This window comes from Ruditapes philippinarum, unplaced genomic scaffold (assembly GCF_026571515.1).
Source record: "Ruditapes philippinarum isolate M1 unplaced genomic scaffold, ASM2657151v2 ctg965_1_1_1_1, whole genome shotgun sequence".
NCBI classification, from domain to species: domain Eukaryota; kingdom Metazoa; phylum Mollusca; class Bivalvia; order Venerida; family Veneridae; genus Ruditapes; species Ruditapes philippinarum.
Genome location: NW_026865320.1, coordinates 3,079 through 75,167, shown reverse-complemented (window position 1 = coordinate 75,167; position 72,089 = coordinate 3,079). Strand labels below are relative to the sequence as shown.

The 72,089-nt window shown below is 30.4% G+C and overlaps 1 protein-coding gene across 5 annotated transcripts; it reads right to left on the bottom strand.

Annotated features, from left to right (window-relative positions):
• Window positions 1-25,248: 25,248 nt before the first annotated feature.
• LOC132728623 (uncharacterized) lies at window positions 25,249-68,699 on the bottom strand. Of its 5 annotated transcripts, none has more exons than XM_060714298.1 (5): window positions 68,060-68,699; window positions 29,426-29,456; window positions 28,676-28,819; window positions 28,058-28,303; window positions 25,249-26,294 (listed from the first exon to the last, which is right to left on the bottom strand). In XM_060714298.1, exons 1-5 carry the CDS (start codon window positions 68,108-68,110, stop codon window positions 26,254-26,256), a joined length of 513 nt encoding a protein of 170 aa, XP_060570281.1. In that variant the 5' UTR covers window positions 68,111-68,699; the 3' UTR covers window positions 25,249-26,253. The 5 variants fall into 5 exon arrangements, with proteins under 5 accessions (XP_060570281.1, XP_060570280.1, XP_060570282.1 ...); XM_060714297.1 differs by lacking the exon at window positions 68,060-68,699 and adding an exon at window positions 54,626-55,218; XM_060714299.1 differs by lacking the exon at window positions 68,060-68,699 and adding an exon at window positions 49,902-50,402.
• Between the last annotated feature and the right edge of the window lie 3,390 nt (window positions 68,700-72,089).

Here is a 72,089-nt window from a genome sequence, read left to right as displayed (position 1 = left end):
GATCTATCCATCTTTGAAGTTTCATGTTGACATCTTAAAGTCTTATTGAGTTATGCTCCACTCAAGAAAAAAAATAAGTATGAAAAATAACAAAGGGCAATAACTCAAATAAATTAAGGTAGAGTTATCATTTTTGTGCATTGCACACCTCTGGGTGAGATTTATCCACCTATGAAGTTTCATGTTGATATCTCAAAGGCTTAAAATAGTAGGGTCATATCCTCTTTTAATAAAACTTTAAATGATTTCAGTAAACCAGCACAAACATTACAATGACCCAAACTCTTACGAAGTTTGTAAATCACATCGCCATAAAAACCAATGCCGCAGAAGTGTTTTCAAAGCATTATTGAATTTTGAAATAACAAATGTAAATCAAAATTACGGTTGTAAACTTTTGTAAAATATTCCCGTTATGTATAATAGCGGTAGCCCTGTTTTAGAAGCTTGCTGGTAATAAAAATATTCCCCTCGATGAAATCCTTCAACTGGCTACAAGCTCTAGCGAATCTAATTAACTGAGAAACATCTGCCCCGTAAGAAGTACGCTTTCATCTTGCTGTGGATAATTAACTGTACAAAAATCAAAGTCATCTCTTTTATCATAGATATTCGTGTGAATAGAATTGTTGATGAAGATCCAAAAACGATGTACTTAAATTTTAAGAGTTCGTTTTATTAAAATTGAGAAAATAAGAATCCCTAAATTAAGTTGTAGTTTTCAGACACCATTTGCTCAAAATAAGAATTATCTAAATAAAAAATATCAGTAAGGTTTCTGGAAGTATTATTAAATGCTACTATAACATCTTGTTGTGTATATTCAGAGAGACTCAACATAATTATAGTCTCTTTCATAGCAGTACAAAAACAATCCCTATGCTCTGTTTAAAAACGTTATTGTCAAACCTGTCATAAATGATGTCTAAAAGAAAAAAGAGTGCTCTACAAACTCCGTCACAGTTCCACATAGTATATTGTTTAACAACACTTTTAGTAAAAAAAAGCTTTGTTAGAATTACATGCAAGAAAGTTAACTTGTTCCTATGCAGAAAGTTTCTTAATTAGGAAAATTTGTATATCATTAAGCAATTTATGTGGCAAAGTTGTATAAAGTGTAGAACAATCGTATGTACTCACAGATGAAGCTTGATAGTTCTTTTAATTTTTAATTTAAGATTTCACCAGAAATTTTAATAGACCAAAAGAGATGCTTGCGTGTGTTTTCATAGACTTTATCACATTATCTAATTTTATGTATGTATAAATACGTGTCCGTCGGGAAAACTATGGTATTTTGCCGACGTTCAGCCGAAAATTGCACTATGAATTCAGCTAATATCTCGCAATTTCCGACGGGCCTTTGTAAAGCCCTCTGGTTTTCAATCTGAATAAAATTATTTTATCTGCTAAAATCTCGCCATTTTCAGCTTGCTCTTGTGATCAACCTGAATGCTTAGGTACGAAAGAACAGTTGGGACATTTCAACTGCATGACTACCAAATTTCACAATGAAGTCGTGAATTCATAGATTTTATTTCGTGAAATTACGTTTGGACATAAGGACATCACGTTCTGTTACCTAAATGTTATCAGTTGAAATTTGTTGAAATGCTTACGTCGGAGAAAAGTCGTCGGATAAAAAAGAAAAAGAAGTGTAAAATGTATATATTTGATAAACAATTGAACAAAGTTCCAAATGCTTTTATGTCATAAAAGTGTGCACTTACACTTCCCTATATTCGCAGACATGTTCTTTTCCTGCTGCCCTCGTATGGAGCGTAAAGTAAAGTATAAATGACAACATCGTGATAAAAATATGTACGTATATAAACTATGAATCTTGTTAGTCTTCATGAATAGTATGTGATAAGTAGACAGGCAACTATTAGCCAAAAATGTATTAGAATTGGCATAAAACAGATAAAAATGTAAACAATCTGATAACAATACACTGTTATACATTTAGAGTTAGACGTTTTACCATCAGGGTTTCGTTAGAACTTAGATTTAAGAATACTAGAATAGATCACATCATACAAAACAACCAAAAATGAAATAAAAAAAATAAAATGCATGCATTCAATTTTATATCGAAAATAATCTGTAATATCAACAATGTTAATTTAACGTCTGTAACATCACACCTTTTAACCGGATGTGATATATTGTAATGTTTGAATTCACGGGTTATATTATAAATGTATATCGTCTCATTCCCTTCTCAATGGGGAACGTTATCTCCGTAATAAAAAAGTTAAACACATAGTTTTGTTGGAGCAAAATATTGCAACACTGTGATATATATATATATATTTCAAAGAATCAGTTTTTTTCTTAACAACGTGTCATATCAATATCACTATATTTAGACATTATGACAAAACCTTGTTAGATTTGAGTATAAAATAGACTTGATAAAAATGAGGCTAGACAATTACAATATATATTTAATGTAGATTTTTGGCTTTGTGAATTGAATACGAGGCTAAATTTACTTGATCAATTGTGATCTAAACAGAGAGGCCAAATAGTACAAACGATAAATATTTATATGTCACATTCTATTAGACACATAACTCATATCCCTACTAGACATTGCTGGAACTTTAACCGAATTTCAACTTGTGTGTGTGTGTGTGTGTTTTTAATACCTGTAGATACATCATGTCTGTAAAAGTTATCTTCCTATTGCAATTTTGTTAAGATTTTTGTCATCCTTCAATTGCATGTATTATTGCCCAAAACTATGGTAGCTGAGTTGTGCCTTTTGTGTTTTCGCCCCACTACCCCGCAAAGCGAAAAGTCGAGAATTAAGAAGATAAACTGGCGGAGGCACGGAGCGAAAAAAGTGGCTAGTAAGCGGGGGCGTGGGGCAAATTTAAATAAATTAAACTTTGCCCCGCGGGGGCGCGGAGAGAGATTTAAGAAATGAAACGGCGGGGGCGTGCTAATTAGCGCCCTCGATATTATCGTGTTTTTGCTCCGCGCCCCCGCCATTTAAACTTGTTTATTTTAGACTTTTTGCTTGGTGGGCGGCGGGGCGAAAACACGCTCATTGGCCGGGGCGCGGGGCGAAGTTTTATTTATTAAAATGAGTCCCGCGCCCCCGATAATTAGCGTGTTTTGTTTTGTGACTTGTCAAGACATTGTTCGATTTATTTTGAAAACAAGCATAAAGAACGGAGATAACATAATAAAACGTTTATCTTTATCAGCTTTGATTTTGTCGAGGGTTCTACATCTTTCATCACTCTACCTTTTGTTCTTTTTAAGATATAAAGGGCCCAGTTTTGTTTTCAAACGAACGAAATAACAGATAAACAGCCAAACGGATGAAAAATGGCATGCATACTTTCGATATACTATCCATAAGGAGTATCATTCACCATAATTTTGCACTTTTATACTTATGACTTAATTCCGAATTTTTTAACTGACAAAAGAATAAGAAAAACATAGGTCTATGCTTTGGATCCGATCCAGATTTCTTTAAAGGGACAGTAATTGTAAAATCTTAAAATCTTTTCTCACAACTGCATCTACAAGCTTTATGTTGATACCAGTTAGTTTTAAAGTAATATGCTAGCCTACATATACGACTCCAAAATGACAGCTTGTTAGAGTGATAAAAATTAAAGAATTATGTTAAAATATGATCTACTTTATAAAAATGATTGAGGAAAATTACCTCCGATATCCCTTGTACATGTATTATTTAAGATTCGCATAATAATTATACAATATCAAAATTGGCGACGACCTTTACTAACTGAAAGGAAACTTTTATTTTATTATATGTTTTATGTTACATTAGGTAGGTACTAGATTATCACTTGATGAAATACTACCACAAATGCACTTATAATATTTCATTGACACTTGCTCGTTTTTGGTAAACATAGATTTCATGGAAAGAACCTGATATAAGGATAATTTTTGTGACCTAGATTTGTAAATAAAAGGATTTAAATTTACATACTTATGACACTTGCTCGTTTTTGGTAAACATAGATTTCATGGAAAGAACCTGATATAAGGATAATGTCCGTGACCTAGATTTGTAGATAATAAGAGGATATTTTTCGTTTGAGTGAATATATTTTCACGAAACATGATAAAATGCCACATATTTTCACGAGCCGGGACGGCGAGTGAAAATATGTGGCATTTTATCATGTTGAGTGAAAATATATACCATATTTCACGAAAAACGAAAAAATAACCTTTTTATTTAATTTCATTATCAAAGAAAAATGGTTGCGAACCCCCTTTGCTTGCTACGCAACTGCAATTGTACAGCGCGCAGTAATATAATTATTGTCTTGTTTTGCACGCGATATTTAGCGCTACATTGTGACGTCACGTAAACAACTCTAAAAACGTCTGTACAGCGTTAACGACTGAATTAAAGATATTGGTGTTCGGATTAATTTTCTTAGTTAGACCATTTTCTATCATTCTAGATAGTTTTCAAAACGAAATTCAACAAAAAGTTGTTTTGTATTTATCAGATTTTTCAAACAAAATGACGGAAGAAGTCCCTTAAAATAAATATGAGTTTTGACTTTTCATATTTATATTTCATATTTATTTTTAAAAAATATAAAATATATTTGACTGATATAGCACCATATTTCATGGGTAAAATTAAATAAAAGGATTTATATTTATATATAATTATAAAAAAACATTGTTTGGCTAAGTTTTAAACTTATTATAATGAGAAAAGAACTTGATATAAGGATAATGTTAGTCACCTTAATTTATGGATAAAAAGTTTTAATTTTAAACTACAAATCTGCAATTTCGTGTGCTTGCAGGCTTAAATACCTAGCTTAAAAGTAATTGTTTCAAGACGAAAACATTTTACAATGTACTCAATTATGCTCCGGACAAAACATTGCAAAAGATGAGATAATTAAACATGGTACATTTTTGTTGTCTAGAAGTGTCTAGAAGTGTATCAAGTGTATCAATATTTCAATTAACAAGTCAACCGCTTAAATAATTTAGAAAAAATGCTACACCGAACAAAAAAACTAAAGATAATTGAAATACGTAACAAATGTTATGATTCTTGAACTGCTAATGATTTACTATCCACATCCAAAAAAACACACTAGGACTTTACAACATTAGAAAAAGTAAAAACAACGGATCCTCAGCATTATTTTACTTACTCTGTATCTATACTTTCAATTTAAAATCGTTTCCTTGATTTTTAGAGTACAATGTTCCAGACAACGGACAAACATACTGACTGAACGACCGAGCACATACAAAATTGATGAAAAAGAAACGATGTAAGAGTAAACAGAGAACAGCACATCAGCAAACTTGACATGCCTGCTTTATGAAAGTATATACACATGTATATTGACATATATGTTTAAAATAGCCATAAAATGAATAATCAATTTGCTGTTAGTTTTTTTCATTACCAGATATAATTATATTCTCTTCAATGCTTGTATTGCCATGAAAACCGGGAAAGTCGAAAACTTAATTATTTCTGTCATCATATCGTCTGCTGTACTAATGTAATATCCAATGGCTTCTCTTTCTGCGTTATAAAACTGCAAAATTGAATAATATTCATCAGCTTGGCTCATAACAAACTGGCTTAAAATATGTTAATGCGATATTCTTAGCATTCTTTACGAACATGCAAATATTTTTTTGTTCTGTTAGTCACTTAAACAATTTGCAAAAACAGACGAAAAACAACAGAAATCTAACGTTCTTTAGATAATCGTAAATGGAACCGCAGGACACTTGTATACATAAAATAATGCTTTTTATGGAATAATAATATTTGACATATGTTGCGGTTCAGTTCGGGATATCCGTTCCGATGGGACGCGCACATTGGGCGGTAACGATGCCTGTTGAGCCACGGATATTCCAATCCGAGCGGCAAACATATGCCACATACTTTTTCTTGAATTTTTATACCATATTCCACCATACGAGTATTTTAAATTCCTAAATAAAACAATTTTCAATGTAAATTTATATCATTTATAAACTAAAATATATGTACTTCTAGTAAAGCATATACTTTTTAACCTATCTCTTTCCAAATCTTACGGTAACCCGTTAAATGTCACTGGATTTTCAAATATCTTTGCTATGTCAACAAAAAGACTGCTGAAAATATGGCTAAATTAAAACATAATATGGATCCAGTGATAACGCAACATAAAAAATATATTTTCATGAAACTTAAAATATGTTGTGATGGCAGTCTCGAAATTGTGCATGTCTTATTCTATTCTTCCTTTGCTGAAAATGTGGTTGCTATGGCAACATTAAGTTGAAATATAGCAAACATAACAATATTTTTATGTAGACATTTTTTTTTAAACTTAATTTTTTGATTTATGACAGAATGCAGATCAGCATATAATTTTAAAATTGACTATAGGGAGTATATTGAGAGCTGTCCTTCTCACACAGCATCGGTGCCCTCGTCATAAGATATTATTCAAGTTTTTACGCTTTTACACTTTAAGTTCTTTATTTCTTAAGGTATTTACGTCAAACCTCAAATATATGTTTCTGATCATCAACCACATCATATGTGATAAGGGTTACAACTCTAGCACAAAAAATATCTAAATTTCACCCTTAAACTTAGAATCTTATTGAAAAAAGATTATGTTTTTTTATAATTATTTTATTTCTAAATGTATCTACTTCAAACTTCACATATATGTTTCTTAGTATCGCAAGAAAGTTCAATATTCTAGCTTGAATATTTCTAGAATTATGTCCCTATTGAACTTAGATTTTATTTCCTCAGAAATTATTATTTTTAACTCAAAAGAAATTAAGAACTTAAAGAACTGTTCCAACAAATTTACTTGAAATAGAGAAAAGTTGAAACACTAGTTATACATATTCGTCCTGAGAAAATTGGCTCGTTTGATTATTTGTTTTAGAAACATTATGTCCTTACTAGGAATGACACATTACATATGATAATGATACTCAAAAGATTTATTCATTCATTCAATGGCATACTTCAATCACCAATGGTCTTTCAGAAAGTTGCTGAGGTTCTTACCGGTAGAGGACTTACGAATTGCTTGCAATACTATGATAATTGCTTATATGTTTTAATATAATGGTGGTTCGTGTCTGATGTGTTCATTATTTTGTATGTCAAGGCAAAGAATTCAAGTAGCACAAATCAGTCATCAGTATATATCAGTGATATAAAAAGCACTTTAGTGAATACAATACGATTGACCTATGCATTTGAATTTTTGACTATTACATTGAAAATAACTTTAGTAACTTTTAAAACGAAACTCGTAATACCATTCATGTTATTTAAATAATCTATCCCCAAATGCAAGATTTTCCGTAAACATCGTTGAATTCATTATTTATGGAACTTATTTGAGAGAGTATTTTTCTTTCCATTAAATTTCTATGTCTATGTCCGTGCTACCGATGTAATATATTCTGTCATATATTGCACTGATTTGGTGTAACTTGCAAAATTCCTTCTTTTTTACATGAACACGTTACCAATATGCACGGTTTTAATACACATAATATTCATCAAAAGTACGCATTCTATATATAAGATGTCTACAAAAAATCAAACAAAGGATTGTTTGTTCCTTTAATGTTCTTTTGAGGAAAGCCGTTTTCCTTTTCGTTACTTTCCAATTTCACAAGCAATGCTTACAGTTGATACTTATAATCGGAGAAAGACTTATTCTGACATTCAAGTATTAAGGTTGCCTTATGCCGTGATTCAATAATATTTGAAGATACTTACGTTTTTCACAGCATGGTTGATACCAATCTGAGTTCATTTATTGTATGCACTGCAAAGTTACATTTGACAGCGTTACCCAGCCTGTAAGAAAAATCAATGAAAACTCACAAATAGCGATATCGAATTTTGTATACTAGATCTAATCACGAGATGCTACTTTGTCTTTCGTACTGATACAAAATTTACATTTTGAAAGACTTAACGATCAAATAAATCATGTTTTGCTTTTGAAGAGAATTGAATTTCTTTACGTCAATTGTATTTAATCCGAAATGTTTGCAGTATTTGCTGCGCTTCCGCCGCAAACAAAGCATGTATGGCTAAATAAATGTCATACTGACATCCCAATGTTCTAAGATAAGGTGTCGAAGAACAATATCGCCTCTGCTGATAACTGAACTAAATGTTCCTCTATCATTCGCAAAGTGGAACATCTGAATTTAAGGAACAAAACCAAACCAGTTATACAATACTTATCGAATGCAAATATAAAAGTAGCAAAAAGAGTGGTTAGGGTTGCTGATAAGTTGCAATATCGTGCTCTGACATCTGTCATGAAAGAAACTTTTTCAGTTTGATTTTGATGTTGGTTCAAAACTAAAATGCTCATATGAGCCTGAAATATATCCAATTTAAAAATGAACATTTGCTATCATAATGAATCCTATTTCTTATGCTTATTTCAGCAATACATCGGTAGATTTATCGCATTGTGGAAACCTCTGAGTGATATACAAGCATGAAAAACACCATAAATTATAATACAACACTTATATACAAAAACTGTTTTACACTGGTTTCATTTTAGTATTTCCCGTTTTTAGGCACTTGAAAACAAAACAAAAATACATACTTACGGGTCAAAGTTCTTCACCTTGTCTATTAAAAAAACTGCATACTAAATATTATATTAGACGGTTTTTATTTTATATTTATTCTTTTTCTTTTAATAGAATGATAAAGAGCCAAAACTCTGTTCAAATCTTACTGATTAGAACGTATTTTTGTCATTTAAATGCTGTATTTGAAAAAAAGAGACATGTTTACCTCTCTTCGTCGTTTTAGTATTGTTTGCTACAGACAAAAGTACAAACAAACAAGCAAACAAAAACAACATAAAATGTATTTATCAAAAGGTAACAACATTAAACACACAGCGTGGGAATAAGTCGGTAATATACCACTAAAACAACATACGTTTCTGTTTGACTTCATTATTATTAAGACACAGGACAAGGTAACACTATTAACAATTTCAAAATTACTATGTAAAAAGTTTGAAATTATAACCGTATCAATTGACTGTATTAAGTATACAAAAAACTAATAATCCTTGTTACTCACGGGAAAAGTAGAAGAAAGAAACAATATTGAAGTTTCAAAATGAACTATACTTACTGTTACCATCAACTGTCACTGGACCTGTATTTCCGTCAATTTCTTGCTGGGTTCCAAAATGACACTGCAACCTCCATCATCATCGTACATGTAATTGCCATCAACAACGCCTTAATAATAACCATTTTAAACATGATGTTGTTAAACACGATAATAATAAGTCTTAAACATGAAAATACTTGATTCCGAGACAAAAAAGGCTCGCCGATCACAGTAGACCTTTTATTTTACTAAGTCTTTAAATATAAACACGGTATTCATGTAGAAGATATTAGTGAACTTTGTAAAGGCCATTTAAAGGCTATAAAAATTTATGTGCACAAGTTTGTTGTAAGTATATAAATCTGTATAAAAGTATGGGGCCTTTAATTTTGGTATACATATACGCCATAACTCATTCAACTAACAAGAGCTTTCACAGAATGTGACAAATGCTCCCGAAGGATTCTAGTTATAAACCACCTATTACATGTTAAGTGTGGTTGTAAAACATGATAAAGTTCGAACCCCAGCAGTTACCTTTAAGTGAGACAAAGAAACCTGAGTCTTGTTAACAACACATTGTCCATCTATGGTACTTTATATTTTTAAATTAAAATTGAAACTTTCATGTATATGGAAGTTACAAAGCAGACACAACATCCACCATTTATATGTATATAACATAAATATTGAAAAGATTTAAACCTTAACAGTGACCTTCAACTTAAGCGAATGAACACGGGTCTTAAGGGCAACACATTATACATTTATGATAATTTCATATGTGAAATAGAATATATAATCCTTTCACGCATATTAGTTTAACAGCAGACACAACCATCTCTGCCTATATGTATATTACCATTAAAATTGACAAAGTTTAAACCCCAATAGTGACCTTGACCTAAGTCATAGAAACAAGAGTCTTGTTCGCGACATATTATACATCTATGGTTATTTTATATATGAAAGAAAAATTAAAAGCCTTTCATGCATACTGAAGTTTCAGAGCGGACACGACCACCACCTTCTATATTTATATAACATAAAAATGACAAAGTTTGAACCTCCACAGTGACCTTGACCTTAGCTGTAGAAACTTGAGTCTTGGTCGCGACACATTATACATCTACGGTTATTTCATATGTGAAAAAAATATTAAAATTCTTCCATGCATACTGAAGTTTCAGAGCGGACACGACCACCACCTTCTATATTTATATAACATAAAAACATGACTAAGTTTGAACCTCCACTGTAAACTTGACCTTAGCTGTAGAACTTGAGTCTTGGTCGCGACACACGATCCATTTATGGTTATTTTATATGTGAAAATTTTTTTAAAATTCTTCCATGGATACTGAAGTTTCAGAGCGGACACGACCACCATCTTCTATATTTATATAACATAAAAACATGACTAAGTTTGAACCTCCACAGTGACCTTGACCTTAGCTGTAGAACTTGAGTCTTGGTCGCGAAACGCGATACATTTATGGTTATTTCATGTGAAAAAAATATTAAAATTCTTCCATGGATACTGAAGTTTCAGAGCGGACACGACCACTATCTTCTATATTTATATAACATAAAAAATGACAAAGTTTGAACCTCCACAGTGAACTTGACCTTAGTGGTAGAAACCAGAGTCTTGTTCGCGACATAATATACATCTATGGCTATTTCATATGTGAAAGAAAAATTACAATTCTTCCATGCATACTGAAGTTTCAGAGCGGACACGACCACCACCTTCTATATTTATATAACATAAAAAATTACAAAGTTTGAACCCCCACAGTGACCTTGACCTTAGTGGTAGAAACCTAAGTTTTGTTTGCGACACATTATACATCTATGGTTATTTCATATATGAAAGAAAAATTTAAATTCTTCTATGCATACTGAAGTTTCAGAGCGGACACGACCACCACCTTCTATATTTATATACCATAAAAAATGACAAAGTTTGAACCTCCACAGTGACCTTGACCTTAGTGGTAGAAACCTAAGTATTGTTTGTGACACACCATACATCTATGGTTATTTCATATGTAAAAGAAAAATTACAATCCTTCCATGCATACTGAAGTTTCAGAGCGGACACGACCACCACCTTCTATATTTATATAACATAAAAATGACAAAGTTTGAAACTCTACAGTGACCTTGACCTTAGTTGTAGAAACTTGAGCCTTTTTCAACACACCATACATCTATGGTTATTTCATATATGAAAGAAAAATTTAAATTCTTTTATGCACACTGAAGTCTCAGAGCGGACACCACAACCACCTTCTATATTTATTTAACATAAAAAATGACAAAGTTTAAACCTCCACATTGATCTTGACCTTAGTTGTAGAAACTTGAGCCTTGTTTGCGACAACCATACATCTATGGTTATTTCATACGTGAAAGAAAAATTACAATCCTTCCATGCATACTAAAGTTTCAGAGCGGACACGACCACCACCTTCTATATTTATATAACATAAAAAATGACAAAGTTTGAACCTCCACAGTAAACTTGACCTTAGTGGTAGAAACCAGAGTCTTGATCGCGACACATCATACATCTATGGTTATATCATATGTGAAAGAAAAATTACAATCCTTCAATGTATACTGAAGTTTAAAAGCGGACACGACCACCACATTCTATATTCATATAACATAAAAAATGACAAAGTTTGAACCCCCACAGTGACCTTACCTTAGTGGTAGACACCTAAGTTTTGTTTGCGACACACCATACATCTATGGTTATTAATTTTCATATGTGAAAGAAAAATTACAATCCTTCAATGCATACTGAAGTTTCAGAGCGGACACGACCACCACCTTCTATATTTATATAACATAAAAAAATAACAAATTTTGAACCCCCACAGTGACCTTGACCTAAGTCGTAGGAACCTGAGTCTTGTTCGCGACACACCATACATCTATGGTTATTCTGAAGTTTCAGAGCGGACACGACCACCACTGTCTGTATGTATAAAGCGGGACGGACTGACGGACGGACGGACTGACGGACGGACGGACGGAAGTTCTTACCAGAGCTACATTTTGGGGTTTCCTTTTGTTATTTCTTTTGACGTTCTTTTTAACCCCACAATGCAGAAAATAACCCCACAAGAGAAACGGAATGAATGACATCAAAGACATCTATTTTTATGAGAAGAATAGACCAAACCCCATAATGTAGCTCTGGTTTGTACGGACAGACAGACAGACGGACGGTTCGATTTTAATATGCCACCCTTCGGGGGCATCAAAAGATAAAAAGGCAATATATATTCTTTGTATAAAATATAGTACTTGCCTTCTAAAATTTGGCCCCATAAATTGGTATTATTTAAGGGCCCCCTAAATTTTGGTATGTGTGAATAAAATATAAATATCCACAGTCACTATTATCATTGTAATACTAATTCAAAATGTCTATTTCATCATCATCATCATTGTAAATTACATTATCATATTAAAAACATTTACATCAATTTGTGTAAAACATGAAATTACGTGATCCGGGGACAATACATTTGCAAAAATAACTATTGAAAGTTATCTAAAGTATTTAAATTATATAATTATGTAGAAACAGGGAATTCATATAGAAACATATAACGTTGAGTAAATTATAATATGGTGCACTATAAAAATAAGGCAATCATACATTCTACATGTATGTACGACAATGAAAGTTTTTTACCATTAAAATAAAACTATAACTTATTTATATATCTATATAATTATGCAATATCTTAATATCTTAATGTGAAGCAGTACAGACAAGCGTCGTTGAAAATAAGTATAAAGGTTTCATGTACAATATTACTATGTTAAGTTATTCGTATAAACTTTATAAGATCAGGTTACGTGTATTACGCAGTATTATCCGGCTATTAACATGATATTAACATACATATCATACTTTTTAAAGGCCCATTTAGCCACAGATATTTTTTAGAAACATATCATTTTTGGTGTCCTGTTATGGTTTCAAAATTGTTACTCACTGAACATTTATTTGAATATTTCTTTGGTTCTTTGGATTTTTATAATATCATACATGTATTAAATACAGTAATATTTATTATTAGTAATTCAGATTTTGTAAGTCGAAAAACTACCTTATTTACTTTTTTGTTCTTTTGAAATATAAAAAAACAAAGATCTGCATTCAATGAACCCTTCTTTTAAGACTAACTATTTCGCGCCATGATCAAGTGCTTTTTTTCAAGTGACAATCTTCAATCATGTTTTAAATCCATTACCAAAATGTTGTAGAAAATGAAAAACAAACATCAACAGGGAAGGGCGGCATTTAACGAACACATCCTCCAACCAAAATCCAGCAACACAGGATCAGCAGAATTTGCCCTATAAAAACAAATTGTTGTTTTGCTTGATTAAAGGTCACACTGACCCGTCAAAGATATCTTAGCAACTGTTAAGCTTTACTTCTTTTTCGGGTTTAAAGCGTAAATATATCTATATATGTTGAACAAATTTAGACGCCAATAGAATCACCAAATAGTTTTAAAACAAGTCAGGTGACTTGAACAAACCCTTGAAGTTACAATAACAGATATTGTGGATATTGTATGATTGAAACAAGCCTAAGTCATTCATTTGACATGTTTTTTAACGTTTCCAGAGTTCACTTTGACAACTATTGTGAAAAGCTAGCGCTCTAACCTGACCCACGCGGGTCAAGTTAGGAAACCACCATTTTATTCTTTATATGGAGATAAGTTTTATTCCTGTGACTGTCTAATATATTCATTTTGAGGGCATTTACAGAAAAATTAATGAAAAATTCAAAACTAAGACATGAAAATTTTGCCCGTGTCTCCCTTTAAGCTTTACTTCTTTTGACAGAAAATCTCAGTTAACCCCTTCGTGCGTTATTATATACTAAAGCGGGTACCTGACTAGAATTTCCGAAAGCAAGCTCGGTAATTTTAAGATTGTCATTTGAAAAATATCCATTCATGTAAACCGTTCTTAACAGAAAATGTCTAAAAAGTACAAAGTTTGATACAAAACAACGTAATAATGTAATATATTATAAAGGGAGGTAATATATTAGTTATTAAATAGGAGGAAACTCAGGAAACATATAAATAAATTCATAAACTACTATCTCCCTTTGGAAAAAATAAACTTGAAGGTTCAAATTAAAGATTCAGTGATAACCCACAAACGCTTAGTGTCAGACCCTGTCCCAAAACGTGATACGCTCCTGTAAATACCCTTTTAAATACCGTAAAATACGTAATATGCACTTTTAAACTTGGTGCTGATCATTCCTATTTAAATAAGACGCAATTGATCCAGTATTTTGTTAAGGAATAGTAAAATTACAGGATTTTTTCGAGTATCTAATTGCCGCTTTATTCGCATGAATAAAATATGGTGAAAAATAGATTAGCTAATTTTTCCTTCAATTTAATACGGGAAATTTTCGAGTTTCAGGAAATATCCTTTCTGCCTTAGCTTTGTACCCAGTTTAGTCGTATATATTTTACATCGTGTACGTACAAAACAATTTATCAAAAATCAAATTTCGATATGCATTGTTATAATCTTATGTAACACAATTAGCAATTGCAAACAGGTATATTTGTTTACGCTTATTTAACCGTTTTTGCACAAAAATAAATACCAAGACAAAGCGTTAATCTTTTATTCAAGGGCCATAGCCCAGCCAAAAATCATTCATTTGGAAAACCCGGGTGATATGTACAAATACTTGAGCTACCAATCATGCAAGATCCATTCAAAATCATCAGTGGTATTAGAGAAGTAGTCTGCACAAGCATAAATATAAAATACATTAAAGGGCTATAACTCTTACAAAACACATTTTACTTTAAAATGCCGAGGGTTTGCACAACTAGACTTAAAACTGATCATTCCTGTAAAGATTGGTTAAAATTGCACTGGTATATTTTGCTGATCTAGACACATTTTAAGATCGTCAGACAGATAGACGATTGTAAAGTTAAAGTTAGTTTTTACGCCAATTTCAACAAATCAATTTCGATTATATCTTTGTAGTTGGCTGGCCTGGTTAACTAACCTGCCATTACAAATCTAATGCCTGTATCACCGAGCTAGTATAAAAGTAAATAATGTGAATAAAGACAAATATTTTGTTAATACTAAACATTAATGTGTCCTTACACCCCCCATCTTGAAAGATTTTTATCCTTTGTTAACAATAAAAAGACATCTTCTGCAAAATCCGGCTTCAGTTTTCATACAGTCTACAAGCACCTCTGTGGTACAGTCATGTTTGTGGTTGAGACAAAGGAAGACTCTATAGGTGATTTGCATTGTATTTTCTTGGATCCTAATATATGTGTTTCGAGCCAGAAGAACCTGAAAGTCATTTATTTTTTAAATACGGTATAAAATAGACAAATTCATTATCAATTTTCATGAGCATCTTCAGCTACCATTGATACCCTTCACAAGAGGTTGTTAAGATAATAAGTGGGCCAATATGGCCTTAGATCGCTCAACTGACCCATCGCACTCATCCGAACAATTACCTAGACAAGCATTCTGACCAAGTTTCATGACAGGTGAGTCAAAAATGTCACCGCTAGAGTGTTAAGGTTTTTCTATTTTAAGCTCCTGTGACCTAGTTTGCATCCGAGATGACCCATGTTCGAACTCATCCGAGCTATTACCTAGTCAAACATCCTGACAAAGTTTGATTATGATTGAGGCAAAAATGTGACCGCTAGAGTTTTAACAAAGTTTTTCTAATTTTAGCTCCTTTGACCTAGTTTTTCATCTGAGATTACCCATGTTCAAACTAATCCGAGCTATTACCTAGATCAGCATCCTGACAAAGTTTGATGATAATTGAGGCAAAAATGTGACCGCTAGAGTGTTAACGAACAAGTGTGGACGGACGACAGAAGACGGTCATTCAACGATCCTAAAAGCTCACATTGAGCTAGCTCGGTGAGTTAAAAATATTAATTACCCGGCTTTTACATTTATCAGTTAAATTTATGATATAGATTTAATATTACATTTTTTTCTCAGGTATCAAATAAATATACTGCTATTCCAACACAAGCTTAGGTGTGAGAGAAACATAAAAAGTACACACATTTTGCTCGAGTTATGCACTTTATAAATAATGATTCTAGTGGTGACTAACTTCCAAGAATAACTTTCTTAAAACTAGGAGACAGAACTTTAAGTCAAATTACTTTGAACAAGGAAGTTAAAATGCTGAATCTGTGGTTCTAGAGTTATGAACATTTACAAACCTTCTTCCTGAAAACAAGAGCCAAAACATTTTTCCAGACAAGGATGGCCTCTTTATCTGGATTTGTTGGAAGGAGATCTCTCATCAATCGTACTTTGTCAATAAAGCTTACTATTTTGTTTAGTTCATGAGTGACAGTGTTGTGGGCATAGCCCAAGGACAGAACCTTCTCCCGTTACAGTTGACTATAAACCCCAACTTGAACAGCGCTAAACGGAAGTGTCCCTACTTTTAAAAGAGTCTGAAATTAAAAATACTCAGTGGATTAGCATATTTCAGTATAAATTTGTTCTAACAGTTTATGGTTTTAACTTATAGGATTAATTTGTGTCTTCCAGAATCATATTCATTTAATTAAGAGGTACACTTGCTATCATTACTTAATAAAGAGGTGTAATCTATATATTTTTAAACGCTTTATTTATGATGTTAAAAACCACAAGTCATTGAATTTTATTTTTCAAGCAGGGACCTATTAAGACCATTGCTCTTAAGGTATAACCACGTTACGGGTATTATAAGGAACTGAAAAATTGACCACATATGTCAGATATATATCTTAAAGGACACCTGTATGCAATATCTGTATGTAATATCTACAACACCATCTTAGGCTCATGAAAAAAAAATTCCCATTAAACTTTAAAAAAAAAAAATACAGTTAAGCTAACAATCCACATACTAAGCACAATTATTGTTTCTACCCAAAATACAATGTTACCTTACCCCACCCATTTAACAGGTGTCTGGTCGTTTTCCTACTTAGCCTAATTACCCTTAATTCTGTTTTTTTTTTTTTTTTTTTTTTTTTGGTTGATCTTGTACAATATTAAAAACTGTAATCGTGTAGTTTTGCTTTTAATACACTTTGAAAATATCAGGTACTATATTTGTTATGAAATTTAGCATTATTCAGCCAATAAATACATATATGTATAAGTAAGTTAAACTATAAGTTGTCACAAGTGCCAAATATCCCCGACACGCGCTTGTCAGAATGAGTGCTTGTTAGTTAATAGTTTTGCACATAGGGAGAGTTCAGTAGTTTAAAGATTTTTTTCAAATGTTTTAGAATTATTTTTCAGACATCAATAAGATTTTAAGTTTCGATTTGGAGTTTTCATGACTTCTTTTCATCACTCATTCTCACGAAAAGTTGGATATTGATGTCACCGGGACTCCACTCAAATCGATCCTTGTATTATAAAATGTATTTAACATCGGCTCTGACTAAACCCCTGCACTAATAATACTCGTTATAAGTATTCACATTAGGCTAGTCCATCAGTTATTACCAATATTTTGTAAAGTTCGAGACTGTTGCCATTTCCACTCTCTGTAGTTATAATAATGGTATTATGTAGTTGCCATTACTGTTTTCAATCAATAACTTTTTTTCTGATGGTTTTGATAGCTGCTTTAACAAATTGTACCACGCTTCTGAGCTGATTATTATGAATCGGTATAGTTTGGAGACTAAGTTTGCTGTCCATACCATGCGACCATATACAGGTAAAACAGACTTTTTGTACACAATTAAACAAGATCAAAGTGTAAATTTGACACAAAGTCTATAAACTTTGCAGCTGAAATGGTTTCGCTCAAGTTAAACAACACATATTGAGTAACTATAAATTCAAATATAGTAAGTTACCATCCACGCCCCCTAGCACCGGCTTAAGCAGAATTCAACATTTTACTTGCACTTTACAGCACTTGAAATATTTAACACTCTACACACTTACTCGAAAAAGATATCATCCACCGTTCCGATAAAATGCATTTTTATGCTACACATGTTCAACATTTATCTTTTTGTATCACTCTTATCTTTCCATCGCATATTTTAAGCACACCACTTTAACAAACTCTGAAATGAGAAAGTGATTCTTCATTTCAACTTTTTTTTCTTCTAAATAGATAATCTAATTACTCCTCTGTAACCCCCATATGACCCAGCATCAAGAACCAGTGGCAAGGAGCCCAGGCGGACCCCAAACAAAAATAGGACAGGGCAAAAAGAGAGCACGGACAGGTAAATCACTAAATGATAAATAACTGATTAGGAATTCAAAGAAAACAAGTAAATGATTGACTATTGGCCCACACAGTCAAAGGGGACAGGAGACCGGGGGAAAGGGGGCGAAAGAAATAAAAAAACTAGGGGTAATGGGGAAGATACTTACCGTAGACGAGAAAACAACAAGGGACACAAGCAAAAGTGTCACCAAAACCAGTATGAAACAACATAGACATACATCTGAGAAACACAGAGGGGCGCCGCCTTGGAACGATCAGCAGCATAATAATGACTGCTGGGGAGTTTAAACCGGTTAATGGTGCACCAAACCTCGCTCTTAGCCCCACCATATTCCTATTAACGACCATATTCCTATAAACGAGACAGTGTAAAAAAACTTGCAAAAGAATACTACTCTTTGTATTAAATATGTTTCCCAAATTATGTGTATAAGTAGTACCAAATGTAAATTGGGAAGGAATATGCAGTCTGCCAATATATAACGATGAACAAAGTATAATGACGTCACTAGACAAACACGGATAATAAATTTGCTGTAAAACAAAGTATCACTGAAAAAGAACAAAAATATTACATCAGCAGCGGAGAAGTAATAATTTAATGTAGTAGTTGTGATTAAGAGGATATAACACCATAAATTACATATATAGAAATAAGCAAAGTGCTATAATTTGATAAAAACTTGATGTAGAAGGAGTTGGGCAAAGGATAAATAGAAGAAATCGTATACGCCCGCCCGACCGTCCGCCAACAACACTCATTCTAATAACCAGATGTTTTCTTTCTGAAAATCTGTTACTGGGTCGGGTGGGGGCTGCGTTCATTGAACGCCGCCTTTCCTTGTCGATCTTGTTTATCATATTTTACTTGCTATTACTCCCACTGCTTCAAATATCTTCGTCCGTCCAATGTTCTGTCTGTACGCTGTTATACGCTGACTAATTTATTTATGTGTTTACCACAGTTACATAGTAATCATAATCATTCTTAATGCGTGCGTCTTTTTGCGGCATCTATATGTATTTCGTTTCCTTAATCGACCATTTTAAGTTATATCCATTTAAAATGGTGTGCGTTTGAGAATTTATGTCGCGAGAAATAATTACTTCCTGTCAAATGATGGACAAAAGAATGTGTTTGCAATTTACCAATTTATTTAGGATTTTTGGTAAAAATAAAAGTATTGCTTGAAATAAGAAATATTATATGAAGTGTAATAATTATTATTATAGATATCTGTAAAAAATATGATAAACAAGATCAACAAGGAAAGGCGGCGTTCAATGAACGCAACCCCCATATGACCCAGCAACAAGAACCAACGGCAAGGAGCCCAGGCGGACCCCGAACAAAAACAGGACAGGCCAAAGACAGAACACGGACAGGATAATCATTAAATGATGAATAATTTGGAACCGATTAGGAATTCAAAGAAAATAATAATAGGCACAAAAAGGGGAAGGGGACAGGAGACCGGGGAAGGGGGGGAGGGTAATTAAAGAAATAAAAACTAGAGGCAATGGGGAAGATACTTACCGTAGACGAGAAAACAACAAGGGACACAAGCAAAAGTGTCACCAAAACAGTATGAAACAACATAGACATACAACTGAGGAACACAGTGGGGCGCCGCCTTGGAACGGTCAGCAGCATAATAATGACTGCTGAAAGTTCATTTTCAAGAAAGAAGATTTGCCTATTGTAATGTAAGCAGAGAACTTTCTTAAATCGATCATCTTCTTAGTCCTGTATATATTCTGGCGACAAGTCATTTTCAAAAGTGTAACGAGTAATAAATTTATGATGTCAATGTATTTTTTTATTTTTCGAATAAGCTTTCACTAAAAATTAAACAATTGCAGTGAACAAACAACTAAATTATATTTTTAATTATTTTTATGTGGAATCTTTTTAAACGTCAAAGAGTTTTTGTTGCGCAAAGATGCATCTGTGAAGACTGCAATCTTCCAATCACCTACAAAGTTGCTCAATTGTGGGAATCTTATAAAAGACTTGAAGTTTTTCAATCTGTTCACTGCTTTGATCGCCTGAGATAGATCACTCATTGTAGCTTCCTTGAGTTTAGTGCTCATGTCTATAATGTGTTAAATCCAGCAGCCATTCCATTGCTTAAGATCCATCGCAACTTTTTCATTGAACTTGGAAGCCATAGGCATACCCACTACAGGCCTCGATGGAGTTTTTGCATACATCTTGCAAAGTTCACAATTGTTAGTAATGAGATCAAGAGTTTCCTCAAATTCTTCTCTCCAGATACCTGCATCTTTCATAGCGTTTCTTAGGTGGGTGTGCAAATTGCCTGTGCAATTTCACAAAAGTTTTGTATCTCTCATTTTTGCTTAAATCATCAAAGTTTACAGCACAAACACTTTCTACAGGTACCTCTACCGTCTTATATATTGGAATACAGTAATGACCTGATGTTGTCAAATTTAAGGCCACCTCTTTTCCCATAATGCTAGCTGTATCGTTTTCTAGATCCATTTTTATAGCGTGAAAACATCTTTGCCAGCAATCACTGCAGGTATACAGTATTCTCCTTTTGATGTTAGCCATGTCCCACCACCAAACTTGAAAACTCTCTGACTATCTAACTGTGTTACTCTCTGTTTATCTCCTACATCTAATGACTGTATATAGTTATTTATCCAGTTTTTACCACACACTGTACTGCTGCAAGCACTATCAAGAACAGCACAATTTCGAGCATCTACACCCAAACGCTGAATCTCATCCTTATTGTAACCTGTAAACAATACTGCATGTTCCTCTTCAACAGCATTCACTTTCTTCATGTTTTCCCAGCTATGGGGGCATGCCTGTAGCAGATGCCTATATGAACCACAAGACTTGCAGGTAAGCGTTCTTCCATCTGGACCAATAGGATTGATGTTCTTTGCAAGACCTTTTCTGTGACTGTCTTGAGCAATGTCTGAACGCTGAAACTCTTTCATGCCTGATTTTCCAGAATTTCCCCTTTTCCAGTTTCCTCTGCTGCCTCCATTATAATTCCCTTGTTGAATTCTTAATTTGGAGTAACCTGCAGCAAGTAGCGCCTCTTCATTTGCTGCAAGAAAAGCAGGTTCTAGTTTGATACTTGAGCTGCCACTTGACATATTCATGTCATTACCCTTAAACTTTTTCAGTGACTTCTTAGCCTGTTCGTACAATGTAGCTTTTTCATCATAATTCATACCAGTCAAGACTAGCAACCGCTCCTCCTTGGAAATGTTCGCCCTCCGAAGTAGTTTAAAAGCCAAAATTTCAGCAGGCAATGTCATACTTTTCTTTTCAATTTTCCTATACTTGCCATCAAATACAGCTACATATTCATTAATTGATTGCCCCGCAGATCTACTAAAATCTTCAAAATCCTCAAATTTTTCCAAACTGTCTGTTAAATCATCTTTGGCAAGATGCTGGTCCAGAAATCCAATAAGAATTGTCAATCCATCATCACTTTTTACAATGATATGTTTAGAAGACAATATTTTGCATTGTATCCTCGTTGATGCAATATAAATATGTAACAGCTCAGTTATTCTATAAATATTTCAGTTACACAAGTTTTTAGAAAGTTTAATTCTGTCATTGTTTGACGTATAAATCACTTTTATCTGAACCTGTATCAGCAGTTGAAGCCTAATAGCAACAAATCTTAATTACAATCAGACATCATACAGTATTATCTCAATTTGTTTTTGCCCTCATGTGGTTCAATGTTAGATTCACATTTGTATATATACATGTATATAATGATGTGTATACCTGGTACGGTTTGTGTGTGCATACTTTTTTATAAGCATATTTGTAAAGTGATGTGGAAATCTGATCGATTTAGATGAGACTCCAAAAACGCGTGTATCTTATATATTTAAAAAAGAATTAAATTAAATATAAAGATTTCGTGGGTTTTTGTTTTAAACGAAGGTGCGTTCTATTGATGTTCAAAATTCATCTTGTGTTTGCCTATTTTTCGGTTGTGAATATTCTTGGAAATTGGAAGATATTTCTGTTTTGCTGTAACATGATTTGTTTCGAGCTTTGAAATGTCTGATTTCAATCATTGTTTTGTAGTAAAAGTCGTATATATGAGAACGATTATTTATGTAACTAATGACAGCGTGTTCGTTTTAACTGTTAAGTTTAATTTTGTTTCTACTAGATATGATTTATGCACGGATATGAGATTTAAGAAATAATGCAGCAGAATATACCAATCATTGTCAGGCGACCCTGCTATGCTTCCAAGTACCCCTAGCTTTTACTGGAACCCTCACTAGTTAAACTAGAATCCCATTTTTTCCGAAAGAAATTCGGATTTAAGTTTAAAGTTATCTATACGCCTACACAATTTACTTATAGTATACAAAGAAAAAACATATTAAATCTCAAACAATACTATGGTATAAGTTATAGATTGCTCTTGGTAAAATAAAATCAACACAACTAATATAAATGTGATAAACGTATTTATTTGAATCATTTTTTATTGATTAATTATATGTTAATATAACATGTAAAATATGTAAAACTTAACAACAATATATACATGTATCTTAAGGGTAATGAAACGTAAATATGATAATAATGAATGCCCTTTCTATAATTCAATAATTGTAGTTTAATTATTATTGTGTTTAAACTTTTAGCAAATTTACTGAAATCATATTCGCAAATAATTGTTAAAAAATAAAATTAAATTGACTCCTTAAAAGGCTTTAAAATATGCCTTAAATGCGAAAAAAGCCCTATTCTAAAATTAAGGAAAGTACAAACATGAATTTCATATCGTTTTAATGATGGTTTTAGAGCATTTAGATGCTTATCAACTGAAGAATGTAGCGTCGAATATGTAAGAAGTATTTGTTATAAAAGTAGCAAAATGTAAACAGCAAAATGTATACAAAGTCGTATTTTACTTCATACAAAAAACTTAACAAAGCTTTATGAGAACACCTGACCTAAAACGGTTAATAACCAGAATTACCTCAACGTCTTTAAAACTGAGTTCAACTATAACATTTTTTTATTTTATTATTAAATGTTGTTTATAATATTGACTCTCCAAAAAATCAAACATTTTTTCTCAGTAAAACATCGTTTTAAGTTTGTAAAAAAGCAAAACAATTGTACGTGTCAGCGCTTTCGTACAGAATCGACAGCATAGGTTGAACCTTAAAATGTGTGTTCCGAAAGATGTGTTTTTTCTCAAAAGTATTAATAAGCATTTTTGTATCTCTAACGAAAGCATTTTTATAATGTCATGAACAATCTGAAAATTATAGTTGAAACACTAATGGAAAAGATGACATATAACGATTATTCATCAATTAGTGATCACAGTATCGTAATTATTTCAGAGATCGAATGTATTTGGTTTTGTTATGCATGTACATCAAAATCAATGTCCTTAAATGTTTAATTTCTATTCTATTAATGTTTTATATTATCAGGTTAGCTACATAGTGAGATGGAGGGAATTAAGTAATCACATTTTATACCTACCTTTTAGTAATAGATTTAACATTTTGTTTTTAGACATATTTTTAAAAGTCTATGAATTATCCAAGCATTGTGGGATATATGGTTAGTGAAAGTGATTTATTTACAAAAACCACTTTTTTTAAAAAAAATACGTCACTTCAAACATATAAACCAGTATTAAAGTATCTTATATAAATCCTTAAAAAATACATTAATTTTTTTTAAATAGTTTATAATTATGGCAAAATCAAATTATATAATACTTTTTTGTGATTGAATAGCAAAAAGTGAAAAAAGTAGATTTTTAATTTGATTCAAAGAAAATTTTGTTCTTTTGTATATTTTTATCTCCTGAAAAAACATATGACTTCATCCTTAAAAATGCTTCTAAAAACACCAAACATAGTTCTGCTAAGATCAAAATAATTTGAAACTATGCAATGTAGAGTGTAAAAAATGACAATGAAACGAAACAGAAACGGGATAACGTTTTAAAAATGGAGTGTGCGTTTTGTACTAGATAATGAACAAGATAATGAACAAGTAGTTAAAAGAGGGAATAAAGATTTAAACAACAATAATTAATTTACAACCACAACCATAATGATATCATTTTAAGGAAATACCTGCTTTTGGCAGCTTTCCTTCTTGCATACGGAGAGAAAATCATTACCACTTTACGTCTTACTATTATAAATATAAAATTGTTCTTATTGGATTAAAAATGTTGTTTAGATAAAGCATTTTTAAAAACGCATAAGTACAAATGTTTAAAAAATGTATTATGCATAACATTCGACAAAATAACCATATTGTCTTAAATCGTTAACACTAAGCAACTTGTTATTACAGAGGAGAAAAACAGTAATACATATATGTTTTATTATTTTAAAATAAAGCAGTTCGTATTGACTGAGAAAAGACTTCGGTACAAGTGTTTATTAATTGTGTTCATAAAAATAAATGCATACAATTCAACAAAATTGCCATTTTTTCTTACATTGTGTTACACTTAGCAACTTATTCGTTAACACATAACGTAATAAAATGTTTGTTATTACCAATCAACAAAATTCTATTCTGACGACTGTAGATTAAATATCACGTGTTGTTATGAGCCATTGCCACAATTTTTGTCCTATTTTTACCTTGTAAGTAATCTTCTTAACACAGTAACAATTCGATAAAAATCTCTTGCATGCACTAAATAATGCTCTAATAAACGTATGCTATTGCTCATAATGCACACAGATCATTATGAAAACGTGCCTCGAAAGCATAATAACTTTGCATAACGAGCAATTATACAATAGCATAATGTCTGTACCTGAGATTTCTGGAAATGATGAACTCAGTACACACTTATGTTCGACAAAGATGTTATTTTGGTTTTCTCGGTAGATTCTACATTAAACTACATTTTTATATTGTTATATGACAATTAGACGTCAAATCGTCAATACATAAGTTCATGACTGTTTAAATGTATATTTCAGTTGATAGATAGTTCACATACTCGGAGCTATTCCAGTCATAATTTGAAAATACCTATATTTAAAACGTATCAAAAGTGTAAAATATATATACTACAGACTTTATTATAGAGTACTAACAAACAAACATTATTCAAATTAACTGATCGAAATATTTGGTTCAGTTATAATTATGATGCATTCAAAATGCATATTTGTTTAACGTAAAGAAAAATAACTTTTAATCTACTAATATTCAGTAGTTAAATATTTTATGGGAATCAACTTGTATGTCTTATATATAAACAAATAACTATAGCAAAGCTTTCTAGAAGAATAATACTTTAAAGTCATCCTTAACTTAGTTCGATTAAAATGCAGAAAGTTTGTCGCAAAACATTATTGGAAACTATTCAACTTCATGTCAAACACTTTCTTTTATTCCTAATTGTGTTTTAATGTAACTGGACCATTTATCACTTTTCATTTCTATACTGTGTACACATTAAACCAACCATGTCAAAGGTAAGTGAAGTGACAACACAAGTCATATATACCGTGAACACAAACACTTAACATATGTCTTAAAACATATGTGTGTTAAATGGCATATGGTCTGATGTATTGTGTGTGTGAGTGTCCACGCATAATTACATTTCATGTTGTAATAACCTTTGACGTCACTCTATGATGATCTTGAGCAATTGTCACATCAGACGCTGTTGAGCAGACGACAAATATATCACTCTCGTTATTCCAGCGCATATTTCGAGCACATCAGTTTAACAAATTCTGAAATGAAAATGTGAGTGTTCATGTCGGCTAATTTTATTTCTTTCTACTAAATATTAAAATAAATAAATAAAATGTATTATCTGTTATGGAGAATGAAAATATTATTTTAGTACATCAACAGAACTTTCTTACAAACGAAATGCATGTATTGCATTTTGCATTAAACATGTAACCAAAATAATGCCGATTAGTAATATCAGTTGAATGTATATTTAGAAGGTATATGCCAGTCTGCCAATATTGGATGAGAACAAAGTAAAATGACGTCACTAGACAAATACATATAATTAATTTGCTGTCAAACAAAGAACGAAATAGTACAAAAAGTATTATATCAGCAGTGAAGAAGAACATTAGTGAAAATATCCCGAAACGACCATAGTGTTGTTGTATAAACGATTAAACATCTGAATTAATATATTTGATACAGCTGTTATAAATTTACTACAATAATTTGATTAATTTCTCGAAGCGCTTCCCATAAACGAATCATCTTGAATTGAAAATTACCTCAGAACCAGACGTAAATCAATTGTGTTCTTTAATACACTTATTGCATGGACTATTGAGAAGCTTTAGCTAATTTGCAAGTAGATTCTCCTGTCCTAATGTAATAATAGACATCTGGTTTCTGAGATAATTTCCTATAATTGTGAAATGCAACTGCCTGGAACAATTCGGAATAAAATCATCTCTCCTGGCAATATCTCACGACATTTTACCATTTCTTTTTAGTGCATCATTTTTCTTGCTAAAAATAAGGACGTGAAGACTTAGTACAATCGAATAGTATGTTTGATTTATATTCTTGACAAGTACAGTTTTGATTCTTCAGCGATTGATGGTCAACATTGGCGAGCAAAAGCATACATGAGGTTATTATGTGCAAAGTAAGCATTTCGGTCTATTTCAGAATACTTCACATTATTTTACAGTAACTGAAATTTCCACTCGGCTCAGACTTTCAAAGCTTCTGTCTGTACGCTATTAGCCACTGATTTACCGGAATCCACATTGGTCATTGTCATTTTTACATCCTTTTGCCAATATTTACATATTTTTTGTTTGATCAATCGCCTATTTTTTTAGTTCTATTCATTTACAATGGTAAGCGTTCGAGAGAACTAAAGTCGCGAAGACTAATTGCATTCTAACATTGTTTTTAGATTTGTTTCCTAAAAAATAATAGTATGATCAAAATACGTATTTCGAAAAAAGACTTCTATTCTTTATGCAATACCGGTCGAACAAAATTATGTTCTATCTTAAGAATCGTTGTGAAAGCGTATGACAAGATGGCAAATTGAAGACGTAACACGATTTAATTGTTTTCCATTGAAATTCCTCTAGCTACATGACAATAAATTTGAAGTTATAAACATTCAATTATATGCTGTTTGCTATAATTGATAGTATTTAAGTTGAAAAAAAGGTTAACAACAAGCTTATAGCATACTTACTAATGTAATAGGAGTTCATTGCTTAATTTTGCTAATGCTTTTTATCATTAATTTGATTTAATGCATCACCTGTAAAAACATTAATGTTCCAAAGATACTTTTCTTCACATTTTATACATACCAAAAGAAAATACCTACCATTCATGAGTACCAACTCTATTAAAGTGATAAATATATTTCGATATATAACCAGTCTATTGTTTTGTATCTAATAAAAACAATCATTTTAATGATGTTGGACAATACGTTACCTTAGCTTATTTAAAACAACATCCAGCTTGAAATAGTGTTTAACCTCACCTTGGTAATCCATCCGTCCATCATAATCTATATCAACCTCTCTTATCATTTCCTCAACTTCTTCTAATGTAAGCTTTTCTCCAAGATTTATCATACAAATTCGTAACTCCTCCGCATCTATGTAACCGTTTCCGTCACGGTCAAACATTCGGAATGCTTCTTTTAAAGCGTCTTCATGGTCTTCGTCATCAAACTTTCTACTTGCTAATATATTTAGAAAACTTTCAAAATCTAGATTACCCGTTCCTGAAAGGTAAGACATCGTTCTTTTTACATATCGGATTTTTTTAGTCCTAATCATTGTACGTACATTAACTATATAATAAATTTTGCGTCCGAAATTGCCATTTTTTCTTTATATAATATAATTTATTGAATGAAAGGTTGGCTTAAAAAAAAAATAAGTCTGTGTTTATTTCATTTAAAGGACTTAGAATCAGCGATTGGTACGTTTCTATGATGATTGAACACTAATGTCACATATATTACACGACTTTTTTCTATTGTACATGTGATGATGTTGATGAACAGGAATAAGGTAAGAATTTATTTCATCATAAATGCCTAGTATTTAACCTTCAGCAAATGGTATAGTATTGCCCGTTATATAATGCATACCCTCTGAATCGACTTCATCTATCATTTCTTGAACCTCTATCTCTGTAGGATTTAGTCCCATTGCTCTAAGTACCCTCCCTAACTTCTGTATTGAAATGATCCCATCATTATCTTTGTCATAAAGCTTGAACGCCTCTTGGTATTCTAGAGTAATTGAAAAATAAATGCTAATATACGATTGTTTTTAAATGTCACATTTTGCTATATTTTTTTTTTCAATTTTTCATTTGCTTCGAACGAATGGTGAGAAAATTTCTGTATATATCTATTGGTATATTCCAGTAACGTTAAATATATAAAAGCGTGGGGCAGTCGTTTTATTTTTGAGGCAGATTTATATTTATTGTTAATCTTTTCCAATTTTTCAATATCAACGGTTGGTCAATCGCCATTATAACAGTCAATATTTTGATAAATATAGTCAATTGAGCTCAACTTGAAACAAAATAGCATAACGTTACTCTTTATGTTCAAATAACCTTTATCACACTATTCATGTAAAATGGCCGTGTTCATCTTTCCATCTGAACAAAGCAGTTCATGTATAGGACAATGTTAAAAAAATAAGTACTGACAGTTCTAAATGCGATCTGTACATACCAAGATAACTGTATGTGCTGCTATGTGGTTAAAAAAAAACCTTAGAGTAAAGTGTTTTAAATGTAAACATACTAAATATTCATAAAATATTTAAAACCGGCTAAGATTAAACAAAACAGTTAAACATATACTAAATTTGATTTGAATTACCTTTAAGCTTGTCCTCGGTTAACTGGCTTAACTGAAATATAAAAAAGGTAATTAATATAATGATAATTAATTCAAAATTAAATTTCCAATGGACATCGATTGCAAAACTATTAGACTACTTTAAACAAAATAAAATCAAATATAAAAATCTTTTCGATGTCCTATGATGTAAAAGTGTTCACATGCAGGTTTTTATGTGTGCATCTTTGTGATTTTGATTATAAAGCTTCAACAAGCATATACAACGATTATAGCTTGGTTGACTACTGATTTAATTCATGGTTAACAATTTCCATCAGTATATTCTACCGTGTGTGCATGAACTGGAAAATTCATTTATTCCTCTGTAAATTACTCTCTCCTTTTCTTATTGTTTATAGGAATTGTGCATTAGATATTTTTTATAAATGCGTATTTTCGAATAAAAAGTGGTCAATTGGACCACGCCATTTATTTGTTTCTTTGATTGCTCCAATTTGTATGGAGAAAAATATAACTATTTGTATCGATTATGAAAACAGATAATTATTATGATATTATTAGAATTGTAAATATAATTGTTAAAATAAGAAATACATTTGATGTATAATTTTGTTTAATATAATATATAAGATTATTTCGAATTTACCTTTTAAAATAGTTTGCCATAAGCTTAACAATTTAACAATTGATTACAAAATAATGTGATAAATGCTTATTACTTTTAAAATAAAATGCAAACAGTAATTACAAATTATGAATTCTAATTTCAAGCTTCACAACCCTTAAAAATGCGGAATGGGAATTTTACGTTTATGCAGATATAAAGATAATTATGCTTACAGACAATTATAACATTATTATAATTAAACCTGTCTTAAGGCAAAAAAGAAAATAATATATTAATTAAGTTTTGGTATATGTAATTTATAACAAAAACAGGTGCTCCAATTGTTATGACAAACAGTGGAATTGTAAGATGACAAGATAATTATAACAACATTTCATTGCGGCAAAACTGTCATACTAATTTTATCTACGGATATCTGAGTATACAATAGAGCGAAATAAAGAATCCCTAAAGAAAGCCAATCAAGACAAAATTGAAAATGTTGCAGGCTCGGTTTGATTGAGCCTGTTCATGGACGGTACTGTCAAGTGCATGTTACCGTCCACGCCCCTTAGCACCGGCTTAAACAAAATTCAACATTTAATCATGGTAATGGTGAAATTTTGAATTTAGAAACATCCGCAGATGTGTTCATACGGCGGTTATCACGGAACCTTCAATGTGACACTTTCGTGCCATTCAATGAAAAGCGGCGTATGGTCCGCAAGTAAAAAAATGTACCCTAAACGAGAAAACAATGGGCGGAACAAAAAAATTTGGAATACATGAATAAAAAACAAGAGTTCAACAAGTGCATTTAGCAAGTCTACATAATTTATGTTCCATTCAGTTACAGTAATAACGGAAAAGCAGCACACTAAAAAGGAAAATCAACACACACAAAATTGAAAAGCAGGACACAAATATGGAAAAGCAGGACATGGAGTATGGGAAAGCAGGACACAAATATGGAAAAGCAGGACATGGAGTATGGGAAAGCAGGACACAAATATGGGAAAGAAGAGGAAACAAATATGGGAAAGCAGAGGATACAAATATGGAATATCAGGACATAGAATATGGGAAAGCAGGACACAATAATGGGAAAGCAGGATACAAATATGGGAAAGCTGGGCACAAATATGGGAAAGCAGAGGACACAATTATGGAAAAGCAGGACATAGAGTATGGGAAAGCAGGACACACATATGGGAAAGCAGCACACAAATAATGCTCTGAAAATAAAAAGTTGTCAGTACAGCTTTTATTGGAAAGTATGAAATAAGAGTTTTATTGCTATAGTACACAGTAAAAAAAGTAAATGTTTAAATTGCTGTCATTTTGCGCATGTATTCTAAAAAGTACCTGGGTCTTACATGTTATATAAATCTTTGTAAATATTAAAAATATTTGATAAATGCTGAAAATTAGATTACATTATTACAATGATACCTTATGCGTCTAATGATATCTAGTGCGTAAGTACTACACATAAAAACATAAAAATACATTCGTCTCTACATATGATCTAAATTGACTGGCAAAATACCAAGTAGGTTATAAGCGATAAAAACGAATGAATGTCTGCAAAAAAGATATACAATGTTAATATTAATCTAGAGTGCTACAACGTTCCTTTCATTTCAATGACATTAACTGTAGATTCTATATACGAAATGAAGTTGTACATGTATAAGAGCTGAGGAAAAAGTTATTAATCGTATATTTGACTTATATATACAATGTATATATATCAACAATTATCTTTTTTTAAAAATCAAGAAAAAAAAAAAAACAAACAATAAGTATCTTTAAGAAAAAGATGCTCGGCCGAAGTAAAATTGTTAAACTTGCATATGTTAGTTCTTAGTTTACCATGCAAAGTCATGTAGAAATGTTAGCATTGCGTACATAACAATGACATAATTATAAATATCTGAGCAATTTAACTTGAAAGTTAAAGAACTATCCTGTACATTTTATTTTAGAATCATCCCTTACATTTTGTTTCATAATGGCAAGAACTATCCATAACATTTTAGTTTAGAACTATCTTAGAATGACAAGAACTATCCTTTACATTTTATTTTAGAATGGCCAATGAGATTTCCAGATTTCATTGTGTAATTTTAAATGATCAATAAATACTACTCTTATATTCAGTTTTTACCTGTAAATTTTACAGGAAGTCAAACTGAAAACAGACAGGCCTTCGGCCGGAAAAAAACTCAACTTACCCCTAAAAATATTGAATTATTGAAAATAATTGAAACATTGCTTATTATATTTTAGAAATCTTAAGTGATTCTCATAATTATTAAAATGTGACTGTCGACAGATCTGTAAAGTATTTTATTATCCGTCCAGCTTAAATAGTTATTGGTTAAGACTCCACGAGGTATTTTGGCATGGCGGGACTGGATATTTAATAATTCGAGAATAATGTTCAGTTTGAAGTAGGTCAGGTTTTATAACTTGTGTGAAAAGAAAATCAGATTATTCGCATACTCTGTGTTTTTTTTTTCGACGAGCATAATTCTAATTTTAAAAAATTACCCACAATTGAAAAGCGTTATTATAATATTACTTTTCACTCAAAATCGGGCACAGAAATTCGGTTTTCAATTTATTTCTGAGTATATTTCTAAATAATCTTTTATATATCTCTCTATGTTTAAATGTCCCTGTTGATCTGTGGTAGATATTCTAATATAATGTATTTAGGCATTTAAACCTCAATGGAGCGGATCGTTCCTTGAATTATAAAATAAAAATCTTGATAAAATATGATCCTTCGGAAGCATTAATCACAAAAAATACATAAAATTCAGTCTCGGTTTGATTGATTCAGTACATGAGGGATGATGAAAAAGTGCAACATCTGTCACGCCCACCCCCCCCCGCACCGGATTGAACGGTACTCAATTTTCGTACATGAATTGTTATGTAGACTTTTGACCTGAAATGTTCCGTAAATCATTCTAAGTAAAGATATTCAAAAAAATCTTACCATATGTTTCTGTTTTCCTTTAGTAAATACTACATCACCAAAGGTAGCCATAATAATGATATATGATAAATTCAACTTAATATGTTTTACGAATAGCACATTTAAATTACTAGGTATATACACATCAAAATAAAACTGTATCCATGCTTTCTCGATAGCAGTATGATCTCAGTTACTATGGTTCAGACATCATCATTAAGATATATAATAAGCAAATTGTTCCATCTTCAGAGAGGTGATTATTCATCTAAAGAGAATATAACAAAAATATGCTCCAGTATATTAAGCAAAGAAGTAATTATATCATCTGACAAAATTCTATAGACTTCAAAGAGCATTTTCTCTGAGTTTCCCCGTGGATATTGTCTTGCCCTTTGAAATAGACACCTTTGCTGGAGAGAGTGTAAATAGTTAATATTACAGCAAAATAAATTTGTGTGTCTTTAAAAGGAAATGTCCTTTACTTTTCTTGGAGTAAATAACAGTGTAAACAACTTGAATGCTTAACGATCAACTACTAGTATTTAAAAATTAAAGTTCAAATGAGACATCTTCACGAAACATTTCTAAAATTTATTTCAAATAGTCATACATGGAGTAGAAATTTAGCCAAAAGGGAGCAAACGTATGGCATCAACAGTAATGTTATTTTTTTTCTTTTCCGAAACATAAAAAATAGCTAGAAATTTACTAGACACAGTTCAGAAATCTTACTTTTTATTATTATGCACCGCAAATACCATTGATGCTTATATATACCTTCATTATTTCTAGAGACTGATCCAGTTACACGGTATACCAACATTATGTAAACATTAGTTAATAATTTTGATAAGAAAACAAAACATACCTGTGTAAAGGTTTTGCGAACATTTTTATGTTTGTGATATAGATATAATTAGATCAAGATTTGCTTACATATTACATTGAACTGTTTGCGTTCAAGAAATGCAGTATATCTAAATTGTTTATAACATCATATACATGATCATGTGTGTAGTTAACCGTTGAAGAATTTTATTGACATTTAAAAATACCTGTTATGAGTAACCTCATGTAAAATATGACTGGTTAACGCTCAGTTAAAAGTGCTGAATTACGAACTTACATAAAAGCTCGAGCAAAACTATGAAAATCTGCTATAAAAGTTTATAATGATTTCTTTGATATTCATGTCATCAATGAAATATCTTTTGGAACTGCTTTGAGATGGTTGCATAAATACGAAAATGGACAAGAATCAATTAAAGATGCCTGTAATGGCTGATAGAAAACGCTCCCTGGTTACTTATAAAGTCGAGCTTATCATCACTCTCATTTACCTAGGTAACCCATACCATAGGTATATCAAAAGGGCCCATTCATACGATTATGAAGAATCATTTGAAAGTTAGGCTAGATGGATACACAATTTGGTAACATCTGACTAGGAGAAGACAATATAAAAAGACAATATATATTTTCTTGAAACCCGCATATTACTTATCTCTATTTGACAAGCAGTATAATAATGTCGGATTGTCCTGTCTTAGAACTTTGGTGACATTTTTGTATGGATTGTGATTCTGTTAAACGAGCGAGATATGTTTCTAAACTAACGTCATGTCCTTCTGATCTATATTGTCCGTCTAAAATTCATCTGACGATATCCACATGTTATAAGAGTACAATGCTGTTTCAAGATACAAGCTTTTCTTCTTTTCTGCATGCTATTATTATGTTAAACAATCGTTGTATTATACCCATATTTAAATAAATACCATCATGTTTGTATGTCAAACAATCACAATACCTTGCAAAAATCTTAAGAAGGTTTGAATGTTCCACGTAACATGCAAGCATGTCAAAACAGCACAAACAAGCTATTTTGTCTAAGCATCGTGTTCATGAGTGTGAATCCCATGCTGGTATGCCAAATCAATCATGTTGAATGTTTTTGTGCCATGTTATATTCTCTGCACATCATGTTATTATGCCAGTCATTCATGTTGTTCGAGTACCTTGTGATTTCTGTCGGCTTGTCATAATGTTATGTCAGACAGTGATGAAGATGTATTATCATTACACTAAAGACAATATAGCCATACCATGTTTAACCGACATGCTTATCACGTTCACTACTAACTTTGACACCTCAACATGTTTAGAAGCAAAACAATTAAAAGAGTTCGGTGGACCTTCATAGTATTAGTTTTGTTGATATCCATCGTGTGCATTTCTAAGATACATACTAATTCAGAAAGCAAGTAACAATTCATATTTTTCTTCTAAACAAAAATGATGACAATCTTTCTGTACGGTACACTTCAGAATGACAATAATAAATTGGGCGCCAAGAACTTAGCAGTAGATTTCATACCAGATTTGTTTACTGTGAACGTTGCTTTTCCTTGTTGATCTTTTATTCTCGCTGTTAGCATTATGTTAACTTAGTGCTCATGTAAGTGTAATTCAATTTCACGGGACTCGTACTAGTGATACTTCAATAGTATAAAATGACACAATACATAGAACATCAGTCTTATCATCAATGCCCATTTAAGACTTTAGAAGAATTATCATTATTTCATTTAAGTACCAGTAGCAGCACTATATCAAATAAATCTACTTTATCATGAATGTTAATGTTAACATAATTCTTATCAAGTTTATGCTTGAGTTCAAGCGGTTTATTTGTACACAGGTATTTTCTACATGTTAAATCAAACAAATTTTTTTTGTTGTGTCTGATAATTACTCTTAAATAAATGGTTAAATTATGCATCTCGGGTAAATGTACCAGATCAAAGAATAATCATAAATGAGAGTGCTTTAAAATATTTTTGCATTTTGGATCTATTTTATGTACAGTAGTAGTAAGCGAGGATATTAGTAACAAATTAAATAATAACAATTAGCAACCATCATCGTCCTTATGCTCATTTACGGTGCAGAAATTATTGCTTTCTCTTGTTATTAAAGGCAAATTATGCCTTAGAAATCTATGATTTTTATTCTTTAGAAATATGAAACATGTGTTTATATAATGCTTTATATATTTTATACATGTAATAAGAGCATGTTTGTTGTTTAACAACTAACGAAAGTAGCATAAAATGTGCACTTATGTGTCATGAAGGTAGCAAAATATAAAAAGTTGTATTTTGACTTCCATAAAAAATACTAATTCACTGTAATTTTACCAATTGCCACAGAGCAAAAGAAGTAAAAGTAATTCGTCTATGTGGCAATTTAATTATTTATTATTTTGTGGATTTATTTAGAAACTGTAACAAGATACCAAAAATAAAAAGGTTTTTGACTAGCATTTCTGAGGCGTAATGGGCTTTTTTGTAAAGCTCTCATTTTAGTGTCGGAGTATTACAACAAATATATGTCATAGTGTATCGGGTAATTTGAACACTACTTTCATGAAAATAAAATAAAAAATGTTTGTTATAATATTTTAACACATCATAACAAAACAATAGTCTCAAGAAAGAGCTATTGCTTGAACAATATTGATTTAAGATGCACAATATAAAAGAAATTGCCATGCAATGACATTTTCAAATGCGGTTAATACAATTTACATATGATACAAAACAGGATGCTTATATTCACCTCATTTAAGCAAAAATGATTAAAACCATGACCATTGTTGTTTATTGATGACTTAGGCACCTCAGTACGAAAAGCAAGTGTTAACATAGCGACAACATACCGATGACAACTTAATTACAACAACATGTCATCCTGGCAAAACTGTCAACTTGATTTAATGCAAAGATATCTTAATATATTGCTAGAAACATTGCCAGAATTTACATAATTGCATCAGATTAGTTAAGCAAGCAAGAGTAAATTCGTCCAATAGTATTCGAAGTTTTTTTTCAAATCTTTCATTTTTATATGTATTGTCTGTAATCGCTGCTGCAATACTGATTTTAATTGCTTACAAATTCTTTCATTCATGTTATGTGCAGATCTTAGAAATTAGTGTTTATATCTAACAATTATGTAACACATTACATGTACAGTTGTTGGATTAACTTAAGGTTAAACAATGCGTAAAATAATATCTAAATAACTTTTCTTGTCTTATCGGCAAATACTTTTATATTACTTACAGTACTGTAACATCCAATAAAGTTCAAAACAAATTTCCAAGCAAAGTTCTTTAACACATTACAACCAACCTCGTGTAGATCACCATAGCCTTAATTCATTTCAAGTCAATGGTTCAATATTACTTAGTGATGCTAAACATATATTGGTGTTGCTAAACATACTTTTGTGTTGCTAAACATACATTAGTGTTGCTAAATATACATTGTGTTGCTAGACATACATTGTGTTTTAAACATACACTGTGTTGCTAAACATACATACTGTTGCAAAACATACATTGTGTTGCTAAACATACATTATGTTCCTCAACATACATTAGTGTTACTAAACATACATTGTGTTGCTAAACATACATTGTTCCTAACCATACATTGTGTTTTAAACATACATTGTGTTGCTAAACATACATAGTATTGCTTAACATACATAGTATTGCTAAACATACATTGTGTTGCTAAACATACATTGTGTTGCTAAGAATTGAAAGAATATCTTTACAGGAAACGTGATATATTTTTATTCCAACTACTATATTATTGCTAATAGAGCTGGTACTGCTAAATGTATATACTTGTTTTCTTTTACATCAACACATGATGCGTGATCTTGTATATCAATATGCCAAGAAGGGTTTTTTTACTTTTAAAACTTACAAAATTTCGACACTATTTATACGTAATTTGAAAAATCGCCATTTTGTAATAATACGAGTGCCTTTGAGCTGAAATTGCTAAAAAAAAATAAGTGTCGGATTAGCGCCACATTGTGCATGAACAAATTCAAAAATACATTTACAGGTTTTTTTGTGATGAAATGTCATTGTATCGCAAAAGGTAAATACATATTATTAAGAAATACAGTTACAGATATTTTTACAAAACACTTATGAATCTTTATTACGTGCGCATTTCAATTTCAAATAGGTATCGAACATGTATCAGTAATTATTTTGAAATATTTAACAAATAAGGACATTTATTTTATTTGTTTTCAATACAGTATCTTCAACATTTCTATCTAACATCGATCAAGTATTTGGAAATCTTACCGAATGTTGTTGTTTTCCTTTAGTAAAAACTATATCACCAAAGGTAGCCATAATATCTCGATCACAAGAAACAAACTTCGATTGTTTAACTAACGGAATCTTAAACACACCATCCTTCTTGAAAAATTAGAAATAAAACACATTCATATTATCTTGTAAAAGATAATTATATAGATTTCGCTCAGACATTTTTTAAGCAACACTGTCTCCTATTCATAAACTAATTAATTATCTTAAGAGATAGAAAAAAAACCTATTATTAACGAAGTAGCTGTTACGTCAACAGACACAGATCTAAGGACTTTGATTAATTCTAAGAGCATTCTTCCTTACTTTCTCTGTATATGTTAGACCAATAGAGACAGATGTATATCTTTTTACTGAAAAGTGTTTATACGCGATGTTGACAGTGTCTATTTTAAGGTAAGTTTATTAGAGAATTAAGTTCATAACTTCTCACTAAATGTCATTATTGAATAAAAACACTTATCTAAGCGGCGTCATCGAGATCAGAATAGATTTTTTTCCATCAACATTAATCAGAAAAAAATACATGATATGTTATTAGAATAATTTTATCTTCCATATAATTACTTTTGATATGGAAAATAATAATTCAATTAACCAAGGTCTGTAATTATATATCCTATGAAAACTTATCTATCGTAAAACATCTATGAGACGATTTTTTCGTGCATAGTGCATAAAATGGCTTTAAAACACACATTCAATTGTTTCCCTTTTTCAAACATTTCGTCGGCTTCTTATTTCATTCTGATGATTCTGAGGAATCCATCTATACAATACGTTCTTAAGCTCACATATTGCTTGTTCGGTAAATTAATATTGCTTTTAGTACATGGTATGAGCAAATGTAATTACAACCTGTAGAAGAACAAACCATGTTCTTGTTTATGTTATAGTAAAGGATATACTTGATTTCGCCAAGAAGTTCTAATTAACCTTAAGATAAGAAAAAGAAGAAAAAAAGATAAGTGATAAAAATTGTAAAACTATCTTTTTCTTAGAAAAAAGTAAAAATGTAAAAATTGATCACTGATAAAAATCTATTATTATTTCCAACCGTCAGTAATGCATCTATCTTGTCAAAATAATGTCATATATTCTCATCATATGAAACCTTGCATGGACAACACAACCCAGTGTCAAAATTCTATTTGCTACTTTTGTTTTACATGGAAGGGTCTTTGTAATGTATTTCCACGAACATCGTCGTTTATGTGCATTTATATCTCACAAGTAGCATTGTGATATGCATCATAACTCTTCTAAAAAGTCAAATTTTTGCTTTAAGGTAATTTCTTATCAAGGCATATGCCTGTATAGGAAAAATGGTGACAGTTTCTTTTCAGTAAATATTGAATTGTCAAAAATAGTTAACGACAAAGCAGAATATTTGATGAAAAAAAAGGCAATCGTGTCAACAAATAAGATGTGAGTTAATGTCACATTTTTGCAAAAAGAGGTATAAAAAGAAACAACATAAACAATACAGTAATAAAACAATAAGAACATATTTTGAATTGATGTCATCCTTTTCAGCTGGTGTTTCAAACAAAAGTTTGGAATTTTCGTTGTTTGTTGATCTTTCCTGTAGTCATTAAATAAAAAAATCAAAACATAAAAAGTTCAGGGAAAAAAACACGGCGAAAGAACTATTATATTATGTGATGCTTAAATGAATTAAAACGTTTACGCCATTGTATACATGACATGACATGACATTTATATTTGATAATTGCTATTCAATGATTTCATATCAAAACATATCAGATTAATCGGATGATTTGTTCTTCGATATCGTTCAACAGAAAAACTGATGGCAAATAATCATAAACAGTCTCTTAAATTACAGTGAAGAACTCTTTTTTATGATTATAATGTATTCTCGAAAGCTTATAATATCTAGCTAGCATGGACCGTTCTATCAAATTTGACATATATACTTTTGTCCACAATCGTATATTTTCAACTTTTCTTTATCGCAAATAAATGAATGTAGAACTTATGATATTCAATCGGACATTTGTTCATGAAAATGTAATAAATGCATCTCTATACAAATAGTTCATTTACAATAGCTTTATACTTACACTGTATTTTACTTTATCAATTACTAATTTGTAGGGTAAATATTTATAAGTATATTAGACAACACAGTGAACATTCGGTTAACTTGGAGCAGGTGATTGTTTTATCATTATTGTTTTAAACTCATATTATCGAACAGAAAAAAGAAACATACCTCCATTTCGGTGACTTTTTCTGTCTAAATAAATAAACATATTCAACTTGTAGAAGGAGCCAACAATTGTGAGCTCAAAAAGGCTCCTGAGTAAATTATTAACAACTAGTATCATTATTCCGTGCTTTTAAACACGTCTTACAAAATAGCAAGTTTATCAAATGATACTCATTTATTATTTTAGATGGACTGTGTCCAAAGTTTTTACATATTGTCTCGTTATAAACACATCATGCTACAAAAATTATGGCAATATTTTGCTTAAGCTGTGTCATTTTTATACAAATCTGCTTAAAGTAGGTAAAATGTTTGCTACAATTTTGCGTACTCAAGAATCCTGATGAACTCTATTTGATACTTAAATAGACATAATTCCATTATTAAACAATTACAATAAAATTAGCTTTTATTCTTTTGTAATCCTATGCCACATGTGTACTCTACTATTACCTATAATTATCTCTATAAATGCAAGAAATTATATGTTTTTCTAACATTTTATTTCATAAAATAACTCATAAATTACGACATCAAAGTTATCAAAGTTTGTTTGGAACAATGATTATGAACGTATGTTTCATACAACATTTCTTTTGTATCTGTGCCAATTGTACTTTTGATTACATAAATATAGACACAAATAAACAGCCATCAGGATGCCATTACACTTGATGACTATCTTTTACATCCAATAAAATTTCACCACGCGAACAAAGGAAATAATATTAATTAAAAAAAGTATCGTCTATTTAAGGGTACCGATTATTGTGTCTCGTCTACAGTTTACTGACGACAGGTAGGGATCACTTTTTGTCTGTCTGTCTGTCTGTCTGTCTGTCTGTTCTCCTACTCTTCAAAAGCAACTGATGCAATTTTATCCAAACTTTAAACGAATGATCAGTACCAAGCTTTGTTGTGCATATCGTCGGGATTTTCCGGTTAAATGGTTTTTGTAAGAGTTATGGCCCTTAGGTAATTTTTATTTTAAAGTTTGTCCGGACTTCTCCTCTTACACCTCATATGAAATTTCAATGAATCTTTACAGGAATGATCAGTAGCTCAAGTACTTGCGCATGTGGCAGATGTTTTCCGCTTGAAGATTTTTGGCCAAGTTATGGCCCTTGAATTAAATCGCGTTTTGCCGTTAATGATGACGCAGTAGCTGCAACTTGCAAATGGAGGGGACACATGTGACTCCTAAACGTTTTTGTAATTTTGGCATCCCAGTTATAACTGAACATTAACTATTATGTACTATAAATTTCCTTAACGAATCATATATGCTAGCTCAAAAATAATTTCCTGCATCAAAATAAATATTTCTATAACACGGTTTATTTTTTTCGTTGTAATATAAATTGAAGATTAAACAGAATATAATATTCATATCAATATGAAGGAAATGTTTACCTAAAATTGCAAAGTCCCAAAATAATGACGTTAAATATAGAATGTAAAATGCAAATTAAAAAAAAACAATGTTACGTAACTGAGTTTTTAACCTTGTATATATGAATTATTGTCAAGTAAATAGCGAAATCCTAAGATTTATCTGACTTACGCTCGTATAATTGAATGAAAACTGTTTCATTCTTCATATTCTGTAGGCTTAATAGCTCGTATGTATATACGCTTGCGTACTGACATTTTACATTACTGTTGTTATTTTTGTCAGAGACTGCACAATTCCGATGCATCTATTTCTGGGGGGGGGGGGGGTATAAAAATACATGAACAAGTTCAGTTGTTGGTATACCTTGGCGGTAATAGAAAGCACCTGTTCACGTTGATTAGACATGCAACAGAATTCTAGGATGACGACTTGATTATTACGACATGTCTTTTTGGCTAATCTGTCATTTTTCTTTGTAACATATGGGTATTCTGAAGTGTCTCTTGGAACATTGCCATAGCTTACTTGAATCGTTTATTTTGCAAACCTTTTCACAACTTGAAAATCATTGCTGACACGATGCATCACCAAAAATAAAGTGAAGCAGATAGAATCAATCTGATTATTAATCTAATTAAGATGGCGTAAATCTGAAGTCCTGAACATTACAAAATCTGATAAAAGTGAGCAGAATATTTCATTTACTTTTAAATGTACCCGCATGATACAATTCGATTTGAAATGATATATATTAATAGAGTTAGACCTAAAGCGATATTGTCCTTTTACATATTGCAAATGAATGAGAGAATTATGTGTCAATGCATATGTGAACATGAGAATCTATAAGGCCTGTTTACATAATTCAAAATCAGTTATTTTTAATTTTTGTATAACGATTTATACTAAACATTATCTTATCAACTTTGCACAGACACGTACCGAGAACAAATAAGAAGTCATAGCAAATGCCCTAACCCGTTTATGATTTATAAATATGAGCCGCGTCACGACAAAACCAACTAAATGGGTTTGCGACCAGCATGGATCCCGACTAGCCTGCGCATCCGCGCAGTCTGATCAGGATCCATGCTGTTCGCTATCAGTTTCTTTACTTGTTATAGGGTCTCTAAGCGAACAGCATGGATCCTGATCAGACTGCGCGGATGCGCAGGCTGGTCTTGATCAATGCTGGTCGCAAACGCATTATGTTGGTTTTGTTGTGACGCGGCTCATATACGATTCTTTCATCAAGGTACCGCTTGAATAACTGTTTTTCCTACTTCATTATAAAGTTTTAATTCAAATAATTCCTGTGCATGCGCACAGACAGCTTATTTTGTCCTAAGATAGGCTCTTATATTTGGAGCGATCGGGATTATAAATACCTACATGTTGAATAAGTTAAATGGCAAATTTATTTTGTTGCCAGATAGTTAATCTGAATGGTTAAATTATGCGTCTCAGGTAAATGTACCAGATCAAAGAAAATCATAAATAAGTACTTATGCTATAAAGTTATTTTTTTGCAGTTTAGAGCACATAAGTAACGACGTACTGATATTAAATATTTTATTGCTCCGCGTTTTAAAATGTTACATAATTCAACAAAAAGGTTACATTCACGTTAAAATTCTTGCAGAAAGCTTTTTAAAAAGTAATAACTTTGAATATGTTTTCAGTACAACTTATATGATGTTAGTCATGATGTTAGTCATGGTATATTGTTACTAATGTATGAAATTATATAACATATATTTGCAGCACCTCTAGCAAACCTTTTAAGAACGTCAATGATTCTTTAAAGAATTATTTTATATCATTCAAATAATAATTTGTGACAGATTGAAGTTTTACTTAGACTAATGTATACTAAGACTATTGTTGCATAGTCAAAGTGGTATTTTATCTTCTCTTCAAGTGGCATTTATTTGACATCTATAATATGTTGCGTAATTCCTGATTGCTGATCTAATAGGGCAGGCAAGATGCCAATTAGGCTATTGACTTATAGCTTTCGAAATATTTCTATATTTCAATAGTTTTTTCTTGTTCGTTTTTTACATCCAAAAAGATTGTTAAGGTAATACAACTTTCCAGGTTAACTATTGAAAGACGTGCCCCTCCGGGCGTTGTTTCTTATGTTCACCTGAGTAGAACGACCAACGTTTCGAACGCTAGCTTGATAGCGTTCTCACATGGAAGACATCAGAATCCCTGGCAGGATTCGAACCCACAGCGATGAAAGTCTAGTCTAAAATCATAAACACTAGGTCATCAATGCCCTGTTTTTTGTGTCGTACTATATGTCGTTTTTTTGCCGTCTTTTTTGTTTGTTTTTGTTTGTTTGTTTTTTGTATTTATACTCGTTGATTGTTCGTAGCGCATTAAAAGAGTTCTGAAAGTTTTATATTTAGCACAATTGTTTCCTCATCTCTCATCAATACAGTGGAAAAAACATAAAACGTGCGTACTATTGTATTAAACGAAGAAGGCGTTACTGACAAAAAATCTAAGACTTTATTTTATTATATTATATTCTAAAAGCATTCTCTCTTAGTTTCTCTTAACATTTTGTCAGCTCCACAGAGATTGATACTGGATTAAGAGTTTGAAGGTGATGCAGAAAGTATGTACTGTGAGGTTAGTAAATAAGTAATAGAAGTTTGTTAAATTTCATGTAATTTTATAAATGAGTCATTTCCTTTGATTTGAAATTATAATACGTTGAGAGAAATATAGAAACAATTTACGTATTTATTCATTCACATTATTCAGAAAAAGGAGAAATCAATATTTCAGAATAACAGTCTTCAATTTTCGTATTCCAGTTCCTACTCATTGATATCTTATTTAAGAATGATATTTCAATTAATGAAGAACGGCGATTATGTTAACTACAGGTAAAACATCTACGAGAGTTCAAATCTGAAAGCAACGTTATACCGAAGTTCTGAAATGTTTGAACATATTTGTGTATTTATATCAACTTAATATATGTTTAATTTAACTTAAAAAATGAATTTGAAATACAGAAAGTTCAAATCTGAAAGCAACGTTATACGGAAGCTCTGAAATATTTGAACATTTTTGTGTATTTATATCAACTTCATATATGTTTAATTTAACTTAAAAAATGAATTTGAAATACAGAAATATGTGTTTAAACAAAACATATCTCCTAACACTAAAATATCAAAATAATTAAAGTGTTCCTGATAAATAAATTTCAATATCATTTAGCCTTACTATATAATTTGATTCGTAAATCAATACTGCTATAAGTACCTGATATTTGAAAATAAATATATAACCTAAAGAAAAAAAACGAACCATGTTCCGTTTTGTGTATAACATGTATAAAGTACTTGAGTTTCCCCAGGGATGTGTAATAAACTTACAAGTAACAGATGAAGTTTAAAACAATGTGTTTGGTCATCGAAATGTAACATTTCTCAAAAACTAAGTGACCGCGTCAAATTTGATTCATAAACATATTTTTTACCAACATCAACCTGCCTTATTGTCAACTTACTCATCCTATTTTACAGACAACACAGATGAACTGGTGCTAGAGCGATACTGCCAATAAACAGGCTCACATTCAAACAGATCCTTTTGCCGTTGTTTAGGGAACGTTTTACTGGCAACTTGGCCCACAATAATGTTGTTAGAATTTTTGACCAAACCCTTTTGTATACCACTTCATTATGTTTGTAAAATTGTGAAATTGTATATTGTGTGTATTTATACAACAAAATATTACTGAATTAAACATGCGATTAACAATGTTATGTCTTTTCATCACATTTGCATAAATGAACAGTTTCCTACCAGAAAAGAAGCACTAAAGATGTTGTCAGCAAATAACTTATTACATTTTTAAGCAAATACTTCTCATGAAAAACAAAGATTTCAATCACATGTAACCTGAGTGGGTGTCTATAGAAAATGCAATTTGTTATAATTATGTCTATCTCGAGTGTTTTTTCACATTTTTACAGTCTAAGAAGAGTAGAAAAGTAGAACATTTGCTGTAAAAACAACATATGTCGTTAAAGCACTTTTTGCTTCTCGAACAACTTACTAAGGATTTTGTAATAACTGAAACAATAAGACCTTGTTATATTTGTTTCTTCTTATTATTCAACTTAAAGTAAGAATTTGCTTCATGTAAATGATGGCAGATTTTTTTTCTAAGATTGAAAAAGAAACTTGCACAGAAATATTGGTAAATTCAAATAAAAAGTTAATGTTACAGCAATTGATGATCAACATTATTTTTGTCCAACCACATTGCAGTATTTTTCAAATTAAAGTGTACTAACTTAATAAGATTTACTTAATCCTTCGTCTAACCAGTCCAATTAATTTACATAATGCATTATATTAGGGAGGAGTTAGAGGTGTGGTTTGCACTCTGAAATGTAAAATATGTAGGTTCAGCATAAGCGGGAATAATAAACTACCACAAAAAAGTGATCTCTTTTTTCAAAGGAGCAAATAAATAGGATTTTTTAAATGTTAGTGAATAACTTGCATCAAATAACAAATTTGTATCAATTAATAAGCTCAAAATGTATTTTTCTCACATTTTCCATTTATCTTTAAAGAATGTACACATTTCATTGACTCCATTGTTTTTAGCTAATTGCATCATTTTCCCCGCTTTTATATTCACACATTTTATAGAAACATGATATTCTTACTGTAGACAAAGGTATAAATTTGGGGCATTTCAGTAAAAAATGTGCCTGATTATATGTTGAAAGGGCCATTTATTTAGCTTATCTAAATGTGACATGTAAGGAACTTGACTACGTGTAGACATCATATGTTTGTGTAAGTGTTATATCACTTTTTTTGAGAAAACAATAAAAGGGTGGGGCTATCGGCAGTTTAGAGAAATGCCTTGTTTTTGGTTGATTAAATAGGTTTCATAATACGCATTAACAAATATAATTGGTCCCGTGCCTTCGGCACGGTTGACTAATTATTTATGTTAATAAGTATTATCAAACACTAACCTATACATAGACTTTATTTGATATGAAATAAAACCATCTCTAAATGTCATTTGAAAGAGCAGCATATGGCAATGTACTTAATGACAACAATCATGTGCTAAAACTAATTTGAGCAAAAGTCATGACCTTTCCCGTTTTTGCTTTTTGTTTTCTAAACCGCTCAGATGTTCATCTCTAAAACGAACACGTACTAGTAAATCTATCTGTAAGTTCTATACGTACCATTTTATGACTAAACGTACTAAAAGAAATAACTGTCATTCTATCAATGGCTTATAATTTGTATAAAAATAATGTTTTATTTGTAACTTTAACCCAAATCAGATGGATATGACAATACTACATGTCTATGCTTTTGTAAAGGCACGTTTAGGCTAAATATATAACCCTTTTCTTGTTAATAGGGCAAACCTGGATTTTATGATGATTAATAATGGATGTAGAGAAAGCTAGATGATTATGATGTGATTAGCGTTGAAATAATTATAAAAGTAGCATAATGTAAGCAAAGCCGCATTTTGCCTGTCATTCCAAATAATAAACTTTATTAATTGTCATCTAAAGTTTTAATCTAGAAGTAATCAAAAAGGAAGCATTTACCGAGCGTTTAAAAATACTAATAATACAATAGCGTCATTACAGCATTCGACCTATAAATTTAACCCTTAAAATATATATGACGTTTCTAAAAGCAAACAAACAAAAACAACGGAAATAAATATGGATGATTTTGGTGTATGCAAAAGAAGTGTTCTTTAACCTGATGTGTTCTTGAATAAACTTTCTAATATTTGTTACAATGTGTATGTATCAAGGCTTTAAACCATATAAATAACTCAGTTTGAATCATCCATATATGAATTTCAAAATGACGTATGGATGTGCAAAATGGCATTCCATGATTTTTTTTTGCAAAGGTAAAATAATTTAAATTTATATAGGTGGTGTTTAAAAGTATAATACAACACAGACAATTATACTGACATTTTATGTATTTTTGTACGAAATGCTACATATTTGACAAGTACATAAGCATTGCGAAACTCCATTACTAGTGGCTTATTTGGCAAAATCCATGTAGGTTAATTAGCTTATATAAATAAATGCATTATATAATTCAAAAGAGGGTGCATTTAATTAACAATAAAGAAATCGCATATAATCGCAAACTTGATAGAAATATTTCACTTTATTACAATAATTCGCACACTCAGTATTATAGATTTCGCGTTTAAAATACTTTAGCGAGTTGATAAGCAAAGAAAGTATAAAGACTTAGAAATATAAATTCTTAGATATTTTACAGACAAGTCCGTTTTTGAAAACAATCAAAGAAATCAGAACCAAACGAACGTTTTTATTGCAAAGTTTCTGAAAATATCTTTCGCTTGCACTGAGCCTGATCACTTGTATTATTTATGAATTGAATACTATATCATACTTTTCATATTTCTATCGATGTTTAGAAATCTTAAGTTCTTCAAGGTTTACTCAAGAATTGCTGGATTGAACTACAACGCTTACCTCCAGTAAATATTCTAAAGAGACATTTTCATTTTTCAATCGTGGCAAAAACTATTCATTTTCATTTAATATGTGTTGACTCAACAGCGAACAGCGGCTACATTAAAGAAACAATGAGGATATTCCAGCTGATCTTCGTCTGAAGGGTCGCACGTGTGTTATCAGTTACTTAGGGTAATTTACAAGCTCTCACACAGACATTGGAATTACATTATAACTCTGAAAATATTTACTCGGATATACCACCAAACTTATACAAACAAGAAACAAAATACAACATCAACAACATAAGATAACAGTTTCATGTCTTTTATTTGTTGATACATTTAAGGTCCATAACGCCTTAGAAATACTATAAATTTTATTTCTCAAAAATGTTATTTTTTGTATCTTGTAACAAATTAAAAAAGATTACTGATTTACCAAATAAATGAGCTGTAGTTTTGCTTAATTTGCTCTTGTTTTACAATTTGTTAATATAGTGAATTAGTAGTAAGATGGTTTTTATGGAAGTCAACAAACTACTTTGCTTTCATTCGCTACCTTTACGACATACTATTTTCTTCAGTTGTTAAATATCTAAGATGCTCTTAATCCGTTATTAAACATTATTAAAACCATGTTTGACTTTTCTAAAAAATAGAAATATGGATGCATGTGGCATATTGTGCCTTAAACGCCAGATTAAATATCATTATTATACATATACAATGCCTATTCATCATGACCAGTTGAACTAAGGAAACAGTGGAATGCTGTAGTATAAACTGAATTGTAGCTATGTCAATCGATACATATCCAAGGATTCTGAGGCATTATAGAAAGATTCTTCTAAAGATACATATTAAGATTGTTAATTTGAATCCAGCAAAATAAATATACGTGAAAAGTCATTTTATCGACATCTAAAAACTACTCAAATTATTGATAGAATGTTATTAAGAAAGCAACTAATAGCATTTATTATAATTATATAATTTCACTTATTTGTTAAGGATATTCTTATATATGATATGGCAAAGAAACAATGTTAAGTTATGCCCCATTCTGCAATAAATAGTACGTAGTTATTGTTTGATATAATTATATGATTTCAGATCTAAATATATCGAAATACATATTGTATATGTTTGTTCAAGACAAAGTATTCGTGAAAGGAATCAAGATATGAAAGATTTGATTTTTCCGAATCGGTTATGCCATTAAAAGATACATTATCTGATACTTCTTACATTCTAACCTATCATATTTTCATTATGATATTTGAAAATAAATGAATGCCAAAATGATTTGTACTATCAAACAATAGGTTCCTATAAACATTTGGTGTTCGTTCGTTTACTAACCCGGGCTTGTAAAGAAGACATATATTAAATAAACTCATACGGAATATACAAGAAAGTGAAAATATAAGATAAAAATATAAGTTTGCAAAGGATCAGTGAGGATGAAAGCAAAATCATTGTTTCGAAAAAAATTATATCTATAACTAAAATATAAATAAAGTACCCTTCTCACGATGTCTTGTTGCTTGAGTTTTCGGCTATGAGATCGTTCCATATTAAAATCTCCAGTAATAATGTTTCGATTAATTCATATCAATGTATCTTTTCACATGTCCAACATGAATCCAAAAGTATTATGTTTTTGTTTTGTTTAATTTACAGTAGGTTTGCAAATATCACAATATAGCTGAACACACTTAGCAAAACCACATTAGAGAGACTTGATCAAAGACGATGATCAAATTAATAATTCTCATAACCTTATTAAAGAGCCTTTTGATTCAACATGAAAATAAAATCAAATTTTGAAACTTTCATAACATAGCTACATTCAGAGTCAGACACATTTCGCCGAATTTCTTATTTATATCCAACCAAAGAATCTGCAGTTGAAAAAAATGCAATAGCGGTATTGGAAAATGTTAACACTACTCCAACCGTTTGACGCAGCCTTTTGAAAAGTATAAATGCTCGTAACTTCTATATGACAAAGATAGCAACGAATAATTGTTTATTATTATCAGCTATTCTAATAACATTAATATATCACATTGTTAGATTCAAACAGATTCTAAGAAATGTTTGCTTGTGGTCATATAAAACAATCACTATTAAATGTAAGGTATTGCAGTCTAACGAGAAACACTTGTCAGCGGAAATATCTTTCTCTGCATGCTAATTGCCATTTTCTTTATGCCTTTCGTTGATAGATTCGATATCTGAATTCTCGTGTTTTATTGTTTGAGTGAATTCTATAATTGTGTCATGAATGTTTCATTATTAAGAGGTTTAACTGTGGAATGTTGACTGTAAAACAATAAGAATACCAAGATTTAGTGTCACGAACTTTATTAGAACTCAAAGCCACCAAGTCTCGTGATGTTCTAATATATTTAAGTCAAATTCAAGTTTAAGACTAAGATACTATTATCATAACCCTATTGAAATGTAGTCAACCAAAATGTCATGAACTAATATATCTTAATAAATTTAACAGCAACTAACAATCACAGCCTCATTTATAGTAATACCATAAGCGTAGTACCAATAAGGCAATTTGTAATGAACATGTAAAAAATTTAGAGATGAATATTGTTTTGGAAGTATTTCGTAAATATGTTAACTATAGAAAATTAACTTCTTGAATTTTCCATTTTTGTCACGAAAATGCAAAAATTGCGAAAACACATTTTGCATTTTCGATTCATTTTCGGTAATGCAAGTGCTTAATTATTACACCTTTGCCTTATGCGACAGACGTTGAGTTATGTGCGTGTTCCGCAGGAACGTAAACATCAAAAAATTCAAACTGCAATGGGACAAATTGATTAAACAGATTTTGTGTTTTGCCTTTTCATATTTCCGCCTCAAAATAATGAAAACACGACAGATGTACATGTGACATATTCAATGAGTCAAACATTTTTGTGTCGTTCCGTCTCCCTTCTTTTGCCGACCTTGGAAAATACAAAGACAAAGAAAAGTTTGCATTATGAATTTGACTTCCTTTCATGATTTCGTATTTTTGGGAAGTTTGGGGGAAAAAGATATGTCGTAAACAGTCACCATATATTCCTAAAAGTTTGTTTGCAAAATATGTCTACAATGAACTGTGAAATGCTACTAATAAAAAATACCAAAAGTGTAAAATCTTTACCCATCTTTGTAAAAACTAAGAACATGTTTTACCAACAATTATTGAACATTATAACTTGTTTAGTTACCTGCATGCCAGAAAAATATAAGGTTTATTTTTCTAACATCTCTGGAGTAAGTATATTTTTGTTTCTATGTATTAACGATTTTAGCAATAAAGTAACAGATGGCGTTTGAGCATTCCTTGAACAACTGAGTCAATACATTTTTACTTCTTACGTAATAATCAAAATTATGTTGATGCTATCTTCACACCTTTTCTGTTACTCGTTGATGTAAGACTTTAATAAATATTCTTGAACATTTCAATTATTTAAATTTACATACATTCGAAGTTTTAAAACATAAGACTAGAAAATAGCAAAAGTAAAATAGTTCAAGGTTGTTTACAACATGTATGTAAGCTAAAAAAATAAAACTTTACACATTAACACTTTTGTTTTTATATATGCATTATAAATTACAACTGCAAGCAATTAACAAAGCGCATTTGCGCTGAACCTTAACCTTTTCATCCTTATGACAAAAGTAGCACGCTAATGTACCGTCATAAGCTAATCCAATTAACACATCATGATAAAACATAATAAATATCCAATAAACATTTACCATTTCATCCTTATGACAAAAGTAGCACGCTAATGTACCGTCATAAGCTAATCCAATTAACACATCATGATGAAACATAATAAATATCCGATAAACATTTACCACCGGTCTTAAACCACAACATTCATCGGGACGAAAATGTGTTGCATTGTCATGTTTTGCGATTCGGACAAATGCATGAAATCACAATGTATTGTGTGTTCTTCACTACGTCATAGTGAACATAAAACGTCGTAATATTTATCACTCTGATTTTGAACATACAACATACTTGTCTTGAAATAAAAAGCAACAAATTGTATGAAAAAAGGAATGTTTTAAGACTAAGTCTACATTGATAATGGTATTGGCATGTCAAATAAATAAATTATACAACAAAGCCTTAAATAACTTTTATCCTTGAAGTGTTTAATGATATAAGATAATGTTATTATTGCATGTATAGGAACATTTTTTATCAGAAGAAGGGAGTGAATATCATTTAGAATACCTAAAGTATTTCATATTCTACTTCTAAATGACAATGAAGTACATACAACATCAGAGTATGCATCTGCATTTACCATTAACGGGTTATATTTAAAACTGAAAAGTGGTCTACAAAAAAACTATTCTGACTGATTTTAAGTGTGGAACGGTAATAAATTACTTGCAAAAAGGCACACAGTTAATGGCTTATAGTCAGTCATTTAAAACTTTTATACTAATATACATGTAACAACTTACGCTGAGCAAGTTACTTATCTAAAATTAGAATTGTTGCATTGCCTGAATTTTTATGTGGCATTTTAAAACTTCGTCATGTTTATCTTGGAAAATGAGTAGTTGATGAACATAAAATGTCTGGTGTTTAGAAACTAAAGCCTATGGTAAATTGCGCAATATATTCAGGTATTTATCACCCGTGTGTACCTTTTGGACATTTATAGGGTACTGTCTAATTAACAACACTCGATGATAAGCATAATTATGAACTTCATATATTTCTTATACTAAGCCCGAGTGCAAAGCGATTGTAGGTAAATCAATATCACCTGCAAACATTGTTATAAATTGCAACAACATAATAACTACACTTATTCATATACGCGAAAACATGTCTAATTTATTGTATCAATTTAACAAATCACGTATTTTAGATAATTCACATGTAAGTATATTTATGTATGCAAAAACTATGTTTAATTTATTTATTGTTTTAAATTAACAAATCTCGTAGTTTAGGTAATTGACATGTATATTTATTGAAATATTAAAGATATGCTAATTAGGCCCCATTGTCATTGTTAACGTTTGAGTTAAAATGTGTACGTTACGGGCTTTTTATTTTGTAATGGATCTGTCCTGTATGTAATTTGAAACAGTACCTTCAAATTATAGGAATTTCAATAACAACATTATACAAGTAAGCTACCGATAATATAAGAGCATGATCAGACTGCACGTCTCTGTCCTGGTGGCAAGAGCTGTCCGCTCTCGGCTTTAACAGGGTAAGGATTATCAACCTAGTCAAACAAGGGCAGTAATATTTGGCAATATAAATTAACGAAATTGTAATTCCATGATGGACAAAATATCAGAATAGTAATCAATCATAAAAAAGGAAATACATAATTCTTTAAAGAATCGAACAGTGAATATTCTACTATGTGTATATCAAAAAAAGAGATTTTGTTTTAAAAAATGACTAAGTTTGCAGTAAGTAAATCAATATTAACATCGAAACATTGGTTATGGAAACTTATACACAAATATAACCAAATTTTATAGTAATTCCTTTAAATTTTTATAATGCTTTGTATCTTTTCTTCCATCATTAAGAAAGCTTGCTTATTTACTCTTTAAATCCCAACAATTTGAAAATATTATGGTTTAAAATGCAATAGTATTCAAATTGATAAAAATGTTGCCTTCACATCCGTTCTAATGCTAAGTTTAAATAAAGTTGTTAGTGTAGTATTTACAAAAAATAGGGTTTTGAGATATAAAACATAAATGTGGAACCAAACAAAGACGTATAGGTATTATTTTAACATAAGGCCTAAATTCATAAAATTAATCGGGTCTAACATTATTAAATAATTATACATGTCTTTTTTATTTATATTTTTTTTATTTAAATTAAGAACTAAAAACAGACGGACGATTTGTTCTTTCTTCTTAACATTTATTTAAATTTATTGATGAACTGTTATTTTTTTAAACAAAGAGATTCAATTGATTTAAATAGACAAAATGTTGCTTAAAATGTACAAACGAACACAATGTATCTGCAAGTCTTTTTGGAAAGATTTAAAAAGTTGATATATGAATGAAATTTTATGAATATAATTTTAAAATAATATCGTAATAAGAATAAAGATTACAATGTCCCAGAATGTACATTAAAATTTAAGTTTCTTCCACACACATTTTATATTTTAAAGTAAGAATTGTGATTTTATATATCGATTTAAAAATTACCCTTTGTACGATTTCTTGTTGTTTTAGTTTTCGACTGTGTGGTCGCTCCATTATTATGTTAATCCAAGATTTCTATTAATATATTATGTTTTTTTTTTAAATCTTATGATATTCACTTGTTTTCAGCTATTTAATTCACAGTAATATATCATCAATTTATATTGTAAACTTTCCTTTTTGGTAATCCAACAAGTGTTCTCTTAAAGTAAGATAACATTGAACTGACTGTCCTGGAACTCACTGCCTTTGTGACAGACATCTGATTGATTGTCATTCGCGATTACCACAATTACTATAAGGTATCCAGATGTTTTCGGGTTCAACACATTGTTCCACGCTTGCTTGATTGAATCTTATTAAGGCACACCGTTTGCAAGCGCATATTTGAAAAGATGTTCTTGTTGCACACAATGTATATTACTTTATTTATTCTAACGTCTGCATTAATTTGATTAAGATGCTTGGGAAGTACAAGCGATACTTCATGAAACATAGTGGAATGATGTTCTCCTGTATTCATTTGATTTAATATGTGAGAATTTGTTTACAAATAAAAGATTGTCAAAACCGTTCTAATTATATGATTACGTAATAAATCACAGGTACACTTCCTAAGTTATTCGCATAAATGTTTGCCGCTGGTCATCACCGTCTTCTACCGTACAGGTATTTTCTGATTTTCTGCCAGCTTATAGAAATTACAAATATTGTACGTATAATCATAACGCTAAGGATATGTAGATATTGTCCTATGTCTCATTACGTTAGGTTTCTCAATCAAAATGTAAAAGAACGGACATGCGATAATGCAACTAGTTACTTTTGAATGATGATTCTATCATGGAAAGTTTATACCTATATATTTTTTAACAAAATTTTTAAAGGTTATTAAATCAAAGAGGAATATAAATTAAACAACGAACGATATACATGGATTGTATTTAGTGTTTCAATTGTTTTATATCTCAACATCTTTTATAATTTAATTTCAAAAGCTGCGAACATGTAACACAATGTCTTTGGTTTTTTCCGACATTGTCACTATAGTTTTTAAAGCCATTATGTTGTTGGAAAAAAAATGATTATACAAACTTTTCAATATGCTGTGTTCATGTTGACTCACCCATTACATTAAATTGTAAAAGTTAGACTTTAGCATCGTCTTTATGATTTTATTGTAAATCACAATTTTGGCTTTATGGTCTGGGAATTACTATTTTACTTGTTTATCAAAAAAGTCTGAATTAAACTTAGAGCACAAGGTTCATGTCCTTTTTACTGATACAATACAATTCAATTCTGTGTTTTGTTAAAAAAATCTATTTAGTAATATAAATTCTGTCATGTATGTTTTGAAATCAATGTATGTTATATGTGTTAACAGATATTCTAATGTTTCGAATCCATGCAAATGTGTGGTCATCATTCAACTAAAACGCATTGTTTACGCTGCCTGACTCATTTCTGGCATTAAAGCTATTTTTTGCACCTCAGGTGTCAATACACCGACAATATACTGACAACATCGTAGTAAACGCCACATTTCATCAGTGTTAGTCAGTACATTTGTCACAACACGTATTGTAAATTCACTCATTATGTTGTTACGTTTTAATTTTCATGTGTATTTGTTTTCCTTGAGTGATACATAGATTGACTATTTTTATAATGGATTTCTCATCAACTTTAATCATTTTTGAATCTATTCAAATGTTTGTGTATACATATATAAAACAAATATAGCAACAAAAACATTATATTTAAACAAAATGATTCTAGTAAGTACAAGTATTAATCTTGATATAATTAATTTGATATGATTGCGCGAGCGCACGACGTAATTAAGCATAATATATTTTGGCAGCATTGTGAGCAAGGTTTTCTATGATAGATAAGCATCTATTTATATTCCGCTGTTAAAAAGAAACGGATTATGGCAACACATTTAACACTGAGAAACGACAAAAGATCCGTATCATTGTTTAAATAATGAACTTTTTTCATTCAATGGTCTTACAGTTTTTTAACAATCACGAATAATGCATGTCATTCATATGCAGAAATACATCATAAACATATTTTTTGATTCGATGGTTCTTGTCATTTTATAATTTTTTACTAAATATTCTGAAGTACATGTACTCAACTTAAAGAGTTCTTAACGTTGTCCCAGTTATGAACACAAAACATTTGTCTGTCAGGAATGAATACAAAGAATTCCAATTAAAAATACTAAAAAAGTAAAAAAGTGTTTTAGTTCAATTTGATGAATAATCTGGGAATATTTCCTAAATAAAGGTTAACCTTTTCAAGTAAAGTAGATTTGGTTACAGTTGGCACAATTTCCATAAAAATATCATAAATAGAAAGAACAAATGTATGTAATGTTGCATTAGGATATTTTTTTAAATACTTACCAGGAACATTCTTAAATATTTGTTTCTATGTTTGTTGATGCGTATGATACTAAATGATTTCAACATTATAATTTATGGTATAGTAGACCATTTATTCTGACCACTTAAGTTATCAATTTCGTATCATAACAGTTTAGAGAAAATTACGAGTAAATGAAGTATTAAGATTTTTGTAAGACAGTCGAATACATTTTTATACTTTTCATTAGTTTATGTTCAATCCTGACTGTTATTGCTATGAAGTATAAATTGAAAATAAACACATGCAAAGATATTAATCTTTAAATGAGATTAATATTGTATCCAGGAGCATCCAACAACCTCAAATTTAATCATTATATAGAAAGTAATATGTTTTGTCTTATTGTAATATTTACATTATTCTGGCTCTCAAAAGAGAAATATCATGTGAAACCGTGCTTCTGTAATATATTGTTTTCGGAAGCTTTTTGGTTTGGTAAATTTTATAAAAACGAATTAGTCAGCTTATAACTATATACTAGTATGCAATAAATTCAATTCATGAGTTATTGGTGGAAAATTTATATGTATATATAAAATACTCGCATAGTATTATTGTTGTAATATAAAGGTAGTTTCTAAACACCATTTTTTAATGTTAAATTAGTTAAAATGTACCCAAAATTTTAGTTCACAAAATTTGTGAAATTACAAAACGCTTTGGGCATCAAAATAAATACAAAAATACAATTGGTTGATTTAACGACTGCTCAACAATCAGCATATTGATTACACATGATTTGCTTTATTTTAATATCAATGTTTAAGTAGCAGCTTAATATAGCAATAATGTCACAAGGCATTCACTGCAAATGTAAACTTCAGTTGTAAATTAGGTTCAAAACTGTGATAATTAGCTACAATTCAAAATGCTACGTCAATTCTTTTTTCGTACATATTTATAAAATTTAAGAGATGATTGCTAAAATATGAATTATATTTTTAATTTGTTAAGTTGATGCTGATACTTAACACTTCTTCAATATTAAATTGCATGTACTACAAAGCTACACCAACAGCAATTTATTAAAGTAACAAATACATGCGTCGAGTAATCCAGAGTATTACATATATTAGATAACTTGATCTTATTCTTCACATTTAATTTATTAAAATTGAAACAGCTTAATTACCCTTTGAATGATTTCTTGTTGCTTTAGTTTCCTACTATGTGCTGGTTCCATTATAATTGTTTTCCTTTTCTTTTCCGTGCCTTACTTAAATTCCTAACAATGATATATCCTCTTAAACACAGAATAATGATTCACTTGATCATACAAAAATAAAGTATTCTCCGTTTCTGTACAATATTTGTTAAGTTTCTTCTGAAATCAATTCAACAATTTTTATATGGACACTGGTCAGTGCAAGAAGAAGCGGTCAACTGGTGGCATTGAAACATTGTTGGGAACTATGTATAAACAATGTACCATGATATAAGCAAATAATGATAAGACGGTAAACGTTTGCAAGCAAAAAGATCATTATATCCTTGTTATAATAACAAGAAGCGTATGCCAACTAATTTAAATGACATTAAGACATCATATCGTTAGCACCCAAACCATTATCATTGACCCTTGAAGATGGTCATCAATGGCAAGTAATTTATGGATGAACTCAATAGATGTAACGTTAGGCAAAACCATAAACACCGTTAGTCTGCAAAGGTGATTGTGTAAAAACATGGTGTAAAGAATAGAAGAAGTTTGTACAAATGAATATAATGTATTAAACAAACTGCTGTCAGTAAGACAATAAGACAATGCTTTAACTATGGTTACTAAACATTATACTAGAAGTAAGTGATTAGAAATGGATATAATAATTTACTGCAATAACGTCACTATATCAAATAACAGGGTGCAATTTTTATGGGATTAGTCGAAAAGAAAACACATGCCGCTAACTTGTAATCGTGTTTTTTTCCGTCAATTTCGCGCTATTTTTTATAGAAAACTTTGAAAGTATTAACTTTAAAGTATATACAAAATTACTTTAATTTAAACCATTTGATGCTTAGAAATAGCGCATTAGCCTAAACACAGACAATAGATTATTTCAAATGTCAAAGTTTCATTATAAATTTATCAAATTTGAGACATGTAGACATAACTTATAAAAAGAAGTTACAAAACCGATAGGGAACCACGTTTGCGTGCGGTTATTGTACTGACGACTTAATGTTTCTTGTAATTAATCCATTTACAGGACAGGAAAAGTGCAATACACCTTTTATATTTTCAACTTCTTGACCCTTTAAATGTGTATGACGTTTCTAAAAGCAAACAAACAAAAACAAAGGAAATAATATGGATGATTTTAGTGTATGCAAACGTAGTGTTCTTTTGCCCGATATGTTCTTTAATATCTTTCTAAAATATTTGTTTCATTTTATACATGTATATATAATTATTAAAGCTTTGATTTGATTGCCGAGCCATTTAACTCATTTGACTTGATTTATCTATATAAGACTTTCAGAACAAAGTTATTACTAGTAGTTTTTCTTCTAATGGGCATAAATGATAGTGCAATATAAATTCTATGACAAGGATGTAAAAAAAAAGATTTGAATTTATATATTAAGTGGTGTTTAAAAGTATCTATACTAGACAGACAATTATACTGACCATTGATGTATTCTTGGATTAAACGCAACATATTTGACAACTACATAAGCAGTGCGAGACGACATTACTAGTGGCTTATTTGGCAAGAATCCATGTAGGTTAATTAACTTATATAAATAAATGCATAATATAATTTAAAAGAGTACATCTAATTTAGAATAAAGAAATAGCACAAATCCGCATACTTGGAAAACATATTTCACTTTATTACAATAATTCAAAAATTCAGTGTTCAAAACACTTAAGCGATTGATACTTCATCTTGATAAGCATAAAAAAGTATAAAAAGCTAGAAATATTAAATCTAAGATATTTTACTGCCAAATCCACTTTTGAAAAAAAATCATAGAAACAAAAACCAAATGAACCTTATAATTGCAAAGTTTCTGATATTATCTTTTGATTGAAGTGAGCCGGATCACTTGTATTGTTTATGATTTGGTTGCTATATCATACTTCTCAAATTTAAAAAAAAAATGTTATCGATGTTTATAAATCTTAAGTTTTTTAAGGTTTAATCAAGGACTGTTCAATTTAACTCCAAAGCTCCCTCCACTTAATATTCTAAAGAATACTAATTTCAATCGTGGAAGAAACTTTTCATTTTCATTTAATAAGTGTTGACTCAACAGCGAACAGCTGATTCTCGTTTGCGCTGGTCGCATAGGTATAATCAGTTACCACAAGTAGTCTTATGGTTAATATAAGGTAATTATCTCACACAGACTTCGGGATAACATTATAACTGTGAAAATGTTTACTTAAATATATCACCAAACTAAATATGCAAACAAGAAAATACAACATTAACAACACAGAATAACCGTATCACGTCTTTTAACAGTTGTTACTTTATCACTAGATTAAAAATCATTATTATATCTACAATTCCTGTTCAGCATGGCGATTATTCAAGAATATCAGTTAAATTAAGAAAACACTGGAATGCTGTAGTATCAACTGAATAGTAACTTTGTCAATCGATACATATCTAAGGATTCTGAGGCATTCAAGAAAAAAATATTCTTAATGTTTCAGGTACAGTTTGCTTTGCCAATGAAAATACACCTTATGTTATGAAAAGTTAATTGTGATGAAAACCTTCCTCCTACTTTATAGTGTCATTCCTGTTGGAAAAGAAACAACACTGAAATTAAAATGATATACTATATTACTATTGCAAGTATAATTAGAAAATTAAATTGCAAGCACAAAAAGTAAAGTTGAGGCGTGGCCGAGTGGTTAACGCATCGGACTTGTAATCTAAGGATGGCTGACCGCATGGGTTTAATCCCTGTCAGGGGCAAATCGTTGTTCCTTGAGGAAGAAACTTTACAATTATTGCTTAGCATTAGTTGGTTCAAGAAACATATTCGATAATGTTTTAATAGATTATAGCTACAGCCAAAATCGAACTAAAATCAATGTGTATAAACGAACAATTGGATACATAAATCGTTTATTGCAATGCATATAACATATCTTAGGTAAGTGACGTTAAAATTACAAATTGGCATTGTAGAGCATTACATAAAAGATTATCCTGACTATAACAGTAGTCTATCATTCCAATGAATAGTCAAATTTGATACACAAGCATTGTTAACAATTCTTAAGCTGAAATAACACGCGGAAGGACCTGAGGTCTTCCTCCGCCAGTTATGCTGGAAGTAAATCCCAACCAATCAAAAATATAAATATGAAAACTTAAGTTTGATTTTGAAGAATTGAAAGATCATGTTAGACCTTGTCTCTACATCACACTCACTTTTATGCGCTGGTATCGTCATTGTACACATCTTTAGTTTGAAGAATGAATAATGATGTCAGATACAAGTTTTTTTATCTTAATCGCCACATAATTGTCACAAAGCACAACGCATAATCAAAATAAAGTACGAAAATGTAGTTTTCATAAAGAGATACATATTAAGATTGTTAGTTTGAAACCAGCAAAATAAATAAACATTCGTGAATAGTAATTTTATCACATGTAAAAACTACTCAAATTATTGATAGAATGTTATCAAAAAAGCAAATACAGCATTTATTATTATATAATTTCATTTATAAGTTTAGGATATTCTAGCATAAAAATAACATGATAAATATGAACAAGTATATAAATTCAGTTAGTATTTATTAACATGCTACTTTAAATAAGTGTTTATTACAGCTATTAGTATTCTGGCAAAGAAAACAATGTTAAGTTATGCCCCATTCTGCCATAAATAGTACGTAGTTATTATTCAATATAACTATATGATATCAGATCTAAATATATCGAAATACATGTTGTACATGTTTGTTCAAGATAAAGTATTCGTGAAAGGAATCAAGATATGAAAAATTGATCTTTCCAAATCGTTTATGCCATCAAAGGATACATTATCTGATACTTCTTTCATTTTAACCTATCATATTTTCATTATGATATTTTAAAATAAATGAATGCCAAAGTGATTTGTACTATCAATCAATAGGTTTCTATAAACATTTGGTGTTCCTTCGTTTACTTACCCGGGCTAGTAAAGAAGACAAATATTGGATAAGCTCATACGGAATATACAAGCAAGTGAAAATATAAGATAAAAATATAAGTTTGCAAAGGATCAGTGAGGATGAAAGTAAAATCATTGTTTCGAAAAAAATAATATATCTATAACTAAAATATGAATAAAGTACCCTTCTCACGATATCTTGTTGCTTGAGTTTTCGGCTATGAGATCGTTCCATATTAAAATCTCCAGTTATAATGTTTCGATTAATTCATATCAAAGTATCTTTTCACATGTCCAACATGAATTTAAAAGTATAATGTTTTAGTTTTGTTTAATTTACAGTAGGTTTGCATATATCACAATATATCTGAACACACTTAGCAAAACCACATTAGAGAGACTTGATCAAAGACGATGATCAAATTAATAATTCTCATAACCTTATTAAAGAGCCTTTTGATTCAACATTGAAAAGAAAATCAAATATTGAAACTTAAGCTAATTCAGAATCAAACACTTGTCGCCGAATATCTTATATATATATATCCAACCAAAGAATTTGCAATTGAAAAATTGCAATAACGATATTGGAAAATGTTAACACTATTCCAACCGTTCAACGCAGCCTTTTGAAAAGTATAAATGCTCGTAACTTCTATATGACAAAGATAGCAACGAATAATTGTTTATTATTATCAGCTATTCTAATAATATTAACATATCACATTGTTAGATTCAAACAGACTCTAAGAAATGTTTGCTTGTGGTCATATAAAACAATCACTATTAAATGTAAGGCATTGCAGTCTAACGAGAAACACTTGTCAGCGGAATTATCTTTCTCTGCATGCTAATTGCCATTTTCTTTATGTCTTTCGTTGATAGATTCTTCGGTATCTGTATTCTCGTGCTTTATTGTTTGAGTGAATTCTATGTCATGAATGTTTCAATATTAACAGGTTTTACGATGGAATGTTGACTGCTTACATCAGGTTTATTATAATTTGTCTATTAGTTTCTATATGCACAATAAAAGAAAGGTACCATTGGCATTCGATGAACATTTGTCAAAAAATTATCTTACAATGATTGTCTTGTTTTTTCCTTTGTATACTGTATCCTCTATTGTAAACCACGAGCGCGACTCAACAAAATTAACATTGTAAACGAACCTGAAACTGAATAACGTTTACAAACGTGCAACTAAAATTTATTCATAAAGCTATTGATTGAAAGGGTTACAAATAATAATGGACCATATATATACTCGAAGCCACCACGTCCCGTAAGATTCTAATATATTCAGCTCCAATATTCTAATCCAAGTTGAATACTAAGATACTCTTAAAATAAACCTTCTGCAGTGTTTTCAGTCAAAACAACTCCTTAAGAAATTCAACAATTACAGCTCCATTAATGGTAAAACCTTCACATCGTTTTATCATTAAGGTAATTTGTAATTAATATGTAAAATGTTTTCATGTTAACTATAGTGAAATAAAAGAATATATTTAGATTTGAAATTATTTCTTCTCTCTAAATATTTGGTGCTTTATTTTCCAATTTTGTCACAAAGATGCAAAACATTTGCATTTTCGCTTTTTTGCCGCAAAGTTGTGTTTTCGCTTTTTCTCATCTTCGGGTTATGCAAGTGCTGAATTATCACCTATGCCTTACAACAGACGTTGAGTAATACAGTCATTGATGTACGTGTACAACAGGCTCATCCTAAAACACAGAATGCGAAAATGCGAAAGGACAAACAGATTAAACTGTTATTTTTTTGTGTTTTCGACTTTTTGAATTTGCGCCTCAAATTATTAAAACACGACAGGTGTGAATATGATTCAAAAACACGACCAATTCTATAAATCAAACATTTTATGTGTCATAGCGTTGTCCTCCTTTTGTCGTCTTTTGAAAATACGTAGACACAGCAACAGCAAATTTTGCATTATGAATTTCGTCATCCTTTAGTTTTATGATTTCGCATTTTTTGGAGTTTCCGGGAAAAAGATAAGTCGTAAACAGCCACAATATACTCCGCAAAGTTTCTTTGCAAAACATGTCTACAATGAACTGTGAAATGATACTTTTTTATAGTGAAAATATGAAAGTTGTAAAATCTATACCCATTTTTGTAAAAAAAACTACGAAGAACATTTTTTACCAACAATTATTGAACATTATAACTTGTTGATTACCTGCATGCCAGAAAAATATGAGGTTTATTTTTCTAACATCTCTTCAGTAAGTATATTTTTGTTTCTATGTATAAACGGTTTTTTAGCAATAAAGTAACAGATGGTGTTTGAGCATTCTTTGAACAACTGAGTCAATAACATATTCTTCTTACGTATTACAAAAAACTATGTGGATGATGTCGTCGCACCTTTATATGATGCTTATTGATATAAGGCTTAAAGAAATATTTTTGAACATTTGAATTATTTCAAATTGCATGCATTCGAAGAAGTTGCAAAACATATGACTAGGAAATAGTAAAAGTGAAATAGTTCAAGGTTGTTTATAATATCTATTTATGCTAACAGAAAAATAAACTTTACAAATTAACACTTTTGCTTTATAAATGCATTTTAAATTACAATAGCAAGCAACAATGCATTTGCGCTATACTTAAATCCTTTCATCCTTATGAAAAAAGTAGAACGCTAATGTACCGTAATACGCTTATCCAATTAACACATCATGATAAAACATGATAAATACCCAATAAACATTTACCACCGGTCTTAAACCACAAGCTTCATTGGTTTTATGTAACTATATACTCAGGTATCTTTTTTCTGTGGGTTTTGTTTTAAGTAGGACGAAAATATACGCAAAGTTTTGCTTTGTCGTGTTTGGGATTAGGAAAATGCATGAAATCATACTTGTATATTCTTAAGTAAGTCATAGTGAAAATTAAATGTCGTACTATTATTCACTCTAATATTGAACATACAACATACATGTTTTGAATTGAATAGGTAGAATATAATGAGAAAAAATAAGACTAAAATAGAGAAAAACAGAATCCCTTAAGAAAGCCCAACACGGCAAAATTGTAAAATGTTGCAGGCTCGGTTTGATTGAGCCTGTTCATGGACGCACTGGAAAGTGCATGTTACCGTCCACGCCCCCTAGCACCGGCTTAAGCAGAATTCAACATTAATTCATTAATTACTAAGCCTACATTGATACTTGCATTAAAAAGTCAAATACATAAAAGTAACAACAAAGCCTTACATAACTTTTATCCTTGAAGTATTTCGTGTTTGATAATATAAGATAATGTTATTATTGCATGTATAGACACATTTTTTTTCTGAATAAGGGAGTGAATATCATTTGAATACCTTAAGTAAAGGTTCACTATTGTAATATTATATATACTTAAATGTATCATTAAAATAAACATGTAATTGATATCCTTGGATATTTCATATTTTACTTCTAAATGACAAAGAATTTCATACAACATCAGAATATGCATCTGCATTTCCCATTAACCTATTACATTTAATACAAAAAAACTATTCTGACAGGTTTTTAATTTGGAATGGTAATAAATCATTTGCAAAAAGGTACATCGGTGGTAAGCATAATTATCAACTTCATGTCTCTTTTATACTAAGCATGAGTGCAAAACGATTGTAGGTAAATCAATAATGCCTGCAGACATTGTTATAACTTGCAACAAGATATTAACTACACTTATTCATGTATGCAAAACTATGTTTAATTTATAGTTTCAAATTAACAAATCTCGTTCGGTATTTTAGGTAATTCACGTGGAAATATATTAATTGAAATATTAAAAATATGCTAATTAGGCTAAAAATGATACGTTATGGACATTCAATTTTGTAATGGATTTGCTCTGCATGTAATTGGAAACATTGTCTTCAAATTAAAAGAATTTCAATATAAAAATATACAAGTAGGCTACCAATAATATAAGGGCATGGTCGGACTACAAGACGTTGTCTTGACGGCAAGAGCTATCCGCTCTCGGCTTTAGCGGGTTAGGATTAAAATCTCAGCCACACAAGGGCAACAATCATTGGCAGCATGATTTAAAGAACTTTTAATTCGACGATGGACAGAATATCAGAATAGTGATCATTCATCATAAAGAAAAGAAAAAACATAATTCTTTAAAGAATCAAACAAGAGTATATTCTACCATGCGTATATCAAACAAAGAGTTGGGGTTTTTTTTTGTTGTTGTTTTTTTATATACCATGTTTACAGTAAATCAATATTAACATCGAAATATTGGTTATAGAAAACTTAATACATTAATATAATCATATTTTAAAGTAATTCTTTTAAAAACTTATGATGCTTTGTATCTTTTGTTCACTTCATGAAGAAATCTTGGTTATTTACTCTGTACATTCCAACCATTTGAAAATATAATGGTTTTAAAGACAACAGTATTCGAGCAAAATCGATAAAAATTATACATTATGCTAAGTTTTCATAATGTTATTAGTGTAGCATTACATAAAAAAGATGGGGTTTGGTGATATAAGACATAAATGTGGAACCAAACAATGACGTAAAGGTTTTGTTTTAACATGCTTAAATGCACAAAATGAAACGGGTATAACATGATAAAATAACTATACGAGGGGTTATCCAAAATTTCGTGGACTTTCTTTGTTGCGTAAAATATATTTGAGATATTGATTTGAAATTCTTACACTGTTTAGAAGAATAAGTAACAAATAAATACAGAAAAATTCATGTTAGTAACTTCTTATATTACAACAATATTTAATTTTACATAAACACATGTCAGCGACAGCGGCACACTCCAAAACGTTATTGACGTCAACGTCATAATATTTAACGTACAACTTATGCTTTAACGTTACGCAGTCAATAACCATTACTGCTTAACAAAGTAAAGTCCATCACTAATTTGTATGCCACTTAAACACTAATGATAGTGAAATTTTATTTTCTTTGTTCGCCTTCTGTTTTTTTCCACACGTGTTTATTAGTGTCATTCCCAAATTACAACAAAATTCTATGATCACGCTATTTTCTAATAACTGCCTGTCCATCATTTTCCCGTTGTAAACAATATCGCCGTCTGGCGTTTCTGGCGATTTCAACAAATATTAACGGAAATGACATCCATAATTTTAAAGAATTACTTAAATGAGATCATAAAAGAAATATGCGATGTTTAGCGGGTTTTCTACGTTAATTAGTAGTTTTTTAGCAAAAAATATACGATGACTAATTGCGTTTTTCTACCGTGCGCCGGGTGCCGTGTATGTACTTATTTAAAACTAAATTAAATATAATATCATTATTTATTGACGCAGTTAACTGTTCCTTTCAAAACATGTTGATAATATTCTACAATATATGCTGATAAAATTTCATTACAATATACAGTGACGTTCAAACGATATTAAAGAAGTCCACGAATTTTTGGATAACCCCTCGTATATGTCTTTATTATTGTTATATTTTCTTCTTTTTAATTTCAATTTAGAACTTAAAACAGACGGACGATTTATTCTTTTAATTTGACATTAATTCAAATTTATAAATGAACCGTTATTTTTTAAACAAAAAAACTTAATTGATTTAAAAGGGAAAATGTTGCTTGAAATGTACAAACTGACACAATGTATCCGCAAGTCTCTTTTGGAAAGGTTTGAAATGTTGATATATAAATAAAATTTCATGAATATAATTCTAAAATAATATCATAAACAGAATAAAAATCTATGCAATGTCCCAGAATCATCCTGTACATTTAAATCTAAGTTTCTATCATACGCATTTTAAATTTTAAAGTAAGAATTGTGATTTTATATATCAATTAAAAATTACCCTCTGTACGATTTCTTGCTGTTTTAGTTTTCGACTGTGTGGTCGCTCCATTATTATGTTAATCCAAGATTTTTATTAATATGTTTTATTTTTAAATCTTATTATATTCACTTTTTCAGCTATTTTATTCACAGTAATATATCATCAATTTATATTGTAAACTTTCCGTTTTGTTAATCCAACATGTGTTCTCTTAAAGTAAGATAACATTGAACCGACTGTCCTGGAACTCACTGCCTTTGTGACAGACATCTAATTGATTGTCACTCGTGATTACCACAATTACTATAATGTATCCACATGTTTTCGGCTTCAACTCATTGTTCCACTCTTGTTTGATTGAATGTTATTAAGGCACACCGTTTGCACGTGCATATTTCATAAAATCTTCTTGTTGCACACAATGTATATTGCTTTCTTTATTCTAGCATCTGCATTAATTTGATTAAGATGCTTGAAAAATACAAGCGATACTTCATGAAACATAATGGAATGATGTTCTTCTGTATTCGTTTGATTTCAACTGATATATGTGTATTTGTTTACAATTTATAGTTTGTCAAAACCTTTCTAATGATATGATTACGTAATAAATCACAAGTACACTTCCTCAGTTGTTTGCATAAATGTTTGCCGCTGGTCATCACCGTCTTCAACCGTACAGGTATTTTCTGACTTTTTTGCCAGCTTATAGAAATAACAAATATTGTACGTATAATCATAACGCTAAGGATATGTAGAAAATGTCCTATTTCTCATTACTGTTGTGTTCTCAATCATGATGTTAAAGAACGAACATACCATGACGAAACTATATGTATTTACTTGTGAATGATGATTCTATCGTAGTAAGTTTATACCTGTATATTTAACAGAAAATTTAAAGGTAATTAAAAAAGGAATATAAATTATTTAAAAAACAACATTTTAAGGGCGATATACATGTACTTTCTTTAGGTTTTCAATTGTTTTATATCTTAGAATCTGTTAGTCTTAACTTCAAAAGCTGCAAAAATATGACTCAATTCCTATGTTTTTTCCGACATTGTCACTGTAGTTTTTAAAGCCATTATGTTGTTGGAAAAAAAGATTATACAGACTCTTCACGATGCTTTGTTCGTGTTGACTTACCAATTACATTAAATTTGTAAAAGTTAGACTTTAGCATCGTCCTAATGATTTTTTGTAAATCACAACTTTGGCTTTATCATCTACGGATTATTATTTTTACAAATGTAACAAAAAGGTCTGAATTAAACTTAGAGCACAAGGTTCATGTTCTTCATACTGATGAAATAGAATTCAATTTCTTAATTTGTATTAATTGTTAAAAGATTTTCTAAGATAAATTATGTCATATATATTTTGAAATCATTGTTTGTTATATATACTAACAGACATTCTTCTGTTTTGAATCCATGTAAATGTGTGGTCATCATTCAACTAAATACAAACCGCATTTTTTAGGCTAATTGACACGTTCCTGGCATAACAGCTATTGTTTACACCTAAGGTGTCAATACATTGACAATATACTGACAACATCCCAATGAATGCCACATTTCATTAGTGTTAGTCTGAAAACAGTAAATTTGTCATAACACGTATTGTAAATTCACTCATTATGTTCTTACGTTTTGATTTTCATGTGTATTTGTTTGCCTTGAATGATACATTGATTTTGTCTTTTTTTCTTACTATTTTCATAATGTATTTTTGCATCAACTTTAATCATTTTTGAATCTATTCCAATGTTTTTGTATACATATATAAAACAAATATAGCAACAAAGACATTCTCTGTAAACAAAATGATTCTAGTAAGTACAAGTATAAATCTTGAAATAATTAATTCAATATGATTGCACGAGAGCACGTTGTAATTAAGCATAATACATTTTGGCAGCACTGTGAGCAAGGTTTTCTATGATAGATTATCATCTATTAACAAATTTATTTCGCTGTTAAATACGGATTATGGCAACACATTTAACACTGAGAAACGACAACAGGTGCAGTATCAGGGGGAAAATAATGAACTTTCATTCAGTGGTCTTGCAGTTTATAGAAACTTTTAAAAGTCTTGAATAATGCAAACGGTTGTTTATGTCATTCATATGCAAGAAATACATCATGAATTTATATTTAAATTTATGTTTCCAATTGTTCTCATCTTTTCTGATTTTTTACAAAATATTCTATAGAACTCAACAATAAGAGTTCCTGAAGTTGTCCTATTTCAATTTTATTCCCCAAGAATCAATTCGAAGAATTCTAATTAAAAATACTTTTAACAGTTTCCAGTTAAAGTCCATTGATCTACAAAAGGTACATTTTCCATAAGCATATGAATATTGATAAGCATAAACATGTAAATATATAGCATTAAGATATTTTTTCAAATACTTCTTTAAATGTTAAAATGTAATAGTGAGTTCCAAGATATTGATTATGAATTATTTTTTGAGGATAATAGTGTTTTGATGTAAAAAACTTATCATCAGCTTTATATAGACAATAACGGATCATGCATCCCAACCTTACAGCAACGGTCATATATATTTGTTTCGATGTTTGTGGACGCATATGATACTAAATGAGTTCAACATTATCATTTTTGGTATTGCAGACCATTTATTCTGATCACTTAAGTTATCAATATATTACCATAACAGTTTAGAGAAAATTACGTGTAAATGAAATATTAAGATTTTTTCCGGTCCTTTCACAAGTTCATCAAACAAAGAAAAATAGTAGTAATATTTCAAATGAGTAAAAGCTTAGAAGCAAGTTATAAATGAGAGTCGAATGCATTTTTATATTTTTCATTAATTTAATGTTCGATTCAGACTGTTATTACTATAAAGTATTTTATACTTATTGCAAATTGAAAATAAATACATGCAAAGATATTAATCCTTAAATGATATAAATATATTATCCAGGAGCATCCAACCTCATTAATCGTAGAATCATATAGAAAATAATATGTTTTGTCTTATTGTAATATTTACATTATTCAGACTCTCCCAAGAGAAATCACATGTGAAACCGGGCTTCTTTAACATATTGTTTACGGAAGCTTTTTTGTTTGGTAAATTTTATAAAAACGCATTAGTCAAGTTATAAGAATACATGCACTATATACAAATTATGAGTTATTGATGGGAAATTTGAATTTATATATAAAATATTCGCATGATATTTTTGTTGTAATATACAGGCAGATTCTAATGAAACGTTACATATTTTTTTATTAAATTAAATGTTAAAGAAGTAAAATATTTACCCAAACTTTTACATGGATGTTTTGATAATATCACAAAATTTGTAAAATTAAAACCGCTTTGGACATTAAAATAAATACAAAATACAATTGATTGATTCATCGACTGTTCAATGATCAGCTTATTGATTACAAATTATTTGGTTTATTTTAGCAATGTTTAAGTAGCAGTTGAATATAACAATAAAGCCACAACGCGTTCGCTGCAAACTTTAGCTGTAAAATAAGTTCGAAACTGTGATAAGCAGCTACAATTTAAAATGCTACGTGAATTCTTTTTTCGTATTTCATATTTAAATAATTCAAGAGATGATTGCTAATATAGAACTTTATTTTTATTTTGTAAAGTTTATGCTTAAGCGTAACACTTCTTCAATATTAAATTGCATGCACTACAAAGCTAAACCAACAGCAATTTATTATAGAAACTTAATGTATGCGTTGAGTAATCCAGAGTATAACATAGATAAATTGATCTTATTATTCACATTTAGAATTGTAACAGCAATATTACCCTTTGAATGATTTCTTGTTGCTTTAGTTTCCTACTATGCGCCGGTTCCATTATATTTGTTTTTCTTTTATTGTTTGTGCCTTATTTAAATTCCACACAATGATGTATCCTCTTAAATACGAAATTATTGATTCACTTGATCATACAAAAAATAAAGTATTCTCCGTTTCCGTCCAGTTTCCTTTAAAATCAATCTAACAGTTTCTATATAGACACTGGTCAGTACAAGAA

Excerpts from the sequence above, each read along its gene's own strand:
- LOC132728623 (XM_060714298.1), bottom strand. The coding sequence starts at position 68,110 with ATGGAGCGACCACACAGTCGAAAACTAAAACAGCAAGAAATCGTACAG. Across the intron at positions 29,457-68,059 it reads AGCAAGAAATCGTACAGAGG|TTAAGCCAGTTAACCGAGGA; the intron begins GTAATTTTTAAT and ends TTTATATTTCAG. Across the intron at positions 28,304-28,675 it reads AGATGAAGTCGATTCAGAGG|GAACGGGTAATCTAGATTTT; the intron begins GTATGCATTATA and ends CTTACCTTTCAG.